Consider the following 72,089-nt stretch of genomic DNA (forward strand, 5'->3'; position numbering starts at 1 on the left):
CTTGATTAGTTTTTTGAGGTTAGGAAGATGAGAATTCACAAAGTAACTGATGACTTTATATGCTGTATGCTGTTTCTAGGACTCCTGAAAGCATTTACAAGCAAATGCTCTCCTCAGTTGTCTGGAGGGCATCTGATTGCCTATGTTCAAATGTACAAACACCAACAAGTAGATTACTTCTTATCTGAGAACGAAATTAAACAATAGAGGGTCCTGAGTCCAAAGCGGTGCATGAGTCCAGGTAGAAAATGTGTCCAGTTGATAATGGAATATTGGAAATCCTCCTGATGAGGAAGTGCCCTTGCTGCACATTACTCAACTCAGAAGATAAACTCTGTGCCTCTGCTGCCATTTATTGTTTTTTAAAACACTATCTGGCTGAAAAAAACTTCTCAGCCAACTGAACTATAACTGCAAGAGCAAACAAGTTCTTGCTGTAGTAGAGCTAATGAGGTCTGAAGGTAGCTTAATTGAGGTAGGTCAGGACCTCTTTGTGGTAATCAGAAAATGAGGCTGGTGGTCAGTCATCCTAGGGACATACCCTCCTCTACCACGTTCTCCTTTTGCCTTTCCCCTCTTGCCTGAGTTTACACAGAAATTAATTCCATAAAACTCCAAGAAACATGAATTTGTATTTTTTTTCATTCTGCATTAGATTCTAGTTTTCTTAACCCTTCTGTTGGTCTTACCCATGAAACACAGAGAGCAAGAATTTCATCCTACTATAATTCTTCTGAGTTTCTCTTCTCTCTCTCTTCTCACCATCCTGCCCAGCACTGGCCCTCGAGGATGAAAACATACCCATGACAGAGCAAGACAAAAATATTATTACTCAGATATTTTTCCCATACACCTTAAACCTATGTTCAGTATTTGATTTTCTTATATTAGAGGAAGGCCTAGTGAGCCTAAAAAATAGAAGTACAAATTTTCTTTGATTAGGGAGAGAGCCATGTGGTTAACTAGCCACAGCCAGTAGGAGCTTCTCCCATGAAGAGACCAGGTCATCAAGAGACCAACACACCCTGAGTGGATCTTCGGAAAGAAGGCATCCAGAGTAGATACAGGAGAATACTGAAACAGGGAGAAGCTGGAAGCCTGTATGGGGTTGCCGAGCACTAGGACTCCTTTCTGGCCCTGAGTGCTGGTAGGGAAGGGATGAAAAACATAGGCATGTAGTGACATACTCTTGCCACAGACTTTCAGGATCCTACCTGCAGGATAACCCACAATCCCCGAGGACATTTGAGTTGGCAGGGAGAACTGCCCAGAGAGTTGGCAGAGACAGAATTCCAGTCTGTGCAAGGCCCCAAGGGTTTGGCATGGGAAAGGCTGCAATGGAGTATGGCCATGGATGCTCATTCCTCCAAAGCTTGTCACACTCCTCTAGGTGACTTTAGCCTTAGTTAGCAGTGGGACCTGGAGAGAGCAGAGCTCTCTTGCCTGTGGGACAAGGCAAGTCTGATCTGAACGCACCCCTGTCTGCCAGCCTCTCCCAGGGTCTCCACTTGGCCTCACCACCTTGCAGTGCAGTCTCAGCTCTCCTGCCAAAATACTTGCCAGTGGCTGCTGCCAGAGCTCTTTTTCTGGCAGCCCCTGCCATCGAGCACTTTTGCAGGTAGATCCTTGCAGGTGTGCACCTGCCTGCAGCCTCTCCCAATGGCACGCACTTGCCTGCATCCCCTGGCCTGCAGCCTCTCAACATGAATAGGAAGACCCACCATCGCCCACCCAGTGCACATGAGCACTGGGGACACCAGTCATCCCATTGGTGTGCACTTGCCAGGGCCCTCACTTGCCACCCCACCAGTGGGTGAGCCACTTGTGCACCCTCACCCACAGCCCCCCAGCCGCAGCCAGCACATACTCATGTGCCCCCCTGCCACCCTGCTGTTTGAGCATGTAGCCCAGGAGTGCTGAGCTGAACCTTGGCCCTTTGAAAGCATCTACAAACAAAGTCAATCAACTAAACAAAACTTATATCACATTTAAATCATCAAAGCATCAAAGAATATGAAAGCAAAAGCCCTATTCAAAGGATAGCAACTTCAAAGATTAAGGGAACATAGGCCAACACAGAGAAAGAACCAGGGAAAGAATTCTGGTAACTCTAAAGGCCAGAATGTCTTCTTACCTACCAATGACTGCACCAGCTCCTCAGCAATAATTCTTAACCAGATTGAAATGGCTAAAATGACAGATAAAGAATTCAGAATCTGATGGCAAGGAAGCTCAATGAGATACTGAAGAAGGTTGAAACAGTTCAAGGAAAGCAGTAAAATGATGCAAGAGTTGAAAGATGACATAGTCATTTTAAGAACGAACCAAACTGAACTTCTGGAAATAAAAAATTCACTAGAGGAATTTCTTTTTTCAAAATATTTAGGTTCAAGGGTACATGTGCAGGTTTGTTACATAGGTAAACTTGAGTCATAGGAATTTATGGATTATTTTATCACCAAGGTACTATGCCTAGTACCCGATAGTTAATTTTTTTGATCCTCTCCCTCTTCACATCCTTGACCTTCTAGTAGGCCCCAGTATCTGTTGTTCCCTTCTGTGTGTCTATGTATTTTCACCATTTAGCTCCCACTTATAGGTGAGAACATGTGGTCTTCTGTTTCTGCATTAGTTTGCTAAGAATAATGGCCTCTAGCTCCATTCATGTTTCTGCAAAGGACATGATCTCATGATATCATTTTTGATGGCTTGCTTTTTATGGCTGTGTAGAATGCCATGGTGTATATGTATGACATTTTCATTATCCAGTATATCATTGATGGGCATTTGGGTTGATTCCATGTCTTTGTTATTGTGAATAGTGCTGCAGTGAACACATGTGTTTTTATGGTAGAACAATGTATATACCTTTCGGTATATACCCAGTAGTAGGATTAATGGGTTGAATGGTTTTTCTGTTTTTAGCCCTTTGAGGAATCACTACACTGCTTTCTGCAATGGTTGAACTAATTTACACGCCCACCAACAGTGCATTAGAATTCCCCTTTCTCCACAACCTCGCCAGCATCTGTTCTTTTTTGACTTTTTAATAATAGCCATTTAGACGGATGGGAGATGGCATCCCATTGTGGTTTTGACTCGCATTTCCCTAAAGATCAGTGATATTGAGCTTTTATTTTATATGCTTGTTGGCCACCTGTATGTCTTCTTTTGAGAAGGGTCTGTTCCTGTCTTTTGCCCATCTTTTAATGGTTTTCATTTTTTTGTAGATTTGTTTAGCATGGAAGAAAATATCTACAAAGCATACATCAGACAAAAGTCATTCTATGAGGCCAGCATCATCCTTATGACAAAACTTGGCAGAGATACAATATATTCCTGATGAAACTAGCAGGCCAATATTCCTGATAAAAATAGATGAAAAAATCCTCAACAAAATACTAGCAAACTTAATCCAGCAGTACATCAAAGAGCTAATCCCCCATAAGCAAGTTGGCTTTATGTTCCTGGGATGCAAGGATGGTTCAACATACACAAATCAACAAATGTAATTCATCTGTTAAACAGAACTAAAAGCAAAGACCATGTGACCATCTCAGTAGAGACAGAAAAGCCTTTTAATATCATTCAACATCCTTTTATGTTAAAAACACTCAATAAACTAGGCATTGAAGGATTATACTTCAAAATAATAAGAGCTGTCTATGAGAAACCCGCAGCCAACATTGTACTGAATGGACAAAAGCTAGAAGCATTCCTTTTGAGAACTGAAACAAAGCAAGGCTGTTCACTTTCACCACTCTTATTCTGCATAGTATTGGAAGTCCCAGCCAGAGCGTCAAGCAAGAGAAAGAAATAAAAGGCATCCAAATAGGAAGAGAGGAAGTTAAACTATCCCTGTTTCCAGATGACATATTTCTGTACCTAGAAAATCCCATAGTCTTTGCCTATAGGCTCCTAGATCTGATAAGGAATTTCAGCAAACATTTAAGACAAATTGATATACAAAAATCAGTAGCATTGGCCGGGCACGGTGGCTCAAGCCTGTAATCCCAGCACTTTGGGAGGCCGAGACGGGCGGATCATGAGGTCAGATCGAGACCATTCTGGCTAACATGGTGAAACCCCGTCTCTACTAAAAAATACAAAAAACTAGCTGGGCGAGGTGGCGGGCGCCTGTAGTCCCAGCTACGTGGGAGGCTGAGGCAGCAGAATGGCATAAACCTGGGAGGCGGAGCTTGCAGTGAGCTGAGATCTGGCCACTGCACCCAGCCCGGGTGACAGAGCAAGACTCTGTCTCAAAAAAAAAAAAAAAAAAAAAAAAAAATTCAGTAGCATTTCTACATATCAATAACATCAAAGCTGAGAGCCACATCAAGAACTCATTCCCAGTCACAATAGTTACAAAAAGAATAAAATACCTACTATTACAGTTAATTGTGCAGGTGAACGATCTCTATAATGAGAATTACAAAGCACTGCTGAAAGAAACCAGAGAGGACACAAACGGGAAAATATTTCCTGCTCATGGATAGGAAGAATCAATTTTGTTAAAATGACCTGCCCAAAGCAATTCAGAGATTCAACATTATTCCTATCAAACCACCAACATCATTCTTCTCAGAATTAGGGAAACTATTTGAAAATTAATATAAAACAAACAAAAAAGAATGCAAAGAGCCAAAGCAATCCTAAACAAAAACAACAAAACCAGAGGCATCACATCACCTGATTTCAAACTATATTACAAGGCTACAGTAACCAAAGCAGCATGTTACTGGTACAAATAGACCAATGGAACAGGTTAGAGAAACCAGAAACAAAGCCACACACCTACAACCATCTGATCTTTGACAAAGTCAAAAATAAAAAGGAGTGGGCAAAATAATCCTTATTCAATACACAATGCTGGGATAACTGGCTAACCATACCCAGCAGATTGAAACTGGACCCCTTCCTTTCATCATACACAAAAATCAATTCAAAATAAATTAAACACTTAAACATGATACTATAACTAAAACTATAAAAATCCTAGAATAAAACCTAGGAAATACCATTCTGGACATAGGCCTTGGGAAATATTTCATGATGAAATCTCCAAAAGCCATTGCAACAAAAACAAAAATATACAAGTAGTACCTAATTAAACTAAAGACCTTCAGCACAGCAAAAGAAGCTATCAATAGAGTGACTAGATAACATACAGAATGGGAGCAAATACTTCCAAACTGTGGACCTGACAAATGTCTAATATCCAGAATCTATAAGCAGCTTAAATCAACATGGAAAACACATAACTCCATTAAAAATGGGCAAAGGACATAAAGATATCATTCTCAAAAGAAGACATATACGTGGCCAACAAGCATATAGAATAATGTTCAACATTATTAATCATTAGAGAAATGCAAATCAAAACCTCAATGAGATATCATCTCATACCAGTCAGAATGACTATTACTAAAAAAATCAAAAAATTACAGATGCTGGCGAGGTTGCAGAGAAAATGGAACATTTATACACTGTTGGTGGGGATATAAATTAGTGCAGCCACTGTGGAAAGAAGTTTGGATATTTCTCACAGAACTTAAAACAGAGCTATCCATTGACCCAGCAATCCTATTACTGTATACCCAAAGGAGTATAAATCATTCTACCAAAAAGACACATACACTTGTATGTTCATTGCAGCACTATTTACAATAGCAAAGACATGAAATAAACCAAGGTGCCCTTCAACAGTGGACTGGTTAAAGAAAATGTGGTACATACATATCATGGAGTGCTGTGTAGCCATAAAAAGAACAAAACCATGTCCTTTGCAGCTACATGGATGTGACTTGAGGTCATTATCCTAGGTGAATTAATGCATGAACAGAAAACCAAAACCATCTCTTCTCACATACAAGTGGGAGAATACACATGGATACACTTTGAATACACATGGATACAAAGATAGGAACAGCAGACACTCAGGCCTACTTGAAGGGGCATTGTGGGAAGAGTATGGGGTTCAAAAAACTACCTATTTGTTACTATGCTGTATTAATTCATTTTCACATTGCTGTAAAGAAATAATTGTTCTGCAGGCTGTACAGGAACCATGATGCTGGCATCGGATTGGCTTCTGGGAAGGCCTCAGGAAACTTACAATCATTGTGGAAGGTGAAGATGGAGAAGGCACATCAGATGTCCAGAGCAGGACTAATAGAGACAGAGGTAGGCAGTGCCATACATTTTTAGACAATTAGACTTCGTGAGAACTCACTCATTATCATGAGAACAGCATCAAGAGGATGGTTCTAAACTACGCGTGAGAAATCTGTCCCTGTGATCCAGTCACCTCCCACCAAGTTCCACCTTCGATAATGGGGATTATATTTCAACATGAGATTTGGGCAGGAAATATATGCTCACTACCGGGGTGATGAAATAATTTGTCCCCCAAACCCCAGTGACAGCAATTTACTCATGTAAGAAACCTGCACATGTACCACCTGAAATTAAAATAAAAGTTCAGAAAAGAAAAAGTAACCAAAGAATTCAAAAACAGTTTGATTTTTACCTTTATTTTAGGCCAAAATTCAAGTATTTTTGCTGTTTCAATAAGGGAAAATGTTGAGTTCAAAAATGATCATGTCAAATAAAAAGAAGTTAACGAGTTTTTAACCCAAAGTCAAAACAAAAACAAAAACAGGGCTTAGCTTAGGCCTTTTTAGGATTAGAGCTGCAGGAGTGGTCCTACATTTTTCTTATGGCACCTGCCTCGTGAGAGAGGGAAAAATATAAATATGCCTTTTCCATTAGAACCAAAAATCAGTAGCTCTTTTAATTAATGCTGAAGAAAGGAAGGGGAAAATAAAGTGCAAAGGAGTCACAGGCTTTTTGGGAGGCTCATATTTTCTTGTTCCTTGTCCTTTCTATGTTACACCATTGGGTTTCTAAGTAAGGCCTATGGTCAAAAGAATGTATCCTTTGCTGCTTCTGAGGTAGGAATCAGTGAGAGTTTTCTTTCATTAGGCAGCTTCCCTAAACCTTGCCTTTACATTTATGTATTCATTGTATATATTTGAAACTAAAATATCAAAACATTAAAATTATTATTTCATGTTGAAATAGGAACTTCTTATATGAATCAGAAAAGTTATCATTTAAATTGACTGAAGACCATGCTTTAATCTAAACCACTAAATATCCTAATAATTTTCCATTGGAAATCATGCTAAGTTGCGCTATCCCAACATTGTTCTAAAAGCAATCTATTTAGTGGACCAGGACACATGTATTATTAGTCTCTTATTGCACCTGTAGACATTTTTGAAAAATCTGAATCCCGAGTACTTACATTATCTCCTTTTTAAAATAGCTCCTTCTTTCTGACTCTGTCTCTTCTTGATAGTTCCTCAATACAGCTTTGTACAAAGAGAAAAAAACTCTAGATAACAATATGCTTTGCTACCATGTGGTTTCTGGATGAGTTTCCCTGGTGAGCTACGTTAGACTACATAGTATCTATATCTATATCTATATCTATATCTATATCTATATCTATATCTCTCTCTTTCTCTTTCTCTCTTTCTCTTTCTCTCTTTCTCTTTCTCTCTTCCTCTTTCCCTCTCTCTCTCCCCTCTCTCTCTTTTCTCTTTTGATCTACAAGTAAATCTAAACTTAGTATGAGAGCGCCAAAATTAGCGCCAAGGAATTTCTTACTATATCCTACCTCTGGTATCAAGGGAAGAGTATGAGAAGGTCTGAAAGAATTACTTTCTGGTATCTAAATAATAAGTGCTCTAGTCTGTCTATCCTAGGCTTTGTTTTGTTTTGTTTTGTTTTGTTTTTGTTTTTGTTTTTGTTTTGCAACTGGAAATCCTAGAAGGATTTAATTTCTAACATCTCTTAACATGTAATTTTTTGGAAGACAGTTAAAACCTCAAGAAGGAAAGAGAAAGAGAAGTTGTGCCCCTAGCATAATTTGCCCTATCCCCCAAAATTCTGTGAATCAGATATCTCAGATATTGAATATCACTTTCTGTTGGTGAGGGTTGAGTGCTGGGCAGATAAAAGAAGTAAAGAGAAATCTGGAGATTTTCCTAAATGTCAATATCTATCAGTTTACCTGGATCACATTTGTTCATACGTTTTGTGGTGAGTTCTAATAGTTAATCTGATGTCACTTTGTGAAGTTAAAGCAATGTGTGAGTGTTTGAGAATGAGAGTGGTGGGGAAAGCAAAGGCAGCAATGATAATGTTAAATGATGCCAATTTGACTGTCAGGCCATATTTGTAGTGGTTCGGTGCTGCACTAACAATAGAGAGAGATTAGTCTTGAATGTCAACTGGACCACATATTATCTATGTTAGTCTGAAGAATTAATTATCTGTGTCTTAGAGGATTTGTATGAATATTAAGTGAATTAATACACACAAATTATAATAGAACTTGACACATTTTAGGACTAAGTTCGTTAATTGTTATATTAGTAATATTCATTATTATAGAAAATAATTCCTAGCTTAAATCTTCCTCTGTAAAACTTGTCTAATTACTCAATTGCCCCCAATATTTATCTTTCTAAGAATGCTGTTGGTATTTAGTGAATGTACTATTCATTTGGAACTCCTTGTTTTGTGTTATAAGTTTTGCATCACCATTTCCTGGCCTACTTTCCCCACAGCACATAATCTATCTTATACTTTGATGATGATGATGATGATGCTACTGATGAGAACCTATGGCCAAAATAAACAACAGATTCTAAAGCCAAGTGTGAAAGTCATATTTTGATGTGGCGAAACATGTGGACAATGGCTTGGCGGATTTCCTTTGTCTTGGCACTATAAATGAGAGGGTTGAGCACGGGAGGCACAAATAGGTACACATTTGACATGAGGACATGTATGTAGTGTGGGACATGCTTCCCAAAGCGGTGCACTGTGGAGACCCCAGTCATTGGCACATAAAACGCAAGTACAGCCAGGATATGTGACACACATGTGTTGAGAGCTTTGAGAGATTCCTCACGGGAAGCAATGGCCATGACAGAATGCAGAATGAGCACATAGGAGAGGAAGATAAAAAACAGGTCCATGCCAAAGGTGGATACAAGAACAAAGAGTCCATAGATGCTGTTGATAGTGATATCAGCACAGGCAAGCCTCATCACGTCTGGGTGCAGGCAGTAGGAGTGAGAAAGAACATTGGATCTGCAGATAGGCAGCCTCTTAATAAGAAAGGGAAGAGGGAAGAGGGTGATGAAGCTTCGAGCAGCTGCACCTAAACCCATTGCAGCAATGACTTCAGTGGTGAGCACAGTGGCATAGTGCAAGGGGTCACAAATGGCCACATAGCGGTCAAAACTCATGGCCAGCAGAATACCTGATTCCATCATGGAGAAGAAATGAATAAGAAACATCTGAATTAGACAGGCATCAAAAGCGATGTTGCGGGCATTGAGGCAGAAGGTTCGGAGTACAGTGGGCAGTGTGGCCATGGATATGGCCACATCACTGAAGGACAACATGGATAGGAAGTAGTACATGGGCTCATGGAGGCTGGGCTGCACTCGCACAGCCTGCAGGATCACTGTATTTCCCCCAAGGGCCACAGCGTACATCACACAGAGGGGCCCCACCAGCCAGGAGTGAGAGCTCTCCAGACCAGGGATACCAGTCAGGAGGAAGAATGCAGGGTGAGTGACATTGAACGACCCCATAGCAGAACAAACTTAGGGTACTTTTCAGGGTCAGATCTTCTGACTTGGAGAATTCTAACAGTTGCACTTGCTGGAGGATAAGAAATCAGGAAATAAGAGACAAAGCGATGATGTCGAGGAAATGGAAACTGATGCATTCATGAAATCACTGCTTTTGAGATGATGCAGGCAAACTTTTCTTCATATTTTATGATGATCAGGCTGCAGGCTGAGCTAATATTTCCCTCTGTTTTATAAAGAAGGGAGACATTGACAAATACTTCAATAATAGAAATTAGTTAAAAGGAAAATGTTTAAACTACATTTCTACAACTTTCATGTATTTCGGAGGCATCATTGAATAGAAATATGCTAACTACAATTCACACCACCAGAGAAGAAAGCACGAGTTTGTGTTATCAATAGCACTTGGAAATATTTAAATATTTTCTTAAAAACGTTGCTTAATTCACATGTGTCCCTAATTAATGAGAGAAATTCCCAGAGCAGGTTTGTATCATGTCATGTGCTTGGATGGAGAGGGAAAAGGACAGTAGGGTGTGGAGGTCATTGACTGCCTCTGGGCATCAGCTTTTCATTGGCAGAGTTACTGCAAAAAAGCAACAACAGAAACAACATGTATTTGTGCAAAGGCACGAGGCTGTATCTGTTTCTGGAAAAATTATGCATTTGTCCCTAAATATTCTATAGGTACACTAGCATTCTGTGTGTGAGAGCATTGTTCCAAATACAAACTTACATGCCCTCACATGGTTAGATGTACTCTCAAAATACCCGTTAGTCACAAGGACACATTAATGTACCTTCACAACAGCTAGTAAAAAAGTTCATTCATACTCTAACAAGATGCTCATTCACATACTCTCTCCATATCTCATAAAGTCACTCTTGTTATGCAAATATATTCACACAGTCCCTCTTGATCTTTATACCATTTAACATGCACATCTTGTCCTCATACTGTCAGTCTGCACTGACATATATGCAGCATTTATATATACATACACACTCATAGACACATAGATTTGTATACTCACACAATCCTATCTACATGCTTGGGGACTGCCCACTGATATCAATCCACTAATCCACACAGGCACTTTTTAAACCCTTAATGTCTTGTATTTATTCACCATTTTTCTTATGCTTGCACTCACATATTATTTCCTACAGCCATTTCTCTGTCACAGTGATTGTATTGTTTATTCTGTTTTTGACACACTTGTGTGTGTCAAAGCTTCAGTATTTCCAATGGCCTTATATTTACTAAATATAATATAGTAATATAGTAATAATATTTAAGAAGACTGAGAATTCACCATGCAATCTCAGAGGGAAAATGGAAGTGACTTCCTAAGATTCTCATTTTATGTTAAGCCATTTAACAATCTGGTCCTAACATCCACTCATGGCAGATGAGGATACAGAAGGCTAGGCTTTTCACTAAGCAGACTTTTCAAGCTAATAGGGTGCATGAGGTATCTAAAAGTAACAGAGGTTGTGGAATGGGGTGCAATGCCGCATTGTCACCCCAGGAAGCATTTAAAAAATTTCCCCAGCAATACATAACTCACAGGTACTATGGTTTCCAGCAAGGCAGTGGCGGCCCCTCCATGTTTATACTGAGTTTGTCCCTTCTGGTCTTAGAACGCAGTCTGCACATGCCTGTGTCTCCTCAAGAACTCTGATTCCTTGGGATCCAGGACTGATGTTTGTCTCTTATTTCTCCTGTTTGACTACACTCTCATTCTTCACATAAAGTCTTGTAGAAAGACATCACAATACATAGAAGAGAACCAAGCCAATGTAAAAGTAACAGAAAGAGAAGGGAGAAGAAAACAGGCTGAAAGCAGGATTTTGTTCAGGGCAAAGTCAAAGCCATTCTGGGTCTGGGTACTTATGTTTTAGTATTTGTAGAAGAAAGACTGCCTGACTGTTCCAGAATTACATCAATTCCCATACCTTGGGGATTGCTAACGTTGTGGGTTGTCTGGACAGATAGGAATAAAGTAATACTGAGAAAGAAAATGAATACTTATTGAACACACATGATGTGCCAAGTACTCTGCAAAGAACTTTACATTTATTTTCTCATTTAATACTTAGCAGATATGGACACTGAAACCCAGTGAGATGAACTTTCCTCACAGTTTGTGGAGATCAGGTGATAAAACCTCAATTTAAAGACTTTTAAGACTCTCTTCTCTCTCTCTCTCTTTTTCTTTTCTTTTTTTTTTTCACTTTAATTTCTGGGATACATGTGCAGAGCATTCAGGTCACGTCCTTTGCAGGGACATGGATGAGGCTGGAAGCCATCATCCTTAACAAATTAACACAGGAACAGAAAACCAGACACCGCAGGCTCTCACTCACAAGTGGGAGTTGAACAGTGACTCTCTTCTCTCTTACCAAGGTCTTTGAAGCATCATTAAGGCATTGGAGAGGAAGTTTAAAAGGAAAATAGAGGAATGCATTTCTGAACAAAGATTTCACAGGTACCCTTAAACAAAGAAAGTGAGTGGCTAAAGGCAGATACATAGGAAAAAATTATACTAAAGTACCTGTCTCCAAGGCCGAACACAAATTCTCCTATTCCTGGAACCAAGAAGCTTGACATTTCTGAAGTCATATAAGAATCAGGCAGTTTAGAAGAAAGGACCCTGAGGGTGTCAGGAGTCCTGACCCTGGCTCTGGAAGGTACTGGCTATATGAGTGTAGAAAATTCCATTTCTTTTTCTAGACCTATGTATTTTATTTATTTATTTATTTATTTATTTAATTTATTTACTTGAGACTGAGTCTTGCTCCACCGTCCAGGGTGGAGTGCAGTGGTACAATCTTGGCTCACTGCAACCTCTGCCTTCCAGGTTCAGGCGATTCTCGTGCCCCAGCCTCCTGAGTAGCTGGGATTACAGGCGCCTGCCACCATGCCTGGCTAATTTTTGTATTTTTAGTAGAGACAGGGTTTCACTATGTTGGCCAGACTGGTCTCGAACTACTGACCTCAGGTGATCTGCCCACCTCAGTCTCCCAAAAGTGCTGGGATTATAGGCATGAGTCACTGTGCCTGGTGTATGTCTTATTTTTAAGGACATTCTCTGAGACCCTTTATGGCTATGATGTTCTTTTACTTTATTTTACTTTTTAATCAAGCAAAGACTGCCTGTGAGAGTTTGCTATGGTGCTGTTATGGGGGCAGAAAGAAGGTAGAGAGATACTAGAGGAATGTACAGAAAGGCTGTCTAAAGACCATAGTTTTCAATCTATATCATGGATAATAAAGAATGAAAATTGTTAGCTGTTCATTGTTCATCTAAAGTTTAGCTGATTTCTCCTTTTAATATCCTGGAGACTTTTACATATTTTGTTATCACTGAATTCATAAGGGAAGAGTAAAATTAAACCACATGTGCTTCAGCTGTTTGTCATGGGTTAGGTTGTGACCACTTCCCTTCTAGATTCCTGAACTGTTCCTGTATCCTGAGGCCTGCTTCCCTCTCTGAATTTGCAGCAGTGTTAATGAGCCACAGAAACTTTGCCCTTTGAAACTTGGAGTCACAGAGAAATTGACTATGGCAAGTAAGAACTCTAGAGAAATACAATGAATTGCTTGGGGTTATAAAATCAGTACATGGCAGTGCCAGAACAAGAACCCCGAGTCCAGAGATCTTTCCTGCTCCTTTGCTCATTCTACTAAGATGCTTCTATCAGATACCCTCCACCAGTCTCTTCCACTTCCCCTCACCATACCCCTTGCCCAGTCTAATGCTTTCATGGAGCAGGCTTCAGGAGAATCAGCTGGCTTATTCCTACAGGGTTTCAGAACTCACCAGAAGAGAGACTGATGAGCCACCCACAGAACAAGTTCTTCCCTCTCTCTGCTGAAGTGAATTCATGCCTGCCACTTTTATGTCTCATGATAGGCCCTGGGATAGAGGCCAGTGATGCTGACTTTGTGTCTGAAAATTCTTCAGGGAGGTTTTAGTCTCCTGAGGTCCGTAATAACTACTGAGAATAAAGCATGTGCTCTTTTAGCTGAAAAAGAACTTAGCAATCTGTCAGACCAATTCTCTAGAACTTAGCAATCTGTCAGACCAATTCTCTACCCCACTCAAAACATCTTCTAGTGATAGACAGGCAATCGCTATAAGAGAGGAGCTCATTACCTCCTAAGAGATTCTAGGTTTATGTGATATGATGACCAAGCCCATCAATTGAGGTGCAATCAGAAACTGACTAGTTTTTCTCTTCTTGTCTCTTTAAATATATTGAGTGGGGCTGGTTCTCCTTTTATATTCCTGTACAAAAACTCTGTTCTTTAAATTTTCTGGTCACATTCAGATAATAAATTACCTTCTGGTGAATAACTAGAATGTTTAGTCTGGAATAATAGTCAAACTTTCCAGCATTCAGAGCTGTATCCTTTCTTCTTCTTTCATCCTTCATGTGTTAACTCTGATTTCTGGCTTCTCCTCCCAGAAAGAGAGAGATGGGGGAATGGAAAGTTCACAATTAATTGGTGCTGCAGTTAGTTGTTATCATGTTAACTGGGTCTCTTACATGTATAAAGCTGACTCTTTCTTATATTTACTTTCATAGGTTATTCTTAGAAGCTTCTCATTTTTCACTTGTTCTCCACTTGGTTTAAGCTAAAATATTCTGTGTGGTTGCTTGTAACTCCTTCTACAACCTCTTGTGGAACCTTGCAGTCTTTTGGATAGGACATAAGACAACATCATGCCAGCTCTCTCTAACTTGTACCCCATTCAAGAAATGATCAGGCTTTTACAACAAATGCCCTACTTCACTGCAACAATAGTCTTTCCGTCAATGTTGCTATCAGAGCAGAAAGGTACATTTATCAATGTTAGTTTATTCATTTAGATTAATATCTACTAGGTGTGGATCATATTAAGTGACTCTGTTGGCTTCACACGGGTCAGTCACAATCTAACCTAGGAACAAAAATTAAGGTTCAGTTATGGTCTAGTCAGAATATAAGAAACACACCAGCTCTTTTAATTGAGAAAAATTAATGAATTGTTAAACAAATATTGGCAAATGCACAAGACAAAAAGGGAATATGAAGGTATCATTATAGGCAGCAACTTCAGGACATAGCTTCTAAGCCTAGGACTGGAGGAAAAAAGGTAGGAATTTGGCATGATTAAATCTTACAAATTTGAAACAGGAGTGCTGCAAAGCTGAAACTCAGACTTTGAGGAGTGGTAACTGTTTAGGTGATGCTGGGGTCTCAAGAATTCAGAAGAGAGATTCCCTGTGACTAGGACTTACTCCTCTGAGATTGGGGTTGAGGGGAGACTTATCTGGCTAATTCTTAGGTCTTTAAGAGGGCATTGTAAGGCTGGTCTAGAAGTGTTGGAAAGCTTCAAAATACAACCAACTAAGGCCACTGGAATTGACCACTAGTACTTGGGTAAAGAAGTGCCACTAGGGAAAGAGCAAGAGAAAGGAAGTAGGGTACAAGTTCCTTCTTCCCGCTCCAGCTTCCTAATGCACCATATTTGTAGATCTTGGGAGCTGGTTGGCAAAGGAGGAATGCAGTTTGCAGAGGCTCAATCCCAATATTCCAAAAAATGGTATAGAAGATATGGGATTGAGACTGAGTGGTGATAACATAATAACAAGTACAATAAAACTGAATACGTTTACTCCTGGAAATTTTTTTTTTTTTTTTTTTTTTTTTTTTTTTTTTTTTTTTTTTGAGTCAGAGTCTCGCTCTGTCGCCCAGGCTGGAGTGCAGTGGCGCGATCTCGGCTCACTGCAAGCTCCGCCTCCCGGGTTCCCGCCATTCTCCTGCCTCAGCCTCCCGAGTAGCTGGGACTACAGGCGCGGCCACCACGCCCGGCTAATTTTTTTGTATTTTTTTAGTGGAGACGGGGTTTCATTGTGTTAGCCAGGATGGTCTCGATCTCCTGACCTCGTGATCCGCCCGTCTCGGCCTCCCAAAGTGCTGGGATTACAGGCTTGAGCCACCGCGCCCGGCCTACTCCTGGAAATTATTTAGGCAGATTTCAAAAGAGCTGAGGAACTGACCAGCAGACAGTAACATAGTCTAGAGATCTGTAACAGCAGGAAGCTACTACCACCTATAGACTGGAAAGCCAAAGGTGAGGTTACCAGAACTACAGCCAAAGTGAGCCCAACCAGTGGAAGCTGGAACCATAGAAGAGATGCATCTCACACTAGAGACTCTGCTTGAGGCAGGGGAGTGGAGTGAGGGATACCTTGCATCTGTCATTGCTTCCCAACCAGCTTTATCCATCATATTCTTCAATTAATGGTTGGATAGGTGTGATACAAAGAGTCGCAGAAGAGTCAGGAGTGGACTTGAGGGTAAACGGGCTTAGCCTTAATACAGAACAGAAGCACATTTTATTTGCCTCATTCTTATTGTATTATTATCATTATAAGATACATGATCTCCTAGGGGCTTTCATTTTCATGGTCAGCACCATGCAAAGCATCAACTCATTGTAGTCCATGAAAGATGAAAGTAATTGACATTTTAGAGTTCTAGGGAATAGAGATTCTGTTGTACATAATGATCTTCTCCCTTAAAGCCAGATGACCAGATTTCTCTGGGAACTACTTCTGGCAGGTACACTATCAAACACTATATCCCTATATCTCTAAAACCTTACCCACTGAAGTAGAATCAATGCCTCTTTTCTTCATAACGCTGTTCAGTTCTGCCATGAAGGCAGTGACCACACTCTATTATAGTTGGCTCTGCATGTTTCTGTGGCATCCACTGGAGAGACAGACCTGTGGCGGAAGAAATAGATGTCCCTGGAATGGGATATAGGCATGGCAGGGAATGTTTATTTGTTGAACATAAGTAATTAATCTTTGGCAAAATAGCTTCAACTGAAAAATTTGATTTTTTTCTTTAGTCATATGAAAATATCAATTATGTCAAATACATAAAATTTATCCCATAACATGCTTAATACCGAGTTGATATGAAAGATGCTCAGGGTTAGTTTAGAGGACATTGAGATCACTTGTATTAGTTTGCGTTTTCACTGGTGTTTTAACATGGTTTGTACTTTTGGCATAATAGCCTATGTCTTGCTTCATCCTTTTTTCATTAAACATTTCCCAACATTTTATTATGAAAAATTTCAAACACAGAAAACTTGAAAGAATTTCACAGTAAATACCAGTATACTCATGACATAAATTCTACCATGAATATTTTGTTATGCTTGATTTCTTATTTATGTTCCGATGTATCCATCTTTCTACTAATTTATCAATACAGCTCACCTTTTGGATGCCTTTCAAAGTAAGTTGTAACACCAGTACACTTCTTCATAAATAGTTCAGCAGTTATAATATTATTTGTAGTTAATTATATTGTATAGTTCTTTGATTTCTTTCAAATACACCCTGCACAAATCTTACATGCACACTAGATAAGTTTTGATAAATGCATTGGCTTTGTTTTGAAATATGTTTATAACATATTTCTAGGTAGGCTTGGAGATATATTTAGCCTGGTAGGTGGATTAGTTTTTAAATATTTGTTTTCTTTGCAAGGGTAGGTGCTATGTCTTTATTGGTCTGTATACCATCAATACTGATAATAATATCTAGACTAAAATGTTGCTCAAAAATGTGTTTTTATCTGTTTGGTTGGCAGAAATAAACTGATTATAACTTTTAGGTTCCATATAGTGATGGAGTAAAAGGAGTGCTTGCATAAGAAATTTGTTATATGGATGCCAGCATGCATTTGTACAAAAATACATAACACACTTAAATTCCACATGCGAGTCTGAATAAATGTGGAGATCTGAATTTGTTGAATACTTTATTGATTTGTTAATGGGAATGTGAATATGTATCTGAAATATATATTTTTAGCTATGTAAGCAGCGGAATGTATTTGAATCATTTCTTCAAGTATAAGTTTCTATTTCATAGTCTTTTTCTAAGTTTTGTCTATAATTTAAATTGGTGTATATAATCAGTGTAAGAATACATAGATTATAATGTATATTTGATGTGTCAATACATACAATTAGTGACAGTTAGTGACTAGAGCACTGGGCAATTGCCTGAGCGTATTTGTGTTTATCTGTTTGTATGTGTGTAAATTTGAATGAGGCAATGTGAATGTTAGTAAATAAATAGTTAAATAGGTCTCAGGGGGTATCTGTGAAGGTCTTAGGAGAGCTATGGCTATTTATGTTTCTGTGCATACATGTATGCAGTGTGTTTACATTCCCTGATGAAAGAAGGATTAACACACTAATAGATATGGATGATTACATCAGGGATAATTGGGCCAAGAAAGAAATTCTCCTGGGAGCAATTTTCTTATGGCCCAACTCACTCTTCACTGTACTGCCCTCCCAATTATTTCCATGGTCCCTCCTCCTACCACACATAAGCAAGCCTTGGGGTTCTGGAGGGCTCATAAATTTATAAGTCTTAGGAGAATGAGCTGATGCCATTGCTAGCTGGACCCACAGCATAGTATATCCAGCTACAAGGAAAGCATCTTCCATCCAGTGAGTGCTCCCTACATCACACTGCCCACCTGACCTCTGTATCTAGATTTTATTCTAAATTTTCACACTTTTGCCAAAATTCCAGGCAGCTTTTAACCCTTATATCTCCCCTTCTAAATGTGAGCCAAATCTGACCCCTTCCAAAATCCAGGATCACAGACCCCTGATGCCAGGTTTCCATCTAAATCAAAACCATACTACCAAATCACATGTCATTGAGTTAAGGCACTGCTGCATCATTTATACATTTTTGTCTCAAGGATATTTTATACTTCTTATTTAAAAGCCTACAATTTGAATTTTTGTTTTTGATACCTGACTTTTGTGTGTACAGCTGGAGAAAAGTTACAGAACCAAATGAACTGAAGTCATTTAACAATGTAGTTGTCAATCTTAGCTGGATTTTCAGTATTGTGTATGTCAGTGTATATGTATGTATGTGGGAAAATAATTGGTGGAGATATTATTGTGGTTTTGTTAATGCTGATGCATTTGTGACACTGTGTGTGTGTGTGTGTGTGTGTGTAAACATTTATTCAGGAGGGCTTCAACATAAGGGAATATTTGAAATATATTGCATAATACAAATGAGTCTTCCTAAGTTGTTGCATGATACTATTTTGTGTGAGTAAGGGAGTGTTTGATAGTTTGTGTGTATGTGAGTGTGTGAGATAGTGCCTATAAATACCTGGGTGTGTAAGTATAAGAGGGTAAAAATGTATATTTTCTGGTACCTTTGAGTAACTCTGTGTGTGTGTGTGTGTGTGCTCATGATATTCTATGCATTGCTTGTGTCTCTCCACCTTCTTGACCTTCCTTCCAAGATAGGTCATATTTAGGAAGTTTTGATGGACACTCCTGTGGACAAAGCAAAGAAAAAATGTTTTGAGGGTGGTGGGGGGAATTTTCTCCATGGAGGAAAAGTTTTCAAAGTTGCTTTGTAGACTGATGAAAATCTGGAGAATATATAAAATATTACCTTCTAGACTACCTCAATTTGCATGCCAGTGGTTACAGACAGCGGGGTAAACCTATCTTGTGGATGAATTCTTAGAAGAGTCTTTTTATTTCTTCATGACTCAGAGAAAATCTTGCAGCAAAGATAATCAAAGAAAAAAAAAGCAGATCTGAACAGGCTATAGATCTAAAAAGACCTCTTAGAGACATGGACTTTAAATGTGGGTTTGGGGGAAGAGAGGTTTAGCAAGGAGAGTAACCCATGAGGAGAAAATACTACGCATTAAATGGATGCTTTGCCTTTTCATTGGAAGGAGAAAGAAACCAAAAGAATAGAGGAATCTCTTCTCACTACCTATATATATTTGGGATTATGACTGATATATCTGGATATTATTCAGCACCGTGTCACCATCTAATTTCACTCTGTTTATGAGGAGTGGTAGGAATAAAATGGGAACTCTAAAATGAGAAAGATAATAAAAGAGACATTATGCTGAAATTCCAGAATGAAGGTTTAATTTTGAGATATCAAATACCATGAAAATATAGTAGAAGAGCTACTTTAAATAAAGGTTACGTTGAAGTCTCTTATGGTGTGACTTCTCAGTTTGCATCATTCTGACTACTGTTTATTTTGCCTGAAGTTAGGTTGAGGCTGCTTAAAATAAAGACAGAAAAGAGAATTCAGTAAAGAAGGTAGAGAAGGAGAAGCCAAGGAAGAAATACAATTGTGGACAAATAGTACTCTTGAATGAAGAAGGTGTTTCTAAAAAGGTGAGTTAAAAACAGTGTTAACTGTAGCAGGAAGATCAAGTGAATTGGGAGAGAGAATGTTTGCATTAGATTCAGAGACAAAGAGGTCACTTGGTGACCATAGAGAAATTTGTTTCAACTCAGAGGAGGGGAGTGTGGAAGCCACAATATAATGAAATGAGCAGTGATAGAAGGTAACGTAAGATTGAATCCTGACATTGAAGATCTCAGAAACAAGCTGGAGAAGCAGGCAAATCACTAAAAAATAATAATTAAACAATACAAACTCCTATTTCCAGGTACCTGGAGAGACAATTTTTCAAGAAATTTGGTTAAGAATTGGGAAAGGGTCATAGAGTGGTGGGTAGAGAAGAATGTTATTGCATATTTATGATGGAACAGTCTTGCACACACTTATTGCCTGAAGGAAAAGAGGCAGAAAGGGAGAAAATGAATATGCACTGGATTAGTGAAAAAGGCTCTGAAGAAGGTGACAAGAAATGAAATCCTGAAGGTGGAGAGCTTGTCCTTGGAGAAGGAGAGAAATCTCTTTCTCAGAAAATAGAGATTAAGAATCAATAAAGGTGCGCATAAGTTTAAAATTTTGGTAATGGTTAAGTAATAATTCTCTCTTTTTTATTCCCATAAAATACTTTCTTCTTTGGTTTTATCCAGCTGCATACCTGGTTTGATTGTAGAATTTATTAAAGGTTGGAGTTTACTATGTGAATGTGAAAGAGAGGTAAAGAGGAGATGAAAATATCGGTCTTGGTGTGGGTGAGTAGTTCAGGGGAAAAGTGAGGAAGAAGAGTTCATAGACCAGAGGGAAATTAGGGGATCATGGGGACTCAAGAGCAAGTGCATGGGCATGAGAAGGTTGGAAGGTAGAAGCCTATAGCAAGGATATGAAAACAGGAAATTTAGGATTTCAGAGATAGAGAAGTTTTTGACTATGTCAAGTTCAGGGGCAGCCATTGGGATTGGGAGGCTGGGGTGAAATCTGAGTATAGGTTATTGAATCTGTAAATTTATAGTAGTAGATGTTCCATCTATGCTATCTACCAAAGACTTTCCAAAGCCTAAGATGTATTTCCTCTTCCTGGTCTACCAGGAACAATTAATGCTGTCTCCTATTATGCCTTGCTATGTTATGGGAACTCATTTGATCATCAAACCACAGAGTTTCTACTATGGCCTAGATAGTGAGCAGGGTCCTGGTGGTACAAAAACGATTAGAACCCAGTTGCTTCCTTAAAGAGATTAGTGTCTTACTTGGAAGGCAGAAATTTATGCCCAGCATGAGGCATCATCTGTTTCCGTCTTTGTCCATGATTCTGTTACCTAACTTACAAGGTCATGATTCATGATTACTCCTGAATTTCATCTCCTGGTTCCCAACTCATTATTTTTGATCCAACCAATCCTATAACAATAATGAAAAGTAGAAGGTGTTCTTCTGCCACTGTTCCTCTGCTCCTTTGGTATTTCAGTGCTCTACATGGGGAAGAGAACATTACATCTTCTATTTCCCTCCCTGAACCATCCTACCACTTGATGGAAAAGGGAGAGAGCCCTCCTGCTGTTCTTTCTCTCAATACACCCTCACTCTAAAACTGAGATGAACAGGAGGTAAAATGGATTATTTAACGGGAAGTTCAGATGTTGGGAAAAAGAATCTGTTTGGGAGACCTTTAAATTGAAACCTGCAAGGACACTTATGATAACTAACATGTGTGATAAATTCAATAAAAAGAAAAAACTTATTACTTTCTTCTTCTCATTTGGATTTCAATCGCTTGTATATAGGTACTATCCTTTTTTTATAAATCAGGTTCAAAGTTAAAGGAATGTTAATCTTCTAAAATCAGGTGGCAAAGTCAGGACTTAAAATTAGGTCTGTATGATTTTGAACCCGTGGTCCTTCAGTATCCTGGAATGTTTCTTTTGGAGGAGGCCCTGAACTTGTAACTTGGCAGACCATGGGAGTGGGAATTTAGGAGGGAAGTATAGGACTAAGTGGATTGAGGCAGTCAGGTCATATCCTCTATGGCTTAAATCCTGGTGTTGTCTCTGGCCTTCAAGCTCCGGCCTCTGAGATCTGAGCTCTGGAATTTTCCCACTGGAATCTAAGCTTTAGGTTTTGCCTGAGATCTGAGTTTTAAGCTCAGAATTCAGGGATCTAGACTCTGTTCTGGGCACAGAGTTGCAGTTTTGAGGCTGGATAACTGTGAGGGTGTTGCTATGAAGTTTGGAGAATTTGTCTCCAACTTCTTCATTATAAGGAAAGAGCTGAAATTTCATTTTCTCAGTGGGGAGAGGGCAGTATCTCCAGGTGAAGTGGTTTCTTCTTTGTTTGTTTATTTGCTTTTTCTTAGCTTTTTATTCCCAAGATCTAACCCCCCTCATTTCCCCATCACCAGCACAGCATCACACTCAGGCAAAGCAGGACCCCAGGAGCTCTGGCATCTGGGAACTCTTATGCAGAGGCATAAAGGCAACCTCCTCTCTTGGCTGGTGCCTACCTGAGGCCCATTCTGGAGCCATTGTGAGCTCTGGTCCTCTGCCTCTTAGTCCAACTCTCACATCACAAAGCTCTCTCAGGTGAATTTGATCAGTCTGTGTCTTTGAGGTGTGTATACAATAAGTGTGTTTCTAGCTACAATTCTGCTTGCGCTTCTGTATGCTTCTCTCAGATTCTCTTATCATGCCTCTGTATCTTTGAGTGAATCTCTATCAATGCCTGTGTATGTTTGCATAGTTGTCCGCAATTTAAAAATCCTCAAATCTCACTTTTATACAGGTTTTCTGTAGAAAGAACAATATTCATTCAAATACCCTCGTGGTCTGCCAGCCACTTTCAGATAAGCCTGCCAGAGACTGCTTTAGCAGTGAAAGACACATGGGTGATCACACAGCAGGGGTTGAGAGCTTGCCTCTGTTCTGTCCCACAGAGATCCACAGACATGGGGTTCTGTCACTGAATAGGAGAGACCTTGCCAGTCTGGAATCTCAGGCCTGCAGGCAGAAAGAGAGTTGAGCGCCCATTAATCCTGATTCAGCAGATGCTGACATTCTTTTTCCACAACTTTCATAAAGAGTTATCCAGTCTTTGCTTGAACACCTTCACTGCCCAGAAGCTTATTATTTCATTGTGATTTTAGAAAAATGTTTCTTACATGAACCCCAGACTGTCACCCTGTGATCTCCACCTACAGCTCAGTACCTGTCACACTGATCCCAACCCGTCTCTACTGCAGTCTCCTCTGGTCAAAATGAAGCATCACTCATTCCTTCAATGTCCTTAATGTGACTTAATTCCCGTTACTTTTTGCGTGTAATGCAGTCAGTTTAACTCCTATTTAGAATATAGAACCAAGAACTGAAGGTACTCCAGTTACAGCCTAAGTAGTATATTCATCTTTTATTCATTAATCTTTTTTTAGCATATCTTTGTGTCAGAATCATGTCATGTGTTGAGAAGGCAAGGATGAACCAGACACAAGTCTGATCCTAAAAGAGCTCAAAATCTGACAGGAAGCAGGTATAAATGTAATTTTAATAAAATAGAAAAAGTCTGTACAAAATACTACAAAGTTATAGATGAGAAAGTTATTGTTTCTACTAAATAGTATTAGAAAAAACTACAGATTTGTTGTAAGCTCTGTATCACACTGCTGATTCATATTACACTGGACTATTGATTGGCCACTCTGACAGGAGGACTTTTGTGGTGTGCAAATTAAAATTCAGACACTTGGAGAAATAGCTAAAGGGATTTAGGACAGGTTAAGAGAAGAAGGAAAGATTACAGGATATCACCATGGAAACCTCAGATACTATTTATCCATTCAGTTACTTATTCATCCAGTTAAATATTTATTAGGCGTCTGTTATGTATTTGACCCTGTGCTAGTATGGGATATCTAGTGATAACAGACAAATAAACACACAAAAACATTCAATATTATCCATTCTTTTTAGAATTTATGATCTAGTAGGGATACAGACTTTAGGCAAATAATTACACAAGTACATATATGTTTACAAATTAACATAAATGTTCTGCAAGAAAATAGCATATTCCATGAGCAATATTCAGTTAATACTTGATTAAGATTATTATGGCCCTGAGTCTGCAACATTATCTGTAATGTGGAGAAAGCATGTTTAAGACCAATATAAGAAAGCGCTTCATATCCGTGAGATCTGACCAGGACAGTGATTTAGGGATGCAATAAACTCCCCATCACTGGGAATGTTGAAGCTGAGCATGGGTGACAATTGTATAAAGATGGACATTCTCTCAGTGGGTACAGGATTGGACTCTTGTTTCAGATTCTAGAGAGCCTATTAAGTTGATCACTGAATATATAGACTTTTGAGATGGGGCTATTTTTAAAGGTGACTTAACCCTTGTTCCTTACCACCTGACCTTCAGTTTGCGTAGGAGGCTAGAAAAAATGTCTATCTGCTATTCAGTCTTTTTCTCTGCCTGGAAAAATAAAGATGACCAACTTCTCCAGCATCTTCCCATTTTTCTCATTTAGATGTCCTTTGCTTCAGAAGGTTGGCTGCTGGACCTTATAGGGAAGACCATGGGACTTGTAATTGGAAGAACTAGATTCTAGTCCCAGATCAGCCACTTACTGGTTTCAGGCTTTAAATAATTTCTAAATTACTTATCATGCCTAATACAATGTAAATGCTATGTAAATAATTGATATTCTATATTGTTTAGAGAATAATGACAGGGGAAAAAGTCTGTGCATGTTCAGTGCAGATGGAAGTTTTTTTCCAATATTTTTGACCCAAGATTGGTTGAATCCATGGATGTGGAATGCACAAATATGGAGGACCAACTGTAGTTCTGTTGAATTCCAAAGCCAAAGTACATTACCAGTATGTTCTTAAAAGCACTTCTGTTCTCTAGGCGTGCCTGATAACTCCTTATTACCTGAGATGCTGAAGACATTTTCATTCCTGGATATAGATATAAATTGGGCACTATGAGTAAAGCATTAGCTTATCATCATGATCTTGGGATGTCTGTGACACACAAGTGTGCCCCCAAAAGTCTCATTATGGCAAACAAAGAGAAGATAAGAAATCTTACATCATTTCAAAAATAAAGAGGGGAATATTTTAGACAATTTGAAGGAGAGTGAAGATGTATCAAAAGTAAGTCCTCAGATGTCTTATTAGGATATAGAATTCATATACCTGCACATGACTCAAAAAATGAGCACATGCCTCAAGAAATAATCAGAAAGTACCCTATTACCGATATTAAGAAACACTCACCAAAGGATACTGTGATCTTTAAGTTCTGGGGTACATGTGCAGAACGTGCAGCTTTGTTACATAGGTATGCACGTGCCATGGTGGTTTGCTGCACCTATCAACCCATCACCTACATTAGGTATTTCTCCTAATGCTATCCCTCCCCTAACCCCCCACCTCCCAACAGGCCCAGGTGTGTGATGTTTCCCTCCCTGTGTCTGTGTGTTCTCATTGTTCAACTCCCAATTATGAGTGAGAACATGTGGTCTTTGGTTTTCTGTCCTTGCGATATTTTGCTGAGAATGATGGTTTCCAGCTTCATCCATGTCCCTGAAAAGGACATGAACTCATCCTTTTTATGGCGGCATAGTATTCCATGGTGTATATGTGCCACATTTTCTTTTTTTTTTTTTTCCTTTTATTTATTTATTTTTTATTATTATTATTATTATTATACTTTAAGTTCTAGGGTACATGTACATAATGTGCAGGTTTGTTACATATGTATACTTGTGCCATGTTGGTGTGCTGCACCCATCAACTCGTCAGCACCCATCAACTCGTCATTTACATCAGGTATAACTCCCAATGCAATCCCTCCCCCCTCCCCCCTCCCCATGATAGGCCCCGGTGTGTGATGTCCCCCTTCCCGAGTCCAAGTGATCTCATTGTTCAGTTCCCACCTATGAGTGAGAACATGCGGTGTTTGGTTTTCTGTTCTTGTGATAGTTTGCTAAGAATGATGGTCTCCAGCCGCATCCATGTCCCTACAAAGGACACAAATTCATCCTTTTTTATAGCTGCATAGTATTCCATGGTGTATATGATGTGCCACATTTTCTTAATCCAGTCTATCACTGATGGACATTTGAATTGGTTCAATGCTTTTTAATGCTTTCACTGTTAATGCTTTCTGGAGCCCTGAAAAAGACCAGGCATCTAGGATTTACCGAAGAAGATACAGTCACATCCTGGCAAATGATTTGCATATCAGAAAAACAACCATATCTGTAAAGATCCATAGATTATAATGTCCCTTGAGCAGAGAAGCTTGAATTTGAGGACAAGGAGAGAAAGGTCGGTGACGTTATGTTCGTTTTCTGTGGTGACCAGAGCAAATTACCACAAACGTAATAGGTTAAAACAACATTTTTTAAAAAAAATCTTAGAGTAGAGTCTGCAGTTCAGAAATCTGAAATAGATCTCACTGGGCTAAAATCAAGAAATTGGCTGGACTGCCTTGCTTACTCAAGGCTTTAGGGGAAACCCATTTTCTTGCCTTTTTCAGCTTCTAGAGGCCAACCACATTCTTGGAGTTTTAGTCAATTTCTTTCTCTACAAAGCCAGCAACATCAGGCTGAGTCCTTTTGACACTGCCTCTTCTCTGGTACACTTCTGCCTCTTAGGACATTTCCCTTCAAAGGACACTCGTGATTATGTTGGGCTGACTTGATTATGCAGGACTTTCACCTTATTTTAAGGTTTGCTGATCAGCAACCTTTATTCCATCTGCAGCCTTAACTGCCCTTTTCCACGTAAACCGACACATTCAGAAGTTCCAGGGATTAGGATGTGGACTTTTCTTATAGGGGTGGAGACTTTATTTGGTCTACCACAATTATATTCTTTTTAATCATCCCAAATGCCCATGAATGGGGACTTATTTCATTTTCCATTCATTAATGTATTATTAGAAATACAAGTATGTGTCACTTAGCAACAGGGATATATCCTGAGGTATGTGTTGTTAGTCAATACTGTAGTTGTGCAAACATCATACTGTACTCACACAAACCTAGATGGTACAGCCTGTTACACACTTAGGCTATATCATATAGCCTATTTTTCCTCGGCTACAAACATGTACATGCTGCTCTACTGAATACTGTAAGCAATTGTAACACAGAGGTATTTGTGTATCTAAACATATCTAAACATAGAAAAGGTGTAGTAAAAAATGCTATGAAAGATAAACAGTGATACACCTGAATAGGGCATTTACCATGAATGGAGTTTGCAGGACTGAACGTTGCTCTGAGTGAATCAGTGAGTGAGTGGTGAGTGGATGAAAAGTCTTAGGACATTACTGTTTGCTACTATGCACTTTATGAACACTGGACATTTAGGCTATGCTAAATTTATAAAAAATAGTATTCTTTCTTCAATAATAAATTAACCTTAGCTTACTGTATCTTTTCTACTTTATATACTTTGACTTTTTCACTGTTTTGTAATAATACAGCTAAATCCATGAATGCATTGTACAGTGGTACAGAAATATTTTTTCTTTATATCCTTATTTTACACATTTTCTCATTTTTAAAATGTGTTTATTTTTACTTTTTAAACATTTTTGTTAAAAATAAAGACACGATGAGTAGATTGCAAAAATTTTCTCCCATTCTGTAGGTTGCCTGTTCACTCTGATGGTAGTTTCTTTTGCTGTGCAGAAGCTCTTTAGTTTAATTAGATCCCATTTGTCAATTTTGGCTTTTGCTGCTGTTGCTTTTGGTGTTTTAGACATGAAGTCTTTGCCCATGCCTATGTCCTGAATGGTACTACCTAGGTTTTCCTCTAGGATTTTTATGGTATTAGGTCTAACATTTAAGTCTCTAATCCATCTTGAATTAATTTTCGTATAAGGAGTAAGGAAAGGATCCAGTTTCAGCTTTCTACTTATGCCTAGCCAATTTTCCCAGCACCATTTATTAAATAGGGAATCCTTTCCCCATTTCTTCTTTCTCCCAGGTTTGTCAAAGATCAGATGGCTGTAGATGTGTGGTATTATTTCTGAGGACTCTGTTCTGTTCCATTGGTCTAGATCTCTGTTTTGGTACCAGTACCATGCTGTTTTGGTTACTGTAGCCTTGTAGTATAGTTTGAAGTCAGGTAGCATGATGCCTCCAGCTTTGTTCTTTTGACTTAGGATTGTCTTGGAGATGCGGGCTCTTTTTTGGTTCCATATGAACTTTAAAGCAGTTTTTTCCAATTCTGTGAAGAAACTCATTTGTAGCTTGATGGGGATGGCATTGAATCTATAAATTACCTTGGGCAGTATGGCCATTTTCACGATATTGATTCTTCCTATCCATGAGCATGGTATGTTCTTCCATTTGTTTGTGTCCTCTTTTACTTCTCTGAGCAGTGGTTTGTAGTTCTCCTTGAAGAGGTCCTTTACATCCCTTGTAAGTTGGATTCCTAGGTATTTTATTCTCTTTGAAGCAATTGTGAATGGAAGTTCATTCCTGATTTGGCTCTCTGTTTGTCTGTTACTGGTGTATAAGAATGCTTGTGATTTTTGCACATTAATTTTGTATCCTGAGACTTTGCTGAAGTTGCTTATCAGCAATCTACTCATCTGACAAAGGGCTAATATCCAGAACCTACAAAGAACTCAAACAAATTTACAAGAAAAAAACAAACAACCCCATCAAAAAGTGGGCAAAGGATATGAACAGACATTTCTCAAAAGAAGACATTCATACAGCCAACAGACACATGAAAAAATGCTCATCATCACTGGCCATCAGAGAAATGCAAATCAAAACCACAATGAGATACCATCTCACACCAGTTAGAGTGGCGATCATTAAAAAGTCAGGAAACAACAGGTGCTGGAGAGGATGTGGAGAAATAGGAACGCTTTTACACTGTTGGTGGGATTGTAAACTAGTTCAACCATTATGGAAAACAGTATGGCGATTCCTCAAGGATCTAGAACTAGATGTACCATATGACCCAGCCATCCCATTACTGGGTATATACCCAAAGGATTATAAATCATGCTGCTATAAAGACACATGCACACATATGTTTATTGCAGCACTATTCACAATAGCAAAGACTTGGAATCAACCCAAATGTCTATCAGTGACAGATTGGATTAAGAAAATGTGGCACATATACACCATGGAATACTATGCAGCCATAAAAAAGGATGAGTTTGTGTCCTTTGTAGGGACATGGATGCAGCTGGAAACCATCATTCTTAGCAAACTATCACAAGAACAGAAAACCAAATACCGCATGTTCTCACTCATAGGTGGGAACTGAACAATGAGATCACTTGGACTCAGGAGGAGGAACATCACACACCGGGGCCTATCATGGGGAGGGGGGAGGGGGGAGGGATTGCATTGGGAGTTATACCTGATGTAAATGACGAGTTGATGGGTGCAGCACACCAACATGGCACAAGTATACATATGTAACAAACCTGCACATTATGCACATGTACCCTACAACTTAAAGTATAATAATAATAAATAAATTAAAAAAAAAATAAAGACACGAACACACACATTAGCCTAGACCTAGACAGGATCAAGATCATCAGTACATTATCTTCAACTTCCACACATTTTTCCACTGGAGGATCTTTTGGACAATAACATACATGAAGCTGTCATCTCCTAGGATAATGACGCCTTATTCTTGAATACCTCCTGAAGGGCCTGAGTCTTTTTTACAGTTAACTTTTTTTTTCTAAGTAGAAGAAGTACTCTCTCAAATAACAATAAAAGGTAAAGTATAGTAAGTAACAAGTGATAGGATTTTTCAGCTTCATTATAATCTATGGAACCACTGTCCTACATGCAATCCATTGTTGATAGAAAAGTCATTATGTGGAACATGACTGTATTTTACTATTCTTTTAGTGATTATCTTGTAGATAACAAATTGCATCTTGACATCTTATTGTCTACTATAAATTACCATTTTTCCATTTTCCCAATAATGCTAGACAGAAGTTCAGAACTTTAAAAACTCAAATTATATCTCCTTCTTTTTGCATTATTCCTGCCACAAATATAGTTCAAAGAATGTTCAAACCCCAATACAACATGAGTATTATTGTTTTTTTTAGTCAATGTTTGCTTTTTTCTATATATTTACCTTTTCCAATGCTTTTAATTTCGCTCCATATTTCTGTGCGTGTCTCTGGGATCATTTTTCTTTTGACTAAAGAACACATTTGATATAATGCAGGTTTGCTGCTAACAAATACTCTCGGTGTTTGCTTATCTGAAAACTACTTTTTCATTTTAAAAGAATATTTTCACTGTGTATAGAATGGGATGTTGGTGGTTATTTTACATATATAAATCTATTATCTTTCAGCTTCTTTCATTTCTACTGAGAATCCAGTTGTTTGTACTATTTTTGACCATTTAAAGATAAGGAGACATTTTTCTCTGATTGACTTCAGTGTATTTCTCTTTGTTACTGGTTTCTGTTAATTTAAATATGATATGCTTATTCAGGGCTTTCATAAACTATGTGGACCTTCTTGAATACATGGGTTGATGTGTTTTACCAGTTTAGGGGAATTCTCAACCATTGTCTCTTGAAATATTGCTTCTGTACCTCCTTTTCCTCTACCGTTTAAGTTTCTATGAATGTTACATCTTTTAAATGTCCTACATGTATTTCACATATCTTTATATTTTCATTTTTTGTGCTTTCATTTGGCTATTTCTATTGACTTGTTTTTCTTTTCTTGGAATAGCTTTCTGTTACCTTTAATATTCTTTTAAATGCATTTATTTTGATAGATTTTTTTAGTTCTAGAATTTACATTGAATTATTTATTAATATATCCCAATTCTTTGGTGAATTTTTCCATTATTTCATCAGCTTTTCCCCATTTTCCTTTACTTTTTGAAAAATGCTAATTGGATTTACTTTAGTTAATTCAAAATTCTTTTCTGTTCTGCTGGTGTGTCTTTTTCCCTCTGTCTGGGCAAAGCCCATATCCTCATCTTTTTCCTCTTGCAGGGAATTGACATATGCCTCCAGGGAAAGAAAATGGCTCGGCCGGGCGCGGTGGCTCAAGCCTGTAATCCCAGCACTTTGGGAGGCCGAGACGGGCGGATCACGAGGTCAGGAGATCGAGAGCATCCTGGCTAACACGGTGAAACCCCGTCTCTACTAAAAAATACAAAACACTAGCTGGGCGAGGTGGCGGGCGCCTGTAGTCCCAGTTACTTGGGAGGCTGAGGCAGGAGAATGGCGTAAACCCGGGAGGCGGAGCTTGCAGTGAGCTGAGATCCGGCCACTGCACTCCAGCCCGGGCAACAGAGCGAGACTCCGTCTCAAAAAAAAAAAAAAAAGAAAGAAAGAAAGAAAGAAAATGGCTCTAGATGTCAGTTTACCTCTCCAAGATTCTCCACTCTCCAGAGTCTGAGAGGGCAACCTCTTGTTGCCCTTGCTTCATAGCTTCCTAATGCCTTTGAACACACACAGGCACACACAGTGATTTTAAAATACAACTTTTCTAGTTATTTTCAGCAGGAGTATTGGTCTTACATAGACTTACATCCTGCTTAGAAGTCAGGGCATCCTTTTTAAAAAAGGCTAATACTACCAAGAACATACCTATAGATGAACAAGTTGGGTTTATTACTTGTAGTGATAAAGAATGCACAACACTTGGAATTAGGAGGGTGTTACAAAAATATTATTATAGGTTATGGGCTTGTTTTAGGTGATTTTGAAGAAGGCTTAAGGATTTGATGCTTTTCTATGAATTAAATGCTTCCAGGAAGTAGCATTTAATTTTCCTTTGATAAATTCACAAATCTTATCTATAGAAAGTGAGATTAAGGCTGAGTTGATAATAAACCTGGAGTCACTCTAATTAACTGAGGGGGATTGCTCGGTAGTTTGAGGCTTGGACAATGTTTATGTTTGGATTATAAAATGGTCTTTTTTTTTCTGGATACATTGTGATCACAGGCTGGTCTTGTAAACGACATTCTGAATGGTTTGTATGTAACAAAAGAGCACCAAACTTCAGCTGTGAGTGCCAGACCAGTCTCTAGCAAATAGCACCAGATCAGCAATTGGATGTCATGAATGACTTTTCTTGTTTTAACAAATAGATGGAGAATATGAGGAATTAGAACAGTTGCTCTGACTGCTACATTTTTTCCAAATTTATTAGTACATATCCAAGGCCATTGCAGGAAAAGAGCAAAGAAAGAAAAGGAAGAAAGGAAGGAAAGAAGGGAGGAAGGGAGGGAGGGAGGGAACAAGGGAGGAAAGGAAGGAAGGAAAGAATTTTGACAGTGTTAAGCTAGGAGGTTTTTCCTAATACATGGGATAAAATAAGGTATCACTTAGGAAGCAATTATTGGGATAAAATTAAAGGATGAGGAGGAAGGGACTGCAGTGAGCAAGGAAGGGTAATAATCATTACAGATGGATGAAGCAGCTTGTTATAAACAGTGAAAGCTAATTTGGAACTGCAGAAAATGAAAGATATTTGATATTGCTGTAGTTCAGAGAGAAAAAGAGTGATGTAAGATGTAGTTTCAGGGAAGATCAGTGAAAAATTGAAAAGATAGTATCATAAGCCTGTGAAAATATGTTTTTGGGGAGAGAAGCCAGAATTATTGAAATGTAGACAAGGTGAATATTTTCAATATATATTCTCTCAAATCTTTTGAAATTTCAATCATGTGAATGTTTAATCTTTGTCAATAATATTTTATTAAAATGTGGATACAAAATTAATCATTATTGATAGAAAAAATGGCAGAGGAGGAAATATATGGTAATTAAAAATATATTAAATTATTTGCTTATTTGAAGAGAATGAAGGATATTTTGAATATCATTGAAATTTATAAAGTACAGATATTAAAACTTTACCCATGAGAATAGAAGTACAGTTTATAACTCTAGAATAAACAGGGGGAATAATAAAAAAAAAATCTGATGGGAGACAGAAAGGGAGAAAAACTGTGTAAATCAAAATATGTAAAGCAGGTAAACTGAACACATGTATTTATTTAAGTATTAATATTAATACAACTATTAACTCATGGTGAATAGTATAATGTGTGAGAAAGCAAAAGCGGGTGAGAAATTTTCAAAAAATGAAAATGGGAAGCACATGGATGTGTATGACAACTGATTTTGCAAAGCAAAGAGATATAGAACCCAACTGATTACAGAGGAAGAAGTGAACAAGAAACCATGCAATTCTGCTAAGTCAGAAAGTTTCATGTATTTAAGGCAGCTGAAACTCAGGAAGAGGGGATGATATCGTGTGGAACTCAAAACAGGAGATTTCTTGAAAGTCAATGTGCAGAGATTCACTCCTCATCACCACAAAGGCAGGTGATTATTATTATATACTTTTTTATGTGCATATAATATTAAGAGATAAAAGTGTCCATCTTATAAGTGTATAGCTCAAAAATTATTGCAAAATGAATACATCCTGTTCCCTCAATACAGATCAGGAAATATGCCCCACAGTAATGTCAGTTTTGGTAGGTGTTCCACATGCAGTTAAAAAATGGGTAGTACATAATTGTTATTTTCTTGTTTTTTAATTATTAATAAGATCGATATTTTTAATGATGTTTTTCAAATATTTTAAATAATTAATTTTGTGGTTTTGGCCTAGTTGTGTTATTTCCTAGAAAAGCTGTAATAAAATTTTTCATTGTCATTATGCATTTGACTGCTAATTTTTGTAGCTCTGACAATTGTCTTCTTGTACTCCAACTCTCTGAGTTTGCTGTAAACTCTTCTTACTTCCTCATCTATTACTTTTAAATTGATATATTTATTTATTTATTTTTTTTATTATACTTTAAGTTCTAGGGTACATGTGCATAATGTGCAGGTTTGTTACATATGTATACTTGTGCCATGTTGCTGTGCTGCACCCATCAACTCGTCAGCACCCATCAACTCGTCATTTACATCAGGTATAACTCCCAATGCAATCCCTCCCCCCCCCCCCCCCCCCTCCCCATAATAGGCCCCGGTGTGTGATGTTCCCCTTCCCGAGTCCAAGTGATCTCATTGTTCAGGGGAAAAATCTCCATAAATATCAGGCATACTTCTCTAGGCTTCACTTCTGTTTGGAATCTTGATCTTTACATCCTCATTGCCTTGAGTGCTCTCTGAAGTCATTTAAAACTATTTCTATATCTTTTCTAATTGTTCTTGGCAGGAGAATTGGCTTGAAGCAAACTCGTATTCCCTTGATAAATGTGAAAGTGTTTATTTAGTGTCCTAATTTTTAATTTAGCTCCATGCATAGCTGAATATAATGACTTGTAACTTTGTCTTGTTGAGAACATAAAAGATAGTTCCAAAAGTATAAATTTTAAGTTAAAATAGTAGAATATAAAGGTAGAAAATCCCAGAGAGTCTTGAGATTCTGCTTATTACACAATTTCATAGACACCAAGAGTTTCCAAGATTCTTTTCACTGTGTGATTTTCTAGGATTCTTCCTGAACCTGATGTTGTCTCTGAGACTGGACTTCAGGGTAAAGATTGGAAAAAATAGAACTAGAAGGAGCATTACATGTAAAGAAATCCATTCTAGAATGAAGCCGAAGATATTCAGTAAATTGGCTATAATCTGAGAAACATCTAAGGACAAGTTATCTTTACAGAGCTTCAGTATTTCCAATGGCCTTACATTTACTAAATATAATATGGTAATAATATTTAAGAAGGCTGATAATTCACTATGCAATCTCAGAGGGAAAATGGAAGTGACTTCCTAAGATTCTCATTTTATGTTAAGTCATTTAACAATCTGGTCCTAACATCTTTTCCTGTACCTACCTGGTTGTGGGATGTCTTTTTACGGATACTCTAATGTTACTCAGATGTTCCTTCTTCTCTTCTCATCCCAGGAAATAATCACTGTCTTATTTATCTGGCCACTGATGAAATGATTCTTCTTGTGGATTTACTTGCTTGGTTTCCATTGATAATTTTGAGGCATTGTCCTCTACAGAGTTGTGTCATCTATCAGCAGGCTATTAATTTAGGGTATGGCTATAGGCAACTGCAGATCCCCAGGTCAGAATCTCTAGAAACAGAGTATATGGAAACTTGGAGGCAGTCTCACACTATTAACTGTGCAAGAAATTAAGACTTCTTGTAAAAGCACTCTTTGTCAATTATTGACATCTTTACAATGCAAAATGCAAGCAAACTATTTAAAATATTTAAAATTTATATTCATAAGCTTTATCAGTGTGTGCTTATTTGTAAAAGGATCATTATAAGGTCAATTTAAAAGTTGTTTCTAAACATCATTCCAGGAAGTGAAATGTACAGCAGAGATGGAGAATGTAGAAAAAAAAGTTCTTTCTAAGTTCTTTTAGTGGAAGAAACCTTGTGTCTTTTGTCACTGCTTTATCTCTAGGGCCTAGAAGTATACCTGACCCATTGAGTAACCTCAATAAATTCTACTTGGCTGACTACTAATGAGATCAAAGAGCTTTATTTCTTGCTTCGTTGACACAATTTAGGGGTTAAGAGCTCAGACTCTGAAGTCTTACCCAGGTACATTCCAATGCTAGGTCTTAGAGGCATAGATTTAAGCACGATGTTTACTGTATGTAAACATCAGTTTTTCATCTGAAAAGTAATAATTACATTAATCCTATTTCTTTCTTTTTTTTTTTTTTTTTTGAGACGGAGTCTCGCTCTGTCGCCCAGGCTGGAGTGCAGTGGCCAGATCCCAGCTCACTGCAAGCTCCGCCTCCTGGGTTCACGCCATTCTCCTGCCTCAGCCTCCCGAGTAGCTGGGACTACAGGCGCCCGCCACCTCGCCCGGCTAGTGTTTTGTATTTTTTAGTAGAGACGGGGTTTCACCGTGTTAGCCAGGATGCTCTCGATCTCCTGACCTCGTGATCCGCCCGTCTCGGCCTCCCAAAGTGCTGGGATTACAGGCTTGAGCCACTGCGCCCGGCCCATTAATCCTATTTCTTAGGGTTGCTATAGGAAGTGATGAAAATAATAAAATTCTTAGTATATATTTTATGTTAAAAATCTTAATTTCTTTCCCTGAAAATGTAAGTATAAACTGTATCATTTTAAACGCCTGCAAAAGAGCATCCAACGAGGTAGAAAGTATGAATATCTACAAAGAGGATGTTTGCCTCTAAAAGTTTCTGCAACCTGGATGAGAGAGTCTCAAGTTTGCATAATAAACAAGATTTTTAATCTTTGAGACTTCCAACTTGGGGCCTTGGTAAGGTTGGGTGAATGCCACATCATAGCCTGTAGTGGAAGCCTCCTTTGAACTAGCTGGTATGTTTCTCTCCTATTGAATTCAGAGAGCAATAACTGAAGACAATATAATACACTTTACTTCCTCTCTCCCTAGCACAGAGGGCTCAATAGAGTTCCCATTATACCTTCCAACTCCCAGGTGCCTTTTCCTTATGAGGAGTGCTGTGTTACAATCTTTTCTGCATTCCTGCTCCAGGTATACAAGGTAATGAAGAAAACCTCATACCACATGTTTTAAAATAGCCTCACTTTCGTGTACTGTTCTGTCACACATAATTCACCTCTACCTGCACCCTCACCTCAGTTCATGGTCAGACTGTAGAGAACCTCCTGTTAGACGCCATGTTTTAAGGTGATATTACATAACATGCAATCTAGGGCCACCTGTTATTATAGAAAGCAAGCAAACAAACAAAAACATTTCTTCCTACTATGGTTTTTGGCTACACTCTGGGTCTTTTTTCTGATAGCATTCGGAAAATGGCACCACGGATCTCCTTGGTCTTAATGCTATAGACAATAGGATTGACAACAGGTGGGAAGAAGAGGTAGGCACTGGCCATCATGGCTTGCAGCAGAGGGGACACACGATGTCTAAGGCGGTGCACTATAGACAAGCTAATCATAGGCACATAGTAAGCAAGCACAGCACAGATATGTGAGCCACATGTGTTGAATGCCTTCTTCCGCCCTTCTCCAGTGGCAATACCCAGTACAGTGTGGAGTATGAGCCCATAGGAGATCACAATCAGCAACAAATCCAGCCCAAAAGTAGAGGTAACACTGAAAATCCCATAGATATTATTAACAGAAATGTTCCCACAAGATAGATAGATAAGATTTGGGTGCAGACAATAGGAATGTGAGAGGGCATTGTGGCCACAGAAGGACAGACGCTGTAAGAGAATGGGCAATGGAGTCATGAGCATAATGCTTTTCAGTACGATAATAGCTCCTGTGCCAAAGACCCTGGGCAGTGTCAGGATAGCTGTATAACGCAGTGGGCTGTAGATGGCTACAAAGCGGTCCAAAGACATGGCCAGCAGCACAGCTGACTCCATAATAGATAAAGAATGGATGGAGAACATCTGGAGAAGACAAGCTTCAAAACTAATTTCAGTATTTCCAAAAAGGAATATGCCTAACACTGTAGGCAGGGTGGATGCAGAGACACCAACCTCAGCCAGTGCCAACATGGCAAGAAAGAGGTACATGGGTTGATGTAGGGCAACATCTGTTCTGATGACATGAAGAATGATTCCATTCCCAAGGAAAATGATGATGTATATCAGGCAGAAGGGGACGGATACCCAGAGGTGCTCTGCCTCCAACCCTGGGATGCCAACCAAAATGAATGTCGTAGGTAAAAACCCTGAAGAGTTATTAGAATTTTTCATGTTGACATATCATCCCCTGGTATCAGTGCCACCTTGAAAATTAGAAACAAATTAGTGAGATGACATCATTATGAAGAAAGATAACGGCGCTGAGGGAAGGGAAGAAAAAAGCAAACTCACAGATTTATGTGGCCGAATTTCTTATTTCTAAAAACTGACAAATGACCACCATCAAGAAATTTCCAATATGGAGAGTGCTACAGCCTCTGTCATAGGCAGATAGAAAATTATGTTATAGAAAATGACATTATGTTATAGACAGAAAGAAAATTATGCCTCTGATCAGATGCAGTGGCTCATGCCTGTAATCCCAGCACTTTGGGAGGCCAATGTAGGCAGATCACTTGAGCCCAGGAGTTTGAGACCAGCTTAGGCAACATGGCAAAACTCTGTCTCTAATAAAAAAAGACAAAAATTATCCAGACTTGGTGGAGTGTGCCTGTAGTCCTAGCTATTTGAGAAACTGAGGCGGGAGGATCACTTGGGCCCAGAAGGCAAAGATTGCAGTGAGCCAAGATTGCACCCCTACACTTATGCCTGGGCAACAACATGAGATAAAAGAAAAGAAAAAAGAAGAGAAAAGAAGGAAAAAAGAAAATAAAAGAAGAGGGAGGGAGGGAAAGAAGGAAGGAGGGAAGAAGGAAGGAAAGAAGAGAGGAAAGAAGGAAGGAAAGAAGAGAGGAAAGAAGGAAGGAAAGGAGAGGAAAGAAGGAAGGAAGAAAAAGAAGGAAGAGAGAGAGAAAGAAAAGAAGGGAAGGGAAGGAAGGAAGTAAAGGAAGGAAGGAAAGGAAGGAAGTAAAGGAAGGAAGGAAGGAAATAGAAAAGAAAAGGAGAAGAAGAAGAAAAGGAGGGAAGGAAGGAAGGATAAGAAAGAAAAAGGAAAGAAAGGAAGAAAGAAAGGAAAGAAAGATTATGCATTTAAGGTGTAGTGCACCTTGGATCAACTCAGAGAGAAATGACTGCCTTGCATTGGTGTGGAGATGTGTGGCCGTAAAAAGCTGCTGGGGAAAGAGACAAATGTAAACAATCCCAAAATGAGAGATGGAATAATGTCAGGAATAGGTGAAAATATTTTATTGGTAAATATATAAAGATGAGGTCCATAGCATGGTATATAAAAAGAGCTAAAAATTACCTGATGAATGAATATAATTGTATGAATAATTAAGCAAGGCTGAGATAGTGGCAGTGGCCAGAGTCTGGAGCAAGTGGCAGAGAATTAAACTAGAAAAGCAAGAAATTTGGACCCACACTGGGTTAGCCGTCCCATGTTTTGAAAATTCTAGGAGTCAACTAGAAAGATTATGTGCAAAGGCATGGAAGATTCAGGAAGGAGAAGGAACCTACATTTGTGGATGTGTGTGCAGACTTTAAGGTTCATGAAAATATTCTGTCAATGATGACATCCACAATTTGTTGACTCAACAGTTCTCAAAGAAACTTACCTTATCCATTGGGACCTTTTCTTTCTAGCTCAGACACACTGCTGAATACACTACAGCAACAACACTGGAAATCTAAACAGATTTTCAAGGGATATTCTCCTGGGGAGGAGAGGAAGGCAGTCGAGGGAAAGAGAAAACCACCTGCCTGAATTGGGTGTGTTTTGAGATAAGCATTGTCTAGGTCAGCAGTTACATTAGAATCCTGGACGAGCATAGTAGGAAGGACCTCTGAAGATTGTTTTCAAGTCGTTCACCCAGATGCACACAAACACACACAGACACACTTGCTTACCTATTCACACATGAGCAAACATGCTTCCCACATGTGCTGAAAATCTGATTCTTCTATGAACTTTCCATTCAGCCACTGCTGAACTTACACATCAACAGGGACCTCACTATTCCATGATGGTTATTATTAAGTTCTTTGCTCTGCAGATCTAGGACCAGTCAGCGCACCTCTATGTCACGGACCATGCAGGACCTAGGCAACGCAGAGTCCTAGACCTACTCAGAAAATCTCTGCAACTTTCAACCACAGCTCATGAAGAACAAATCTTCTTCCACAAATATTCAAATAGTCGTCACCTATGCTGAAGTCTTATCTCCAAGCTAGTCACAATTATATTGAGTACTACAAAGGAAATGTTCAAGATACTTTGAGAGGGTCCTAAAGGGAAAAACCCAATTTATTCTTAAAAGTCAGGAAAAGTTTTCCTTGGAAAGTGGCATTTCAGCTAAGACCTAAGAATTAGTAGAAAATTTCCAGGCTAGGTTGTATGCAATGTGGTGCAGGAAAAAAAAAGGAGATTACCATGGCAGTGGGTATATAAGATGGCACTTTGACAAAAGCTAAAATAAAATATGGGAAAATAAATACTGTAGATGTAATAGGATATTAAAATAATTGATGTTTTCGTATTTTTCCTATCATAAAAATATGGAAAGAAAAAAATTAATTGCCTGGCTAAATAGACTAAATACAAGATCTCTGGACACTTATCATGCTCTGATACAATGTAACAGAGTAGATTATCAGTTTAGGAAAAGCTCTGTGCTGTGGGCTATGTTAAAATGTAGGGCAGGGAAATTCAGGGACAAATTATTGACCTTAACGAATGATCACACATGTCAGAACATCTTATGGCCAAAAATGAGAAACACTTGTCTTCCCCATTCTTATGCCCTTATGTTCCTTTCTCACCTCCAAAAGCTCAATATAGCCTTCTTATTTCTTTAAATAGATCAAATATTGATCTGCCTCTGGATTGAGCAGCTGTTCTTCCCGTGTGCTGCCTTGCTGAATCCTTGATCCCACTGCACCCTCTATCTTGCCTGCCACACCTCAAATAAACGGATATTGGAAGAAACAAATCTTGACTGACACTTGAGACTAGAGTTTCTCCTCCTCTGCCTTCTCTGCCCCTCTGTGGTCTCTTTTTTTTCTTTCTTGCATTTTTTTTTTTTTTTTGCATCTTTCTCAGTTTCCATCTCCAGAGTCTCTACTGCCAGATAAGAGACTTGAAATAGATCTTAAAACAATCATTCTCCTGAGTTTAGGATTTGTTTGACAAGAGCATTTTAGCTTGAAAGTTTACAAAATAGATCATGTAGTCTATACCCCAGTATAATAGGACACAACAAATCAGCAGAAAAAAACAGAATGTGGGACAGCAACGACTATACCCCTGGTGCTGGACAGAATTGGAGGTGAATCTTATGTGCAGCATAACTTTGCATACTTTACCTTTGTGCACATTCATATCTTTATTTTTAAAGATAAAGATGTTAATATTTACCTCAGGGACTGGCTCTAAATATTTAATGTGAGCCTTTAGCAACCAGTGAATGTTAATATTCTCTCCACTCTCTCTCTCTTTCAGACATTCTCAGAAGGAGTCAATCACAGTCAGCTTATTTCCAACTTTTTATTAAAAGTTGTCTTTCCTTGTTATTGGCTCACTGATACTCAGACCACATCTGCGAGGTAAACAAGGAGACAAGAATTTCCCACTTAGTAGATGAGCATATAAACCAGACATATGCATTTCATGAGTAACCCAAGATAATATGATGGCAAAACTATTTCAAGAATTCATGATGTTCTCTGGTGTTTTTGTTTTGTTTTCCACCTGCCACCAATTTAGGACATGATTCCTCTCATTCTACCAGACAGGTTCAAGAAGCTAGGGAGTTGACTACTGTCTTAGGAAAAATGCTAATGGCTTCACACTGTGACATGGGGTTGGGACTCCTGAATGCTGCTTCAGAAGGCAGGGCTTGGGGATTGTATTAGTTCATTCTCACACTGCTATAAAGATACTACCTGAGACTGGGTAATTTATAAACAAAGGAGGTTTAATTGACTCACATTTCCACATAGCTGGGGAGGCCTCAGAGAACTTACAATTATGGCAGAAGGGGAACCAGGCACACCTTACATGGTGGCAGGCAAGAGAGAGCTAGCAAGAAGAGGGAAAACTGCCTTATAAAACCATCAGATCTCATGAAGACTCAGTATCACAAGAACTGCATAGGGGAAACTGACCCCATGATCCAATAATCTCCCACGTGGTCCCTCTCCTGACACATGGGGATTGTGGGGATTACAGTTCAATATGAAATTTTAGTGGGGACACAGAGCCAAGACATATCAGGGATCATGGGCTTGTGCACTCACCTCAAGTAGAACTGGCCTCTGAGCCTCAGATGAGATGGGGAAGCTCAGTTCAACAAGTCCCAGCCACTGTGGCATTCATATCTTCTTAGTCCTGGGGCTGGAATGCTGCCTTATTTTTTTAAAAAGCTGATAAGAGTCCCTGGGAGTAGAGTAATAGGGAGAAAGTTAGGTTCCCTGAGGAGCAATTACCCAGGTAATAACATCACCCTCTCTCAATATCTAGAGACCCTAAGGGAAACAAGCAAAGATATAGAGTCAATGTCTTTGTGAAATGAGTGTAATAATAGTATTTATCTAGTATATTTAAATAACTAATATATGTAAATTGCTTAAAAAGTGTCTTATAAAAAGTGCAGTAGAAATATTAGCTGATATAAGTATTATTGGGCAATTGTATCCTAAAGAAATGAAACATTAGTCTATTGTGGTCATCAACTCTCACTTTTATGAATGTGTATTTATTAAGAAAGGAGAAGGTCACAGAATTGTTAGTATCCAGAGAACATCAAGAATGTTTAATTTCAGGAGATGACAGAATGTAAGGGGTTAAGCTATAGTGAGAAAAGTTTCTAGATTAGGTTGGCATACGGATGGGGGAAAGATTAATCAAAAAGCTGTGATGAATAGAGCTTCCCAGCATATGATGGCTAGAGAGAGCTAGCAGAAAGTGGGTACTTCCACAGCTCAATGTTAAGAAGAATTAAAAATGTGGAACCAATGAGCTTTGATTGTTTGTATATGGTTGGTCCATTGGATAATTGTCTGACTGAAAAGAGGAAAAAAATGTGATTTGTCTTGAAAGTCCACTATGATCCATTTATAAGACTTAATAAAACTGCTTTGAAAATACTTATTTTTTGAGCCACTGGCTTAACAAGAGAGGACTTTTGTGAATTGGTGAGAAAATGCTTTAAATGATAGCTTATGTGGTACAGATTAGATCTATAGATTAGATTAGATTATATCACATGGATTAGATCTATATCACATGTGGTATGGATTATATATGTGTGTATATATATATCTGGATCTAATATATGTGTGTATACACACACACACACATACCTGTGATTAGGAAATGGGGTATTAGAGTTTAAAAAGAGAAGAAAAGTACTTCTGGTTGATCATGAGGTACAGAATATGACTATGGAGTGAGTGGCAAAAGTCGTATTGAAATAAACTTCATTGGAATTGAAAAAGATCAGAACTTGTGATGAAAGATCAATGGATGGATGATTCATATGAACACCAAGTTGAATTTCGGCTGTTGGTATATTTTTTCCCAAATGTCAGTGCTTGCTTCAAACATTTAGCATAAATACACGCATAAAAGAGGTTGTCATTTTTGTTATAAACTGGGATCGTGTTCTGGGAGACTTTGGTCATATTTTCCTTTTTCAGTCTTCAGCCCTATTACCATTACCATTATACATTCATTGAGTTTGACAATAATTTAATAATCTTTGATGTATAAATGAAAATTAGAGTTTTGTTCATTAATTATTGTTCTCAAGTAAGTCATTCTAGAAAAACTGCACACCTTTCTCAGAAAGACATATTTCATATCATTGCAGCTACTGAAACAAAGAATGTTTGCCATATTTTCATGAGAAAAGTTTGCCCACAAATAAAAGTTTGTACTAGGAGGACAGGAGAACTTGCTCAATAAGATAATGAATGTATCATATGATTATTATCATTGATAATCATCTGTGTACCAAGAGAATTATAAAATAGATTAGCAAAGCTCATACTCCTCCCCTTTAAAGCAGATGCTTAGATGTGAACCAAATTATTTGTGTTTATTGCTAAAACATGAAGGCATAGATCTGCTTGAATATATAGGAGAAAAACAGAATTTGTATAAGCAGAGGGCTGGATACAAAGTGATTTAATAATTTTGTTTAGTGGGCCATTAAGTGGAGAATTAAGAGGCAATACCAAGCAAACAAACAAAAACGTTGTCTAGGGCTCCTGTTGTACAAAAATTTCTGCTTATTAAAAGCATGTTAGAAATTAGGCATAGTCTAGAGAGGGATGTCATATCTGAGTCTTAGCAAAGAAACGTATAATGTGTCCTGACATTATCTAGTAAGTGCGTCTTTATAATAGAAAAAAAATGTTCCTGGTTCTCAATCTAACTGCTATTACAGATATGTCTCAGGATGAGTAAAAAAGCAGATATGCAATGCTCATTTAAACCTGTTGGTTTTCTGGATGATGAGTAAAAAAGCCCAATTCCATATTGTCACCCACTTCTGAAACCAATCATGATTCAAAGACAAAAACCAATCCTAGACCTTTTCTTATAACTAAATAAAAATAAAGAAGATTGCTATGATCTTAATGTTTCTTCCCCTCTTCTAATTCATATGCAGAAATCGAATCACCAATGTGACAGTATGAGGAGGTGGGGCCTTTGGGAACTGAATAGGTTATGAGGACAGACACTTCATGAATGGGACTAAGCCTTTATAAAAGGAGCTCCAGAAAGCCACCTTGATCCTTCTGCCATGTGAGGACCCAGTGGGAAGACATCAACTACTAACCAGAAAGTAGGCCTTCACCAGAAACCATATCTGTCAGTGCTTTGATCTTGAACTTCTCAGCCTCTAGAACTATAGGAAATAAATATCTGTTGTTTATGAGCTACTCATTTTATGGTATTTTTGCATAGCAATCCAAATAGACTAAGATAGAGTTTGGCCAGTGTTAGAAGACATTTCTCTTATTTTGCATAGCATTACAGAATTAAAACAAAAACCATGTTTTCTATATCTAACTGAAATAGTATGACAGTTGCATGTATTTTATTTTGCAAAAGAAGAAAATTTTAATATTAAATGGAAACATTCTCTATCACACTTGAAAACTAATTTTCCCTAAGTCTTTATCTCCAAGATCAATAATTAAAAAAAAAAAATTAAGAAATGTTTGAGGGAGGGGCCAAGATGGCTGATTAGAAGCAGCTGTGGTTGGTGGGTTCCACTGAGAATGAAAATAGTGAGTGAATCCTGCACCTTCAACTGAGGTATCCCGGTTCTCTCACTGGGACTGACTAGGTGGTTGGTTTGACCCACAGAGAGCAAGGAAAATAGGGTGGAGTGACAGCCCACCCAGTAGCCAGAGGGGGGAAGGGGAGCTGCCACCCCCAGCCAAGGGAGAAGGGGATTGTGCTCCCCCACCGGGGAAATCATGCTTTTTCCACACACCTGTGCAACCTGTGGATCAGGAGATCCCCTTGTGAGCCCATGCCACCAGGGCCTTGGGACACAAGCACAGAGCTGTGCAGACTCTTGGCAGCCACTCAGGCTGTGGCTAGTGGAAGCAGGCTGGACACTGCCTTAAAAAACCAAGTTCCTGGAGGGAGGGGTGGCTGCCATCACTGCAGCACTAGTTGGCTGTTTTCCCCTGCCAGTGCTAGGAAGACTGGATGATTTGAACCAAGAAAAATTCTCCACAGCGCAGCACAGCAGCTGTGACAGATCACAGCCAGACTCCTTCTTTAGGTGGATCCCAGATTCATCCCTCATCACCAAGCAAGGCCTGCCTGTAAGAATATCAGCAACTCAAGCTGGGTGCAGTGGCTCACACCTGTACTCTCAACATTTTGGGAGGCTGAGATGGGCGGATCACCTGAGGTCAGGAGTTCAAGACCAGCCTGGCCAACATGGTGATACTCAGTCTCTACTAAAAATACAAAAAATTAGCTGGGTGTGGTGGCAGGCACCTGTAATCCCAGCTACTTGGGAGGCTGAGGCAGGAGAATTGCTTGAACCCAGGAGGTAGAGGTTGCAGTGAGCCAAGATCTTGCTATTGCACTCTAGCCTAGGCAACAGAGTGAAACTCCGTCTTAAAAAAAAAAAAGGAATATTAGGAACTCCAACCAGAGGTTTATGGATAGAACTCTGATTTCCCTGGGACAGAGTCCCTGGAGGGAGGGGCAGCTGGAGTCTTCATGGATCAGCAGACTTAGTCTTTCCTGCCTCCTGGCTCTGAAGAGTCACGGCAGTCCATACAAGAGGGATTCAGGGCTCTGAAGAGTCAGGGCAGTCCAGACAAGAGGGCACCACACTGGATCTACCAAGGGTCAGCCAGACTGCTTCATTAAGCAGGTCCTGGATCTTGTGCCTTCTGACTAGGTAAGACGCCCTCCATCTAGGGTCAACAGACACTTTACACAGGAATGTTCCCACTGACATTAGGTTGGTGCCCCTCTGGGATGGAGCTCCTAGAGGAAGGAGCAGCAGCCATCTTTTTCTGGTCTGTGGTCTCCAGTGGTGACACCTCCAGGTGCAGGAGGGGCCCAAATGAATAGGGTTTGAGTGGACCCCCAGCAAATTGCAGCAGCTCTATAGAAGGGGGCTTGATTGTTAAAGGAAAAACAAACAGAAGACGGCAACAACATCAACAAAAAAGACACCACAAAACCCCATCCCAGTGTCAGCAGCCTCAAAGATCAAAGATAGATAAGCTCATGAAGATGAGAACCAATGTAAAAATGCTGAAAACTCAAAGAGCCAGAGATCCTCTTCTCCTCCAAATGATTGCAACACCTCTCCAGCAAGGGCACAGAACTGTGTTGAGATAGATGAACTGACAGAAGTAGGCTTCAGAAGGTGGGTAATAATGAACTTTGTAGAGCTAAAGGAGTACGTGCTGTCCTAATGCAAAGAAGCTAAGAACTATGATAAAACATTACTGAAAGCTGTTAACCAGAATAATCAGTTTAGAGAGAAACATAAATGACCTGATGGAGCTGAAAAATACAACATGATAACTTAACAATACAACCACAAGTGTCAATAGCTGAATAGACCAAGCAGAGAAAGAAATCTCAGAACCTGAAGACTATCTTACTGAAATAAGACAGGGAGACAAGTTTAGACAATAAAGAATGAAAAGGAACAAACCAAACCTCTGAGAACTATGGGATTATGAAAAAGACCAAACCTATGACTGACTGGGGTATGTGAAAGAGATGGAGAGAATGGAACCAAGTTGGAAAACATACTTCAGGATGTGATCCAGAACTTCCCCAACCTAACCATGCAGGCCAACATTCAAATTCAGGAAATCGAAAAAACCCCAGTAAGATACTCCATGAGAAGATTAACCCCAAGACATATAATCATCAGATTCCACAAGGTTGAAATGAAGAAAAAAATATTATGGGCAGCCAGAGAGAAAGACCAGGTTGCCAACTAAGGGAAGCTTATCAGACTAACAGTGGACCTCTCAGCGGAACCCCTACAAGACAGAAGAGATTTGGAAACAATATTCAACATTCTTAAAGAAAATAATTTCCAATCTAAAATTTCTTATCCAGTCAATCTAAACTTTATAAGCAAAGGAGAAATAAAATCCTTTTCAGAAAAGCACATTCTGAGGGAATTTGTCACCACCAGTTCTGCTGTGCAAGATCTCCTCAAGTAAGCACTAAATATGGAAAGGAAAAAAAAACTTTTACCACCCACTACAAAAGCCTACTGAAGTACACAGACCAATGACACTATGAAGCAACTACATTAACAAGTCTGCAAAATAACCAGCTAGCATCATGATGACAGGATCAAATTCACACATAACAATATTAACCTTAAATGTAAATGGGCTAAATGCCCCAATTAAAAGACATAGAATGACAAGCTGGATAAAGAGTCAAGACCCATTAGTGTGCTGTATTCAAGAGACCCATCTCACATGCAAAAACACACACAGTGCAAAATAAAGGAATGGAAGAAAATTTCCTAAGCAAATGAAAAGCAGAAAAAGCAGGGGTTGCATTCCTAGTTTCTGACAAAACAGACTTTAAACTAACAAAGATAAAAAAAAGACAAAGAAGGGCATTATGTAATGGTAAAGGGATCAATTCAACAAAAGAGCTAACTATCCTAAATATATATGCACCCAATACAGGAGCACCCAGGTTCATAAAATAAGTTCCTAGAGACCTACAAAGAGACTTAGGCTCCCACACAATAATAGTGGGAGACTTTAACACCCCGCTGTCAATATTAGACAGATCATCAAGACAGAAAATTAACAAAGATATTTAGGACTTGAACCTAGCTTTGGACCAAGGGGACCTAATAGCTAACTACAGAACTCTCCACCCAAGAACAATGGACAACAGACTACACATTCTTCTTGGTGCCACATGGCACTTATTCTTTTTTTTTTTTTTTGAGATGGAGTCTTGCTTTGTTGCCCAGGCTGCAGTGCAGTGACATGGTCTCAGCTCACTGCAACCTCTGCACATGGCACTTTCTCTAAAATTGATCTCATAATTGGAAGTAAAACACTCCTCAGCAAATGCAAAAGATCTGAAATCATAACAAATAGTTTCTCAGACTACAGTACAATCAAATTTGAACTCAAAACTAAGACACTCAAGATATAGGTTCCAAGATGGCCGAATAGGAACAGCTCCAGTCTACAGCTCCAAGCGTGAGTGAGGCAGAAGGCGGGTAAATTTCTGCATTTCCAACTGAGGTACTAGGTTCATCTCACTGGGGCTTGTCAGACAGTGGGTGCAAGACGGGGGTGCAGCCCACCGAGTGTGAGCTGAAGCAGGGTGAGGCATCGCCTCACCTGGGAAGTGCAAAGGATCAGGGAACTCCCTTTTCTAGCCAAGGGAAGCTGTGACAGATGGCACCTGGAAAACTGGGTCACTCCCACCCTAATATGTGCTTTTCCAATGGTCTTAGCAAATGGCACACCTGGAGATTATATCCCACACCTGGCTCGGAGGGTCCCACACCCACAGAGCCTCACTCATTGCTAGCACAGCAGTCTGAGATCTGAATGCAAGGTGGCAGTGAGGCTGGGGGAGGGGTGCCTGCCATTGCTGAGGCTTGAGTAGGTAAACAAAGCGGCTGGGCAGCTCGAACTGGGTGGAGCCCACTGCAGCTCAAGGAGGCCTGCCTGCCTCTGTAGACTTCACTTCCAGGAGTGGGGCATAGCTAAACAAAAGGCAACAGAAACCTCTGCAGACTTAAATGTCCCTGTCTGACAGTTTTGAAGAGAGTAGTGGTTTTCCCAGCACGGAGCTTGAGATCTGAGAACAGACAGACTGCCTCCTCAAGTGGGTCCCTGAACCCCGAGAAACCTAACTGGGAGGCACTCCCCAGTAGGGGCAGACTGACACCTCACATGGCTGGGTACATCTCTGAGATGAAGCTTCCAGAGGAACAGTCAGGCAGCAACATTTGCTGTTCAGCAATATTCGCTGTTCTGCAGCCTCTGCTGCTGATACCCAGGCAACAGGGTCTGCAGTGGACCTCCAGCAAACTCCACCAGACCTGCAATTGAGGGTCCTGACTGTTAGAAGGCAAACTAACAAACAAAAAGGACATCCACACCAAAACCCCATCTGTATATCACCATCATCAAAGACCAAAGGTAGATAAAACCACAAAGATGGAGAAAAAACAGCAGAAAAGCTGAAAATTCTAAAAATCAGAGTGCCTCTCCCCCTCCAAAGGAATGCAGCTCGTTGCCAGCAATGGAAAAAAGCTGGACGGAGAATGACTTTGACAAGTTGAGAGAAAAAGGCTTCAGATGATCAAACTTCTCCAAGCTAAAGGAGGAAGTTCGAACCCATTGCAAAGAAGCTAAAAACCTTGAAAAAAGATTAAATGAATGGCTAGCTAGAATACCAGTGTAGAGAAGTCTTTAAATGACCTGATGGAGCTGAAAACCATGGCATGAGAACTACGTGATGAATGCACAAGCTTCAGTAGCCGATTTGATCGACTGGAAGAAAGGGTATCAGTGATTGAAGATCAAATGAATGAAATGAAGCAAGAAGAGAAGTTTAAAGAAAAAAGAGTAAAAAGAAACAAACAAAGCCTCCAAGAAATATGGGACTATGTGAAAAGACCAAATCTACATCTGATTGGTGTACCTGAAAGAGATGGGGAGAATGGAACCAAGTTGGAAAACACTCTGCAGGATATTCTCCAGGAGAACTTCCCCAACCTAGCAAGGCAGGCCAACATTCAAATTCAGGAACTACAGTGAACACCACAAAGATACTCCTTGAGAAGAGCAACTCCAAGACACATAATTGTCAGATTCACCAAAGTTGAAATGAAGGAAAAAATGTTAAGGGCAGTCAAAGAGAAAGGTTGGGTTACCCACAGAGGGAAGCCCTTCAGACTAACAGTGTATCTCTCAGCAGAAACTCTACAAGCCACAAGAGAGTGGGGGCCAATATTCAACATTCTTGAAGAAAAGAATTTACAACCCAGAATTTCATATCCAGCCAATTAAGCTTCATAAGTGAAGGAGAAATAAAATCCTTTACAGACAAGCAAATGCTGAGAGATTTTGTCACCACCAGGCCTGCCCTACAAGAGATCCTGAAGGAAGCACTAAACATGGAAAGGAACGGCTGGTACCAACCACTGCAAAAACATGCCAGAATGTAAAGACCATTGATGCTAGGAAGAACTGCATCAACTAACAGGCAAAATAACCAGCTAACATCATAATGACAGGATCAAATTCACACATAACAATATTAACCTTAAATGTAAATGGGCTAACTGCTCCAATTGAAAGACACAGACTGGCAAATTGGATAAAGGGTCAAGAGCCATCCATGTGTTGTATTCAGGAGACCCATCTCACGTGCAGAGACACACGTAGGCTCAAAATAAAGGAATGGAGAAAGATCTACCAAGAAAATGGAAAACAAAAAGAAGGCAGGGGTTGCAATCCTAATCTCTGATAAAACAGACTTTAAACCAACAAAGATCAAAAAAGACAAAGAAGGCCGTTACATAATGGTAAAGGAATCAATTCAACAAGAAGAGCTAACTATCCTAAATATATATGCACCCAATGCAGGAGCACCCAGATTCATAAAGCAAGTCCTTAGAGACTTACAAAGAGACTTAGAGTCCCACACAATAATAATGGGGGACTTTAACACCCCACTGTCAAAATTAGACAGATCAACAAGACAGAAAGTTAACAAGGATATCCAGGAATTGAACTCAGCTCTGCACCAAGCAGACCTAATAGACATCTACAGAATTCTCCACCCCAAATCAACAGAATATACATTCTTCTCACAACCACATCACACTTATTCCCAAATTGACCACATAATTGGAAGTAAAGCACTCCTCAGCAAATATAAAAGAACAGAAATTATAACAAACTGTCTCTCAGACCACAGTGCAATCAAACTAGAACTCAGGATTAAGAAACTCAATCAAAACTGTTCAACTACATGGAAACTGAACAGCCTGCTCCTGAATGACTACTGAGTACATAACGAAATGAAGGCAGAAATAAAGATGTTCTTTGAAACCAATGAGAACAAAGACTCCACATACCAGAATCTCTGGGACACATTTAAAGCAGTGTGTAGAGAGAAATTTATAGCACTAAATGCCCACAAGAGAAAGCAGGAAAGATCTAAAATGGACATCCTAACATCACAATTAAAACAACTAGAGAAGGAAGAGCAAACACTTCAAAAGCCAGCAGAAGGCAAGAAATAACTAAGATCAGAGCAGAACTGAAGGAGATAGAGACACAAAAAAACCCTTCAAAAAGTCAATGAATCCAGGGGTTGATTTTTTGAAAAGATCAACAAAATTGACAGACCACTAGCAAGACTAATAAAGAAGAAAAGAGAGAAGAATCAAATAGATGCAATTAAAAATGATAAAGGGGATATCACCACCGACCCCACAGAAATACAAACTACCATCAGAGAATGCTATAAACATCTCTACGCAAATAAACTAGAAAACCTAGAAGACAGGGATAAATTCCTGTACACATACATAGTTAATAGCCTAACAACCAAAAAGTCCAGGACCAGAGGGATTCACAGCCAAATTCTACCAGAGGTACAAGGAGGAGCTGGTACCATTCCTTCTGAAACTATTCCAATCAATAGAAAAGGAGGGAATCCTCCCTAGCTCATTTTATGAGGCCAGAATCATCCTGATACCAAAGCCTGGCAGAGACACAACAAAAAAAGATAATTTTAGACCAATAGCCCTGATGAACATCAATGCAAAAATCCTCAATAAAATACTGGCAAACCGAATCCAGCAGCACATCAAAAAGCTTATCCACCATGATCAGGTGGGCTTCATCCCTGGGATGGTTCAACATACACAAATCAATAAATGTAATCCAGCATATAAACGGAACCAAAGACAAAAACCACATGATTATCTCTATAGATACAGAAACGGCCTCTGACAAAATTCTACAGCCCTTCATACTAAAAACTCTCAATAAATTAGGTATTGATGGGATGTATCTCAAAATAATCAGAGCCATTTATGACAAACACACAGCCAATATCATACTGAATGGGCCAAAACTGGAAGCATTCCCTTTGAAAACTGGCATGAAACATGGAGGCCCTCTCTCAACACTCCGATTCAACATAGTGTTGGAAGTTCTGGCCAGGGCAATCAGGCAGGAGAAAAAAATAAAGGGTATTCTATAGGGAAAAGAGGAAGTCAAATTGTCCCTGTTTGCAGATGGCATGATTGTACATTTGGAAAACCACATGGTCTCAGCCCAAAATCTCCTTAAGCTGATAAGCAACTTCAGCAAAGTCTCAGGATACAAAATCAATGTGCAAAAATCACAAGTATTCTTACACACCAATAACAGACAAACAGAGAGCCAAATCATGAGTGAACTCCCATTCACAGTTGCTTCAAATAGAATAAAATACCTAGGAATCCAATTTACAAGGGATGTGAAGGCCTCTTCAAGGACAACTACAAACCACTGCTCAGTGAAATAAAAGAGGACACAAACAAATGGAAGAACATTCCATGCTCATGGGTAGGAAGAATCAATATCGTGAAAATGGTCATACTGCCCAAGGTAATTTATAGATTCAATGCCATCCCCATCAAGCTACCAATGACTTTCTTCACAGAATTGGAAAAAACTACTTTAAAGTTCATATGGAACCAAAAAAGAGCCCACATTGCCAAGACAATCCTAAACCAAAAGAACAAAGCTGGAGGCATTATGCTACCTGACTTCAAACTATACTACAAGGCTACAGTAACCAAAACAGCATGGTACTGGTACCAAAACAGAAATAGAGACCAATGGAACAGAACAGAGGCTTCGGAAATAACACCACACATCTACAACCATCTGATCTTTGACAAACCTGACAAAAACAAGAAATGTGGAAAGGATTCCGTATTTAATAAATGGTGCTGGAAAAACTGACTAGTCTTATGTAGAAAGCTGAAACTGGATCCCTTCCTTACACCTTATACAAAAATTAATTCAAGATGGATTAAAGACTTAAATGTTAGACTTAAAAACCATAAAAACCCTAGAAGAAAACCTAGGCAACACCATTGAGAACATAGGCATGGACAAGAACTTCATGTGTAAAACACCAAAAGCAATGGCAACAAAAGCCAGAATTCACAAATGGGATCTAATTAAACTAAAGAGCTTCTGCACAGCAAAAGAAACTACCATCAGAGTGAACAGGCAACCTACAGAATGGGAGAAAAATTTTGCAATCTACTCATCTGACAAAGGCTAATATCCAGAATCTACAAAGAACTCAAACAAACTTATAAGAAAAAAACAACCCCATCAAAAAGTGGGCAAAGGATATGAACAGACAGTTCTCAAAAGAAGACATTTATGCAGCCAGCAGACACATGAAAAAATGCTCATCATCACTGGCCATCAGAGAAATGCAAATCAAAACCACAATGAGATACCATCTCACATGGGTTAGAATGACAATCATTAAAAAGTCAGGAAACAACAGGTGCTGGAGAGGATGTGGAGAAATAGGAACACTTTTACACTGTTGGTGAGGCTGTAAACTTGTTCAACCATTTTGTAAGACATTGTGGCGATTCCTCAGGGATCTAGAACTAGAAATACCATTTGACCCAGCCATCCTGTTACTGGGTATATACCCAAAGGATTATACATCATGCTGTTATAAAGACACATACACACATATGTTTACTGTGACACTATTCACAATAACAAAGACTTGGAACCAACCCAAATGTCCATCAACGATAGACTCGATTAAGAAAATGTGGCACATGTACCCCATGAAATACCGTGAAGCCATAAAAAGGATGAGTTTATGCCCTTTGTAGGGACATGGATGAAGCTGGAAACCATCATTCTCAGCAAACTATCGCAAGGACAAAAAAACCAAACACCATATCTTCTCACTCATAGATGAGAAGTGAACAATGAGAACACTTGGACACAGGAAGGGGAACAGCACACACCAGGGCCTGTCATGAGGTATGGGGAAGGGGGAGGGATAGCATTAGGAGATATACCTAATGTAAATGACAAGTTAATGGGTGCAGCACACCAACATGGCACATGTATACATATGTAACAAACCTGCACGTTGTGCACATGTACCCCAGAACTTAAAGTATAATTTAAAAAAAATCTAGTATATATTTCTAAAAGAATTTGGAACAAAAGCACTGATGAAATAAGTAATTAAAGTGAAAAAAACAGAAATTCACTCAAAACTACACAACTAAATGGAAATTGAACAACCTGTTGCTGACTGACACCTGCGAAAATAGTAAAATTAAGGCAGAAATTAAGCGTTTTTTGAAACTAATAAGAAAAAAGAGACAACATACCAAAATCTCTGAGATGTAGCTAAAACAGTGTTGAGGGAAATTTATAGCACTAAATGCCCCATCATAAAGCTACAAAGATCTCAAATCGACATCCTAACATCACAGCAAAAAGAACTAGAGAAACCAAGAGCAATCAAATCCCAAAGCTAACAGAAGACAAGAAATAACCAAGATCAGATCAGAACTGAGGGTGATAGAGACATGAAAAACCCTTTACAAAATCCACAAATCTAGGACCTGTTTTTTGAATAAATGAATAAAATAGCCCACTACTCGACTAATGAAGAAGAAAAGAGAGAAGAATCAAATAGACACAATAAAAAAGGATAAAGGGAATATCACCACTGACATCACAGAAATACAAACAACTGTCAGAGATAGATACTTCTATGCAAATCAACTAGAGAATCTAGAAGAAATGGATAAATTCCTGGAAACATACATCCTCCCAAGACTGAACCAGGAAGAAGTTGAAAGCCTGAACAGACCAGTAACGAGTTCTAACACTGAGACAGTAATAAACACCCTACCAACCAAAGAAAGTCCCAAACCGGATGGATTTATAGTTGAATTCTACTGCAGGTACAAAGAGGAGCTAGTGCCATTCCTTCTGCAAAGAATCAAAGAGGAGGGACTCCTCTCTAACTCATTTTATGAGGCCAGCATTATTCTGATACCAATACCTGGCAGAGATACAACAAAAAAGAAAACTTCAAACCAATATCCCTGATGAACATCAATGAGAAAATCCTCAATAAAATACTGGCAAACCGAATCCAGCAGCACATCAAAAGCTTATCCACCATGATCAAGTTGACTTTATACCTGGGATGCAAGGCTGGTTCAACATACACAAATCAACAAATGTAATTCATTGCATAAACAGAACTAAAGACAAAAACCACATGATTATCTCAATAGGTGCAGAAAAGGCTTTTGATAAACTTCAACATGCCTTCATGTTAAAAAAAAAAAAAAAACTCTCAATAAACTAGGTATTGAAGGAACATACCTCAAAATAGTAAGTCATCTTTGACAAATCCACAGCCAGTATCATACTGAGTAGGCAAAAGCTGGAAGCATTCCTCTTGGAAACCAGCACAAGACAAGAATAACCTCTCTCACCACTCCTATTAAACATAGTATTGGAAGTTCTGACCAGGGCAATCAGACAAGAGAAAGAAATAAAGGTATTCACAAAGGAAGGGAGATAGTCTAATTGTCTCTGTTTGAAGATGACATGATCCTATATCTAGAAAAACCCATTGTTTCAGCCCAAAAGTTTCTTAAGCTGATAAGCAATTTTAACAAAGTCTCAGGACACAAAATCAATGTGCAAAAATCAGAAGCATTCCTATACACCAAGAGACAAGCAGAGAGCGAAATTATGAATGAACTTTCATTCACAATTGCTACAAAGAGAATAAAATACTTAGGAATACAGCTAATAAGGGAAGTGAAGGACCTCTTCAAGAACTACAAACCACTGCTCAATGAAATCAGAGAGGACAAAAACAAATTTACAAACTTCCATGGTCATGGATAGAAAGAATCAATATCATGAAAATGCCATTCTGCCCAAAGTGATTGATAAATTCAATGCATTCACATTAAACTACCATTGACATTCATCACAGAATTAGAAGAAAAAAAAACTATTAAAATTCGTGTGGAACCATTTTGGAGCCTGTATAGCCAAGACAACCCTAAGCAAAAAGAACAAAGCTGAACGCATCACTCTACCCAACTTCAAACTATACTATAAGGCCACCAAAACAGCATTGTACTGTTACAAAAAGAGACACATAGAACAGTGGAACAGAATAGAGAGCTAAGAATTAAGACGGCATATCTACAACCATCTGATCTTTGACAAACCTGACAAAAACAACCAATAGGGAAAGGATTCCCTATTTAATAAATGATGCTGAGAGAACTGGCTAGCCATATGCAGAAAATTGAAACCGGATCTCTTCCTTACCCCTTATACAAAAATTAGTCCAAAATGAATTAAAGACTTAAATGTAAAATCCAAAACTATAAAAACTCTAGAAGAATATCTAGGCAATATAATTTGGGACATAGGCATAGGCAAAGATTTCATGATGAAAACATCAAAAGCAATTGCAATAAAAGCTAAAATTGACAAATGGGATCTAACTAAACCAAAGAGCTTCTGCACAGCAACAGAAACTATCATCAGTGTGAACAGACAATTTACAGAATGATAAAAAATTTTGCAATCTCTCCATCTAACAAAGGTCTAATATCCAGAGTCTACAAGGAATTTAAACAAATTTACAAGAAAAATAACAAACAACCCCATTAAAAAGTGGGCAAAGGACGTGAACAGATAATTCTCAAAAGAAGACTTTTTTTTTTTTGCAGCCAACAAACATGAAATAAAGCCCAACATCACTGATCATTAGAGAAATGCAAATCAAAACCACAATGAGATAGTATCTCACACCAGTTAGAATGACGATTATTAGAAAGCCAAGAAACAAAAGATGCTGGCAAGGCTGTGGAGAAATAAGAAAGCTTTTACAGTGTTGGTGGGAATGTAAATTAGTTCAACCATTGTGGAAGACAGCGCAGTGATTCCTCAAAGACCTAGAACTAGAAATACCATTTGACCCAGCAATCTCACTACTGGGTATATACCCAAAGGAATATAAATCATTCTATTATAAAGATACATGCATGCGTATGTTCATTGCAGCACTATTTACAATAGCAAAGATGTGGAATTAACCCAAATGCCCATTAATGGCATAGACTGGATAAGGAAAATGTGGCACATATTCACCACAGAATACTATGCGGCCATAAAATAGGAGATAATGTGCTTTGCAGGGACATGAATGGAGATGGAAGCCATTATCCTCCACAAACTAACCCAAGAACTGAAAAGCAAACACCGTATGTTCTGACTTAGAAGTGGGAGCTGAACAATGAGACACATGGACACAGGGATGGGAACAACACACACTGGGGCCTGTCGGGGTGGGAGTCAGGCGAGGGAGAGCATCAGGAAATATAGCTAATACATACTGAATTTAATACCTAGATGATTGAAAGGTACAGCAAAAAACCACAGCACACATTTACCTATGTGACAAACCTGCACATCCTGCAGATATACACTGGAACTTAAAATAAAATAAAACGTTAAATTGCATATAGGCAAAGAGTCTAGTGTAATTTCAGTTTTAAATAAATTATATGTTATATTATATCAGATTCAGATTAGAATCATGAAGTGACCTGACTCATAGATGGAATGTATTAAAAAACAATAATTTTGATTACAAACAGAACCCAAGTACAGCTTGATGCAGTAGTAAAAAACAATCCACATCTCCTTTTGTTGACATTAATCTACATTAACATTGTGGATTCATCTAATTTGTGGAGTAAGGTAGAATATTTAAAGGAGAAAGGGTTTAACCTAGGATTATTAGCTATTAGCCTAGGTTGACCCGGGAAACCCAATTATATATATATAGTGTCATAAAGCCTCATGGGAACATGATAAACAACTTCTCCAGAGATACTTGATTTGTTTCTGAAGGGTTTAACGTCAAGGATGCTGCTCTCTCTACCTGGAAAAATCTTAGCTCAGATTTTTATTCCATTCCACCTTCTCTTTTGTTTTAATATCTTCATTTGCTTTTTTTTCGTGTGAGGGGGAACCTTCTTCCTTTCACTCATTCTCCATTCAATATGGCTTATAGCTTAGCAGTAACAGCATAAAACCATGCAATGGCTTGAATACCTGATGCTGGCATCAATGTAGCTCAGAGTGATTCAGAAGTCTATAGTCCAAAGGCCCTTGCTAATCTGATGTTTGCTAATACTTTTATGGAAAGGCAGTGAGCACAAATCCTCTTTCATCTCTCTTGCATTTTTATGCTCTAGGTATTGAATTGATTGCAGGTAGGAAAAGAGTAGAAGGCATTGGAAATAACAGTCTTCAGAAGTGCAGGGACTGCACAGGCTGTTCAATGTAGTTAGTGCAACTGGAAGAGAATGATTGTCGACACTAAGTACAAGAGCATAAACAAACATTTGGAGGGCCTTTTTTCATTTTACTGTAGGCACAATGTCTAGCATCATGCAAAAAATGAGTATGCAAGGACCACAGTGAGCACTGAGTCCAGCCTGTAGGTGAAGGTGATAATAAAGATTATGTAACAGATGCTACTGCAGAAGTGGATATAAATACTTGTCATTAAGGTAAGTAGGAACATTAGCATCAAATCCCTGAGTACCAAAGGCAATGTCTATTTAACAATTCAAGGGAATGTTGGGATGTTTTTGCAAAAGAGTGGGTTATAAAATATCCAGAAGTGATCCACTAAAATGGCTATCAGATTAATTAAACCCATGCGGGAAAGAGAACCTAGAGAATACCTAGAAAAAAAAAATCAATACTGATCTCAGTATGATAAACAGAAAGTTATCTGGCACAGTAAATAGGTGGGGAGAAAAACCTTAATCTCACTGAATGGCGAAATATTCAGGATGAGGCATGTGAATTTACATAGGCATGGTCACTCCAGGTGAAGTGAAGAAAATTATGGTGTACAGGCCTGGAGATCCAGACATGCTGTCTTCCAACTGGGACATCCACCTGCGTGAATATCTCAGGTGAGATCTCACAAATTTATTGAGGTAAAGCCATTTTTGCAAGACAGTCATATAAACAGATATTTGAGACAAATTAGAGGCATGAAGTTATCATTTGGGTTATGAGCCACTGATTAAAATTACATCTAGGGGCGGAGAAAGATGGCCGAATAGGAACAGCTCCAGTCTCCAACTCCCAGCGCGAGCGACACAGAAGACCGGTGATTTCTGCATTTTCAACTGAGGTACTGGGTTCATCTCACTGGGGAGTGCCAGACGATCGGTGCTGGTCAGCTGCTGCAGCCCGACCAGCGAGAGCTGAAGCAGGGCGAGGCATTGCCTCACCTGGGAAGCGCAAGGGGGAAGGGAATCCCTTTTCCTAGCCAGGGGAACTGAGACACACAACACCTGGAAAATCGGGTAACTCCCACCCCAATACTGCGCTTTAAGCAAACAGGCACACCAGGAGATCATATCCCACACCTGGCCAGGAGGGTCCCACACCCACGGAGCCTCCCTCATTGCTAGCACAGCAGTCTGTGATCTACTGGCAAGGCAGCAGCGAGGCTGGGGGAGGGGCGCCCGCCATTGCTGAGGCTTAAGTAGGTAAACAAAGCTGCTGGGAAGCTCGAACTGGGTGGAGCTCACAGCAGCTCAAGGAAACCTGCCTGTCTCTGTAGACTCCACCTCTGGGGACAGGGCAATAACAAACACAGCCGAAACCTCTGCAGACGCAAACGACTCTGTCTGACAGCTTTGAAGAGAGCAGTGGATCTCCCAACACGGAGGTTGAGATCTGAGAAGGGACAGACTCCCTGCTCAAGTGGGTCCCTGACCCCTGAGTAGCCTAACTGGGAGACATCCCCCACTAGGGGCAGTCTGACACCCCACACCTCACAGGGTGGAGTACACCCCTGAGAGGAAGCTTCCAAAGCAAGAATCAGACAGGTACACTCGCTGTTCAGCAATATTCTATCTTCTGCAGCCTCTGCTGCTGACACCCAGGCAAACAGGGTCTGGAGTGGACCTCAAGCAATCTCCAACAGACCTCCATCTGAGGGTCCTGACTGGTAGAAGGAAAACTATCAAACAGGAAGGACACCTACACCAAAACCCCATCAGTACATCACCATCATCAAAGACCAGAGGTAGATAAAACCACAAAGATGGGGAAAAAGCAGGGCAGAAAAGCTGGAAATTCAAAAAATAAGAGCACATCTCCCCCGGCAAAGGAACGCAGCTCATCGCCAGCAACGGATCAAAGCTGGACGGAGAATGACTTTGACGAGATGAGAGAAGAAGGCTTCAGTCCATCAAATTTCTCAGAGCTAAAGGAGGAATTACGTAGCCAGCGCAAAGAAACTAAAAATCTTGAAAAAAAAGTGGAAGAATTGATGGCTAGAGTAATTAATGCAGAGAAGGTCCTAAACGAAATGAAAGAGATGAAAACCATGACACGAGAAATACGTGACAAATGCACAAGCTTCAGTAACCGACTCGATCAACTGGAAGAAAGAGTATCTGCGATTGAGGATCAAATGAATGAAATGAAGCGAGAAGAGAAACCAAAAGAAAAAAGAAGAAAAAGAAATGAACAAAGCCTGCAAGAAGTATGGGATTATGTAAAAAGACCAAATCTAAGTCTGATTGGGGTGCCTGAAAGTGAGGGGGAAAATGGAACCAAGTTGGAAAACACTCTTCAGGATATCATCCAGGAGAACTTCCCCAACCTAGTAGGGCAGGCCAACATTCAAATCCAGGAAATACAGAGAACGCCACAAAGATACTCCTCGAGAAGAGCAACTCCAAGACACATAAGTGCCAGATTCACCAAAGTTGAAATGAAGGAAAAAATCTTAAGGGCAGCCAGAGAGAAAGGTCGGGTTACCCACAAAGGGAAGCCCATCAGACTAACAGCAGATCTCTCACAGAAACTCTCCAAGCCAGAAGAGAGTGGGGCCAATATTCAACATTCTTAAAGAAAAGAATTTTCAACCCAGCATTTCATATCCAGCCAAACTAAGTTTCATAAGTGAAGGAGAAATAAAATCCTTTACAGATAAGCAAATGCTTAGAGATTTTGTCACCACTAGGCCTGCCTTACAAGAGACCCTGAAGGAAGCACTAAACATGGAAAGGAACAACTGGTACCAGCCATTGCAAAAACATGCCAAAATGTAACGACCATCGAGGCTAGGAAGAAACTGCATCAACTAACGAGCAAAATAACCAGTTAATATCATAATGGCAGGATCAAGTTCACACATAACAATATTAACCTTAAATGTAAATGGACTAAATGCTCCAATTAAAAGACACAGACTGGCAAACTGGATAAAGAGTCAAGACCCATCAGTCTGCTATATTCAGGAGACCCATCTCACACGCAGAGACATATATAGGCTCAAAATAAAGGGATGGAGGAAGATTTACCAAGCAAATGGAGAACAAAAAAAGGCGGTGTTGCAATCCTAGTCTCTGATAAAACAGACTTTAAACCATCAAAGATCAAAAGAGACAAAGAAGGCCATTACATAATGGTAAAGGGATCAATTCAACAGGAAGAGCTAACTATCCTAAATATATATGCACCCAATACAGGAGCACCCAGATTCATCAAGCAAGTCCTTAGAGACTTACAAAGAGACTTAGACTCCCATACAATAATAATGGGAGACTTCAACACTCCACTGTCAACATTAGACAGATCAACGAGACAGAAAGTTAACAAGGATATCCAGGAATTGAACTCATCTCTGCAGCAAGCAGACCTAATAGACATCTATAGAACTCTCCACCCCAAATCAACAGAATATACATTCTTCTCAGCACCACATCATACTTACTCCAAAATCGACCACGTAATTGGAAGTAAAGCACTCCTCAGCAAATGGACAAGAACAGAAATTATAACAAACTGCCTCTCAGACCACAGTGCAATCAAACTAGAACTCAGGATTAAGAAACTCAATCAAAACCGCTCAACTACATGGAAACTGAACAACCTGCTCCTGAATGACTACTGGGTACATAACGAAATGAAGGCAGAAATAAAGATGTTCTTTGAAACCAATGAGAACAAAGATACAACATACCAGAATCTCTGGGATACATTTAAAGCAGTGTGTAGAGGGAAAAGTATAGCACTAAATGCCCACAAGAGAAAGCAAGAAAGATCTAAAACTGACACTCTAACATCGCAATTAAAAGAACTAGAGAAGCAAGAGCAAACACATTCGAAAGCTAGCAGAAGGCAAGAAATAACTAAGATCAGAGCAGAACTGAAGGAGATAGAGACACAAAAACTCTCCAAAAAATCAATGAATCCAGGAGTTGGTTTTTTGAAAAGATCAACAAAATTGACAGACCACTAGCAAGACTAATAAAGAAGAAAAGAGAGAAGAATCAAATCGACGCAATTAAAAATGATAAAGGGGATATCACCACCGACCCCACAGAAATACAAACTACCATCAGAGAATACTATAAACACCTCTACGCAAATAAACTGGAAAATCTAGAAGAAATGGATAATTTCCTGGACACTTACACTCTTCCAAGACTAAACCAGGAAGAAGTTGAATCCCTGAATAGACCAATAGCAGGCTCTGAAATTGAGGCAATAATTAATAGCCTACCAACCAAAAAAAGTCCAGGACCAGATGGATTCACAGCTGAATTCTACCAGAGGTACAAGGAGGAGTTGGTACCATTCCTTCTGAAACTTTTCCAATCAATAGAAAAAGAGGGAATCCTCCCTAACTCATTTTATGAGGCCAACATCATCCTGATACCAAAGCCTGGCAGAGACACAACAGAAAAAGAGAATTTTAGACCAATATCCCTGATGAACATAGATGCAAAAATCCTCAATAAAATACTGGCAAACCGGATTCAGCAACACATCAAAAAGCTTATCCACCATGATCAAGTGGGCTTCATCCCTGGGATGCAAGGCTGGTTCAACATTCGCAAATCAATAAACATTATCCAGCATATAAACAGAACCAAAGACAAGAACCACAGGATTATCTCAATAGATGCAGAAAAGGCCTTTGACAAAATTCAACAGCCCTTCATGCTAAAAACGCTCAATAAATTCGGTATTGATGGAACGTACCTCAAAATAACAAGATCTATCTATGACAAACCCACAGCCAATATCATACTGAATGGGCAAAAACTGGAAAAATTCCCTTTGAAAACTGGCACAAGACAGGGATGCCCTCTCTCACCACTCCTATTCAACATAGTGCTGGAAGTTCTGGCTAGGGCAATCAGGCAAGAGAAAGAAATCAAGGGTATTCAGTTAGGAAAAGAAGAAGTCAAACTGTCCCTGTTTGCAGATGACATGATTGTATATTTAGAAAACCCCATTGTCTCAGCCCAAAATCTCCTTAAGCTGATAAGAAACTTCAGCAAAGTCTCAGGATACAAAATTAATGTGCAAAAATCACAAGCATTCTTATACACCAGTAACAGACAAACAGAGAGCCAAATCAGGAATGAACTTCCATTCACAATTGCTTCAAAGAGAATAAAATACCTAGGAATCCAACTTACAAGGGATGTAAAGGACCTCTTCAAGGAGAACTACAAACCACTGCTCAGTGAAATAAAAGAGGACACAAACAAATGGAAGAACACACCATGCTCATGGATAGGAAGAATCAATATCGTGAAAATGGTCATACTGCCCAAGGTAATTTATAGATTCAATGCCATCCCCATCAAGCTACCAATGAGTTTCTTCACAGAATTGGAAAAAACTGCTTTAAAGTTCATATGGAACCAAAAAAGAGCCCGCATCTCCAAGACAATCCTAAGTCAAAAGAACAAAGCTGGAGGCATCACGCTACCTGACTTCAAACTATACTACAAGGCTACAGTAACCAAAACAGCATGGTACTGGTACCAAAACAGAGATATAGACCAATGGAACAGAACAGAGTCCTCAGAAATAATACCACACATCTACAGCCATTTGATCTTTGACAAACCTGAGAGAAACAAGAAATGGGGAAAGGATTCCCTATTTAATAAATGGTGCTGGGAAAATTGGCTAGCCATAAGTAGAAAGCTGAAACTGGATCCTTTCCTTACTCCTTATACGAAAATTAATTCAAGATGGATTAGAGACTTAAATGTTAGACCTAATACCATAAAAATCCTAGAGGAAAACCTAGGTAGTACCATTCAGGACATAGGCATGGGCAAAGACTTCATGTCTAAAACACCAAAAGCAACGGCAGCAAAAGCCAAAATTGACAAATGGGATCTCATTAAACTAAAGAGCTTCTGCACAGCAAAAGAAACTACCATCAGAGTGAACAGGCAACCTACAGAATGGGAGAAAAATTTTGCAATCTACTCATCTGACAAAGGGCTAATATCCAAAACCTACAAAGAACTGAAACAAATTTACAAGAAAAAAACAAACAACCCCATCAAAAAGTGGGCAAAGGATATGAACAGACATTTCTCAAAAGAAGACATTCATACAGCCAACAGACACATGAAAAAATGCTCATCATCACTGGCCATCAGAGAAATGCAAATCAAATCCACAATGAGATACCATCTCACACCAGTTAGAATGGCGATCATTAAAAAGTCAGGAAACAACAGGTGCTGGAGAGGATGTGGAGAAATGGGAACACTTTTACACTGTTGGTGGGATTGTAAACTAGTTCAACCATTATGGAAAACAGTATGGCGATTCCTCAAGGATCTAGAACTAGATGTACCATATGACCCAGCCATCCCATTACTGGGTATATACCCAAAGGATTATAAATCATGCTGCTATAAAGACACATGCACACGTATGTTTATTGCAGCACTATTCACAATAGCAAAGACTTGGAATCAACCCAAATGTCCATCAGTGACAGATTGGATTAAGAAAATGTGGCACATATACACCATGGAATACTATGCAGCCATCAAAAAGGATGAGTTTGTGTCCTTTGTAGGGACATGGATGCAGCTGGAAACCATCATTCTTAGCAAACTATCACAAGAACCGAAAACCAAACACCACATGTTCTCACTGATAGGTGGGAACTGAACAATGAGATCAGTTGGACTTAGGAAGGGGAACATCACACACAGGGGCCTATCATGGGGAGGGGGGAGGGGGGAGGGATTGCATTGGGAGTTATACCTGATGTAAATGATGAGTTGATGAGTGCAGCACACCAACATGGCACAAGTATACATATGTAACAAACCTGCACGTTATGCACATGTACCCTACAACTTAAAGTATAATAATAATAAATAAATTAAAAAAAAAAAAGTTGCTTCTTGAGAATTCTACCTGTTCATAAGATGTTCACCTGTCCTGACTTTCAGTGACAGCAAGGATAATAATTTAGTCATTCCTGGGAGATTCCTAGGTAGGGGAAGATAGAATGTATAAAGAATATATTATTTAGGGTTTACTATATGTAAGATTATTGGATAATACATTGGAGATACAGCTATTCTTGCAGAGTAAACGTTGTTGAATTCATTGTAAATCATATAACCCAGAAAATAAAAACAAAATGAAAGAAGAAATCACTATGTTTGAATAGTGCTGTAATGGCCTGAAACTTACAGGTCATTTATCATGGTGCTCTTCATCTTGACTGGTGGTATTTGAGGGTGGATGTAAAGGTTTCCCAGACTATGTGAGACCTAAAAGATCAGTAGAAAAATGGTTCTAAATGCTCTTGGAAGAGCAGATATAAACATTCTATGGAAAAACAAATACACAAGTAAGAAATATATGAACAAATACAATAAAATAGTAAATTTCAGAGATGACTTTTCTTCCATATGTCTGGAGGGAAAAATCAATTGATGAAGCTCCAGAGACTTTAGGGTAGCTAGAAAATAACGTAAGAGTGACTTATTTGTGTGTGGTTCCAAAGCACATAGAACTCTATGTTGCCCAGCTTTGTAACCCTAGTTATTTATATGCTGCTTCAAAAAATTCAAATTTTCATAACATGAATTAAAGCATAAGCAGTGAAATGCAGATTTGATGATAAGCATTTGAAGGCACTAATTGATAATAGCACCAGACTACTGTTTTATATCACCTACTTGGCGATGCAAAAATAAAAATGGGTAATTCAGGCAAGATCAAGGAGAATTTTTTTTTAAAACTATGGCATCTGATGGGATTTGACAAAAGTGAGAAGGCTCTGTGACTTGTTAGAATTCTAAGCTGGTACAGGCAGCCAACCTCTGAGAATACATAAATTGTGTGTTGGTGGCATGAGCCAGAGAAAATAGGCTCACCTTCTCTTATGGTTGGTTTAGACTATACATCTCACATACTATAGAAAGAGTATATTGATGTAAATTTATGTATGACTTACAAGACCTCTTTCTGTCCATGAAAAAAAATGAGTCCAAGATTACTGGACTTTCATCTTCAGAAGAATTTGTTGAAGTTTCAGCTCTGCTCTTTCTAACAATAATGATCTTGGGGAAGTCATTTAATCTTGAGATTTGGTTACATAACCAGTAAACGCTACTAGTGATTTCTGTCTTCTTAGGCATTCTCTTGACATAAAGTACGGGGGCATGTTTTGTAAAGAGTAGATAATATTTGTGTTTTTGTTATTGTTTCAGAGAAGCACCTCCTTTCTCTTTCTCTGGTAAGTACATGTCAGGATCATTCACCCAGAGGTGTGTCAAATGATTTCATTTTTTTTTTTGTGGAGGCCTTGGGAACAGATATAAAATGATGATGGGGTTTTTAGGAGCCTGTGTTTGACTTTAAATGAAAATATTAAACTACAGTTTCTCTAATCAGCAGATAAAAGGTGATATGTCTGGGTGGGAAAGGGGAAGGAGAAAAGATGGATGAGCCAGTGTGGGAACTTCTGACATAGCTAAAAGTAATATTGAGCCTGGGGCATTGGGACTGAGGGAAGTAAAGGGGAAAGCAACTCTGTCCTCAAAAAGTGAGGAAAGGAGGTATTATTGCTCAATCTGCCTGTCAGTGAAAGGGTCAGAAAATTCTCAGTTTATGCAGGATTAAAGAAGCAGGTATGGCAAATAAAGATTGTAAATAAGGTATAGAACTCATTGTTTTATTATAGGTATTCATTGTGAAATGATTACCATAATCAAACTTATTAATGTATCTATCACCTCACATAATAACTTTAATGTTTTTGGTAGTGAAAATATGTGAGATCTGCTTTCTTAGCAAATTTTAAATATACCTAAATAAAGCTGGAAGGGAAAAGATAATACAGAACATTAATCTAGTTAATTGTGTTATAGTGCTACTAAATAAACATATAATGGATAAATAAATTAAAAAAAAAACAGGAGTAGGAAGACTAGATAGGGAAAATAAAGCTGAGAAACAAATGTATGGAACAAATAATTGTTGAATTTCTACGGTGTGTCAAGTATTGGACTGGGGCATTATATACACTTCGGTTTTTGGGTAGAATCCTTACAATAGCTGTTTGTCTTTTCTGTTTTCACATTGAAAAATTGAGTGCTTTTACTTGACTCAGTCAGTTGCTTTTGTGGTACATGAGATGACCTGTGAGTTTCAGAGGGGATAAAAATCTAAAACTTTTACCTCATCCCTGCAGCCATTCACCCTCTTCCAGGGTCTCTGTCATAGAATAGACTTGAGTTTTTGTTAATGAAAAACTAATTCTCAGAGTCTCAAACTCTGCCACATAAACTGATGGCTCTACGCAGACACATCAGAGGGAGCCCATTGAGATGTTAACTTTCATATATTCTCTCACCTTCCCTTTGGCTTTTTTCCTTCTATTTTCCTGACACTCTTTTCTTTCTCAAGCAGTTAATCTCTCCATTATTTTTTACCCCCTTACTTTTGTCTATTATCCTTCCTGTGATGGTTAATATTGAGTGCAAACTTGTTTGGATTGAAGGATGCAAAGTATTGTTCCTAGGTGTGCTGTAAGGGTGTTGCCAAAGGAGATTAACATTTGAGTCAGTAGACTGGGAGAGGCAGATCTACCTTCAATCTGGGTGGGTACTATCTAATCAGCTGCCAGTGCGGCTAGAAGAAAGCAGGTAAAAGAAGATGGAAGACTAGTGGATGTCTATTACACAATATAAACTTTTCCAGGTGCTAAAGTCACACAGCTATGTGAATCTCTATCCCTGATCCAGAGGCATACATAACCCAAGCTCCATCCAAGCTTAATTTTGAATTCATTTATCAGTCGCATGGCCAGATAGTGACTTTTTTCTAGAAAGTATTTGAACCTCTGACGATTACAGAGGTATACCTCCTCAAGAATTTGGAAGAGTTGGTTCTATATTTGGCACTTATCTGGACTTCTAGGGTAAAAGACATGGGGTTGAGGGCAGGGGGACTGTCAGGGTTAGAATGGAAGCCAGAGAGATTAAAAAATCAGTCAGCAGGAGAGAAATTACTACAACCTCATAATTCATGCCTGAGTCAACACCCATACTCTGGTTTGTTCCTAGAATTCTTTGCGTTATGTGTTCCAGAATCTATCCTTTACCTTTTTTATATTTGAAGAGGTAGCTCTCAAAGAAACCAAGTTTTAGAGATGTCAGGAAGTCTTTAGGACCCATGCCTACTATATACATCTACTCTTAGCAGACAACACTATTACTTTTCTCTTGCTGAGAAGTCGGCTTCGATTTCCCTGTCTTTCTCTGCCTTGGTTCCTGCAATGAGATCTTACAGAGAAGATTCATTAAATACCCTCACTGACCTGAAACTTTGTTCCCTTCGATTCCTCAGTTCTATAGTCATGTATCTCACATCTTTAGCTGTATGAAAGATTTGGGCATCATCTTTTCAGAATCTGCATATGAGCCTGGCTGGGAGGAACATTTATTTTAGAAGCTCCTCCCCAGAGACCATTCCTGATTTAGATAATTATTGTTCTTCCCTCCCTCCCTCCCTGCCACCCTCCTCTGCTCCCTCCTCTCTTCCCTCCCTCCCTACCTCCTTCCTTTTGTCTTTTTCTCTATTATTTGTGCCCTCAGCCTTGTGGGTATTGGGTTTGAACAGCACAACCCAAGATCTCTGACGGTATCCTGGCTTTTACTGGAAGTTTTCCTCTGTTGGAAGTTGAATATTTTGTCTACATTGTGGCTCTGGCTCTTGCTGTACTACTTTGGAATTATTTTATCTCATTGTATTTCATAGTCCTTACCTGTAAAACGCATGTAATAATTGCCACCACATAAATTTATTGTGTGGTATGGTTTAAAGAGAAAGCACTTGAAATGGTACTCAACATTTAATAAACAATTCATGTCAAATATTGTCATGTCTGTCATAACCAATTAAACTTATTTTAATTATTTGCATTTTGGATTATCTTCCCTTATTGCACAGTGAACTGTGTGAGAAACAGACTCTATCTTTCATAATTGTATGGCATTTCATAATTTAGATGTTCAAGTGTTTAAACCATGGAATCAATGTTATATTCCCCAGTTTCTACCATTGGAGATAGATGATCTTACATGCGATTTAATATTTCTCTGATTGATAGACAGCAATTTTCACTTCCAGATTAAACCACTGTCTCATGAACACTATTTTCCCTACCAACCAGATTTTTTAAACATGTGCAGTAGTACAGATGTATGTATAAAGGATATATAATGAACATACAAATACATTTTTTTTCTCATTCAGCAAATGGTGAGATTCAATTTATTTTAATGGTTAATAAATTAAATTAAATATTTGATTACTGATACATGATGATGAAAAGAGTATTGAGAAAATACATGATAGAGAGCAGAAAGGGCTTCAATGAACCTATTGTTATTTAGTAAAAAAAAATTATTAAGGTTAATTTACATAAAGAAGTGTGAACACATCATAAAGGTCTAGCTCAATGAATTTGTTGCAGAATAAGTTCACTCACATAGTTGCCACCCAGAACAAGAGCTAGAACTTACCTCAAAAATTCCTTTGCACTCTTTTCAAGTTCACCTTCCAAATTAGTTTTATTAAGTTGTCACCTTTATGTAAATGGAATTATAGTCTATGTTTTCTTTCACGTCTTGATTCTGTACTCATCATTATGTTTTTGAGAAATATCTGTGTGCTTTTATGTAATAATAGTTTGTTCATTTTCATTCCTATGCAATATTCCCATGGTATGAATATACCCCATATTTACTCTGGTGCTCTTGATAGTTAACAGTAATAGTTGGGGCTGTCACAGAATGCTACTTAGATAATTCTGCTACATGTTTATTTGACTGCTTGTTTTTGTGCATATACATATGAATTTCTATTAGGCCTCATCATAGGAATACAATTCTTTGGATAAACATATACTTATCTACAGTAGATACTATCAAATAATTTCTAAAGTGATAATTTGTTAAAAATATATTCCACTAACAGTTCATCAGAGTTTCAGTTGGTTTACATCTTTAACAACACTAGGTGTTTTGGGGTTTTCTAAGAAGCGATTCTACTGCGTGTATACTCGTATCTCATTGAAATTTTGATTTGCATTTCCTTGATAATGAATAACATTGCACACATTTTCATATATTTATTGATCACTTGCTTCCTTTGTAAAGTACCTTTTTCAGCCTTTTACCCATTTCAAAAACAAGTAGGTTGTCTATTATTCTCTTATTGATTTTGGAGTTTTATTTATAAATTATTTATATAACTCTTGTGCCAGATATAAGTATAGAAAATTTACAACTTATACCTGACATTTGTATCCTCTTAATAATTTTCACAAAAATAAGTTTTTAATTTCAATTCAGATTTATTTATGGTTTTATTTGTGTGTAATAGTTAAGGCATCTTAAATCTAAAATCAATGAATAAAAATCTGTTACCTTATAATATCTTTATTTAATTATTCACCATAAATTGAATTTTGCCTATGGTTTGAGGTGGGGATCAAAAATTTTCATGCCCAGATTAGTTTTGTGCCTTTGATTAGCCTGCATTGTTTTTGCTCCCAGAATGACCCTGGAAATCACAACCATAGCTGGATCCACCCTCTTGCAGCATTTCAGATAGTTACAACATTATCTTGTTAGCAGAAACAGGTGTGGTATCACCTGTGTGATGATATATTTTATAGTAGCTCCCTATCCAGAACATTTATATTCTCATTAAACAACCAAATGTACACATTCACAGATAACCAAGCCATGTGATAATTGACTATGTTCCTGACACAGGCTGGGTTATCCAGAAGTAGATACTGACACTTTTTTTTTTTTTAATTTATTTTTTATTATTATTATACTTTAAGTTCTAGGGTACATGTGCATAATGTGCAGGTTTGTTACATATGTATACTTGTGCCATGTTGCTGTGCTGCACCCATCAACTCGTCAGCACCCATCAACTCGTCATTTACATCAGGTATAACTCCCAATGCAATCCCTCCCCCCTCCCCCACTCCCTCCCCATGATAGGCCCTGGTGTGTGATGTTCCCCTTCCTAAGTCCAAGTGATCTCATTGTTCAGTTCCCACCTATGAGTGAGAACATGCGGTGTTTGGTTTTCTGTTCTTGTGATAGTTTGCTAAGAATGATGGTTTCCAGCTGCATCCATGTCCCTACAAAGGACATAAACTCATCCTTTTTTATAGCTGCATAGTATTCCATGGTGTATATGTGCCACATTTTCTTAATCCAGTCTGTCCTAAGCCTTTGCCAGCCTGTATCTCAGTCTGATTTCTTTCTCTGACCAATTCTACCTTCTCCTTCTTTCTTTCAAAGGTATTGCTTTCTAGTAAATACATTTTACTTTAAAAAGTGTCAGTATCTAGATACTGACACTTATCTAGATACTGACACTTATCTAGATACTGACACTTTTTAAAGTAAAATGTATTTACTAGAAAGCAATACCTTTGAAAGAAAGAAGGAGGAGGTAGAATTGGTCAGAGAAAGAAATCAGACTGAGATACAGGCTGGCAAAGGCTTGACCAATCTAGGAGAAAGCTCTGAAGCAAGTATTACCCAAAGATATTAC

At 38.8% G+C, this 72,089-nt stretch overlaps 2 protein-coding genes across 2 annotated transcripts; both read right to left on the reverse strand.

Moving 5' to 3' along the window:
- Positions 1–8,541: 8,541 nt before the first annotated feature.
- On the reverse strand, positions 8,542–9,752 carry LOC126935176 (olfactory receptor 51I2). Its single transcript, XM_050756376.1, has one exon. It carries the CDS (start codon positions 9,675–9,677, stop codon positions 8,739–8,741), a length of 939 nt encoding a protein of 312 aa, XP_050612333.1. The 5' UTR covers positions 9,678–9,752; the 3' UTR covers positions 8,542–8,738.
- Positions 9,753–36,716: 26,964 nt separating this feature from the next.
- LOC126935144 (olfactory receptor 51J1-like) lies at positions 36,717–37,670 on the reverse strand. The gene has a single exon (XM_050756346.1). The coding sequence runs from the start codon at positions 37,668–37,670 to the stop codon at positions 36,717–36,719; it is 954 nt and encodes a 317-aa protein (XP_050612303.1).
- Positions 37,671–72,089: the final 34,419 nt, after the last annotated feature.

Source organism: Macaca thibetana, chromosome 14 (genome assembly GCF_024542745.1).
Source record: "Macaca thibetana thibetana isolate TM-01 chromosome 14, ASM2454274v1, whole genome shotgun sequence".
Lineage (NCBI taxonomy): Eukaryota > Metazoa > Chordata > Mammalia > Primates > Cercopithecidae > Macaca > Macaca thibetana.

Excerpts from the sequence above, each read along its gene's own strand:
- LOC126935176 (XM_050756376.1), bottom strand. The coding sequence starts at position 9,677 with ATGGGGTCGTTCAATGTCACTCACCCTGCATTCTTCCTCCTGACTGGT.
- LOC126935144 (XM_050756346.1), bottom strand. The coding sequence starts at position 37,670 with ATGAAAAATTCTAATAACTCTTCAGGGTTTTTACCTACGACATTCATT.